This window comes from Canis lupus, chromosome 11, assembly GCF_011100685.1.
Source record: "Canis lupus familiaris isolate Mischka breed German Shepherd chromosome 11, alternate assembly UU_Cfam_GSD_1.0, whole genome shotgun sequence".
Classification (NCBI taxonomy): domain Eukaryota; kingdom Metazoa; phylum Chordata; class Mammalia; order Carnivora; family Canidae; genus Canis; species Canis lupus.
The window spans coordinates 59244047-59316135 of NC_049232.1; the positions used below are offsets into that span (position 1 = coordinate 59244047).

The window sequence follows — 72089 nt, forward strand, 5'->3', positions numbered from 1 at the left end:
TTTTATGGGTTTTTCATTTATCAGGATGGTGGGCATCAGTCCACTTAGGCTGCTGTAACAGAACACATAAACTGGGTTCCTTACAAACAACTGAAATTTATTTTTCACAGCTCTGGAGTCTGGGAAGTCCTAAATTAAAGGCATCAGCAGATTTGGTGTCTGATTTAGTTAGGCCTGCTTCTTGGTCTTTACATGACTGTTTTATCCCTGTGTCCTCAGGTGGTGGAATGGGTGAGAGAGCCATCTGAGGGTTGGTTTCTTTTCTAAGGATACTAATCTCATTCATAGAAGTTCCACCCCCATAGCCTAATCACCTTATAAAAGCCCCCATCTCCTAATTCAATCACATTGGAGTTTAGGATTTCAACACATTAAGTTGTGTGGCAGGAAGGCCATCGCAAACATTCAGCCCATAACAACTGGAATGATTCAGTACCGGTGTATTGTGTTCTTAATAAAATAGAAAAACCATGGGAGGATTCTTGAGGATAATGCTTCAATAATAGTTTAAATGAGGGATTATTTGATCTTTAATACATGTAGAAGGAATTAAAGTTGGAAGGAGGCTGATTGTTTGGAAGAAACAGTTTGGAAGTTTGGAAGAAAATTTGAGGGGTAAAAGTTTGAAGGAAGACTAAGTGAGGCTAGTTATAGCTTTTGTTAGAAGGAGGGAGAAAAGTGGAAACACTGTTGGAGAAATAGCTTGAGATTTTTAAAAATTATAATTAAACACAGAGTGATTCTGGAGGATAACAAAGTCCAATTCGATTGAGGGTATTAGATAGAATAAGAGTGTTCGAGGGGGAGGGGCAAGATGGGGGAAGAGTGGGGTCCCCAAGTTACCTGTCCCCACCAAATTACCTAGAAAACCTTCAAATCATCCTGAAAATCTATGAATTCGGCCTGAGATTTAAAGAGAGACCAGCTGGAATGCAACAGTGAGAAGAGTTCGCGCATCTATCAAGGTAGGAAGACGGGGAAAAAGAAATAAAGGAACAAAGGCCTCCAAGGGGGAGGGGCCCCGCGAGGAGCCGGGCTGAGGCCGGGGCGAGTGTCCCCAGGACAGGAGAGCCCCGTCCCGGAGGAGCAGGAGCTGCACCGACCTTCCCGGGGGAAAGGGGCTCCAGGGAGTTGGAGCAGGACCCAGGAGGGCGGGGATGCCCTCGGGCTCCCGGGGACAGTAACAGACACCTGCGCCCCGGGAGATGCACCGAGCTCCCTAAGGGCTGCAGCACGGGCGGCGGGACCCGGAGCAGCTCGGGGGGCTCGGGGGCGGCTCCGCGGAGGGGGCTGCGGGGCGGGAGCAGCTCGGGGGGTTCGGGGGGGCTCGGGGGAGGGGGCTGCGCCGCAGGGAGCGCGAATCCACCAGCGCAGGCCCCAGAGCACAGGGCGCCGGGACACAGCCCAGGATCCGGCCTCCCCCGGGACAGGCAGAGGCCGGGAGGGCCCAGGACAGCAAGGACGCTCCTGCCCAGAGCTGAGCAGATCAGCGGCCCCGCCCCGGAGCCTCCAGGCCCTGCAGACGGAGAGCTCCATAGTTACTGCGGGGGCTGAATCCAGGTTTCCAGAGCTGCCCCGCCACTGGGGCTGTTCATCCTGGGGCATCACGGGGTAAACAACCCCCACTGAGCCCTACACCAGGCAGGGGCACAGCAGCTCCCCCAACTGCTAACACCTGAAAATCAGCACAACAGGCCCCTCCCCCAGAAGACCAGCTAGACGGACAAGTTCCAGGGGAAGTCAAGGGACTTAAAGTATAAAGAATCAGAAGATACTCCCCCGGGAGTTGTTTTGTTTTGTTTTGTTTTGTTTCGGTTTGTTTTGGTTTTTGATTTGTTTCCTTCCCCCACCCCTTTTTTCCCTATCTTTCTCTTTTTCTTTTTTCCTCCTTTTTTCTTTTTCTCTTTTCTTTCCTTCTTTCTCTCTCTTTTTCTCCTTTTCCCAATACAACTTGTTTTTGGCCACTCTGCACTGAGCAAAATGACTAGAAGGAAAACCTCACCTCAAAAGAAAGAATCAGAAACAGTCCTCTCTCCCACAGAGTTACAAAATCTGGATTACAATTCAATGTCAGAAAGCCAATTCAGAAGCACTATTATACAGCTACTGGAGGCTCTAGAAAAAAGCATAAAGGACTCAAGAGACTTCATGACTGCAGAATTTAGATCCAATCAGGCAGAAATTAAAAATCAATTGAATGAGATGCAATCCAAACTAGAAGTCCTAACGACGAGGGTTAACGAGGTGGAAGAACGAGTGAGTGACATAGAAGACAAGTTGATGGCAAAGAGGGAAACTGAGGAAAAAAGAGACAAACAATTAAAAGACCATGAAGACAGATTAAGGGAAATAAACGACAGCCTGAGGAAGAAAAACCTACGTTTAATTGGGGTTCCTGAAGGCGCCGAAAGGGCCAGAGGGCCAGAATATGTATTTGAACAAATCCTAGCTGAAAACTTTCCTAATCTGGGAAGGGAAACAGGCATTCAGATCCAGGAAATAGAGAGATCCCCCCCCTAAATCAATAAAAACCGTTCAACACCTCGACATTTAATAGTGAAGCTTGCAAATTCCAAAGATAAAGAGAAGATCCTTAAAGCAGCAAGAGACAAGAAATCCCTGATTTTATGGGGAGGGGTATTAGGGTAACAGCAGACCTCTCCACAGAGACCTGGCAGGCCAGAAAGGGCTGGCAGGATATATTCAGGGTCCTAAATGAGAAGAACATGCAACCAAGAATACTTTATCCAGCAAGGCTCTCATTCAAAATGGAAGGAGAGTCAAAGAGCTTCCAAGACAGGCAGGAACTGAAAGAATATGTGACCTCCAAACCAGCTCTGCAAGAAATTTTAAGGGGGACTCTTAAAATTCCCCTTTAAGAAGAAGTTCGGTGGAACAATCCACAAAAACAAGGACTAAATAGATATCATGATTACACTAAACTCATATCTGTCAATAGTAACTCTGAACGTGAACGGGCTTAATGATCCCATCAAAAGGCGCAGGGTTTCAGACTGGATAAAAAAGCAGGACCCATCTATTTGCTGTCTACAAGAGACTCATTTTAGACAGAAGGACACCTACAACCTGAAAATAAAAGGTTGGAGAACCATTTACCATTCAAATGGTCCTCAAAAGAAAGCAGGGGTAACCATCCTTATATCAGATAAACTAAAATTTACCCCGAAGACTGTAGTGAGAGATGAAGAGGGACATTATCTCATACTTAAAGGATCTATCCAACAAGAGGACTTAACAATCCTCAATATATATGCCCCGAATGTGGGAGCTGCCAAATATTTAAACTAATTAATAACCAAAGTGAAGAAATACTTAGATAATAATACACTTATACTTGGTGACTTCAATCTAGCTCTTTCTACCCTCGATATCTTCTAAGCACAATATCTCCAAATAAACGAGAGCTTTAAATGATACACTGGAGCAGATGGATTTCACAGATATCTACAGAACTTTACATCCAAACTCAACTGAATACACATTCTTCTCAAGTGCACATGGAACTTTCTCCAGAATAGACCACATACTGGGTCACAAATCGGGTCTGAACTGATACCAAAAGATTGGGATTATCCCTTGCATATTCTCAGACCATAATGCCTTGAAATTAGAACTAAATCACAACAAGAAGTTTGGAAGGACCTCAAACACGTGGAGGTTAAGGGCCGTCATGCTAAAAGATGAAAGGGTCAACCAGGAAATTAAGGAAGAATTAAAAAGATTCATGGAAACTAATGAGAATGAAGATACAACCGTTCAAAATCTTTGGGATGCAGCAAAAGCAGTCCTAAGGGGGAAATACATCGCAATACAAGCATCCATTCAAAAACTGGAAAGAACTCAAATACAAAAGCTAACCTTACACACAAAGGAGCTAGAGAAAAAACAGCAGATAGATCCTACACCCAGCAGAAGAAAAGAGTTAATAAAATTCGAGCAGAACTCAACCAAATCGAGACCAGAAGAACTGTGGAACAGATCAACAGAACCAGGAGTTGGTTGTTTGAAAGAATTAATAAGGTAGATAAACCATTTTCCAACCTTAATAAAAAGAAGAGAGAGAAGACTCAAATTAATAAAATCATGAATGAGAAAGGAGAGATCACTACCAACACCAAGGAAATACAAACGATTTTAAAAACATATTATGAACAACTATACGCCAATAAATTAGGCAATTTAGAAGAAATGGATGCATTCCTGGAAAGCCACAAACTACCAAAACTGGAACAGGAAGAAATAGAAAACCTGATAACCAGGGAGGAAATTGAAGCAGTCATCAAAAACCTCCCAAGACACAAGAGTCCGGGGCCAGATGGCTTCCCAGGGGAATTCTATCAAACGTTTAAAGAAGAAACCATACCTATTCTCCTAAAGCTGTTTGGAAAGATAGAAAGAGATGGAGTACTTCCAAATTTGTTCTCTGAGGCCAGCATCACCTTAATTCCAAAACCAGACAAAAACCCCACCAAAAAGGAGAATTACAGACCAATATCCCTGATGAACATGGATGCAAAAATTCTCAACAAGATACTGGCCAATAGGATCAACAGTACATTAAGAAAACTATTCACCATGACCAAGTAGGATTTATCCCCGGGACACAAGGCTGGTTCAATACTCGTAAAACAATCAATGTGATTCATCATATCAGCAAGAGAAAAACCAAGAACCATATGATCCTCTCATTAGATGCAGAGAAAGCATTTGACAAAATACAGCATCCATTCCTGATCAAAACTCTTCAGAGTGTAGCGATAGAGGCAACTTTCCTCGACATCTTAAAAGCCATCTACGAAAAGCCCACAGCAAATATCCTTCTCAATGGGGAAGCACTGGGAGCCATTCCCCTAAGATCAGGAACACGACAGGGATGTCCACTCTCACCACTACTATTCAACATAGTACTGGAAGTCTAGCCTCAGCAATCAGACAACAAAAAGACATTAAAGGCATTCAAATTGGCAAAGAAGAAGTCAAACTCTCCCTCTTTGCCAATGACATGATACTCTACATAGAAAACCCAAAAACCTCCACCCCAAGATTGCTAGAACTCATACAGCAATTTGGTAGCATGGCAGGATACAAAATCAATGCCCCAAAATCAATGGCATTTCTATATATGAACAATGAGACTGAAGAAAGAGAAATTAAGGAGTCAATCCCATTTACAATTGCACCCAAAAGCATAAGGTACCTAGGAATAGACCTAACCAAAGATGTAAAGGATCTATACCCTAAAAACTATAGAACACTTCTGAAAGAAATGGAGGAAGACACAAAGAGATGGAAAAATATTCCATGCTCATGGATTGGCAGAATTAATATTGTGAAAATGTCAATGTTACCCAGGGCAATTTACACGTTTAATGCAATCCCTATCAAAATACCATGGACTTTCTTCAGAGAGTTAGAACAAAATTATTTTAAGATTTGTGTGGAATCAGAAAAGATCCCGAATAGCCTGGGAATTTTAAAAAAGAAAACCATATCTGGGGGCATCACAATGCCAGATTTCAGGTTGTACTACAAAGCTGTGGTCATCAAGACAGTGTGGTACTGGCACAAAAACAGGCACATAGATCAATGGAACAGAGAAGAGAATCCAGAAGTGGACCCTGAACTTTATGGTCAACTAATATTCGATAAAGGAGGAAAGACTATTCATTGGAAGAAAGACAGTCTCTTCAATAAATGGTGCTGGGAAAATTGGACATCCACATGCAGAAGAATGAAACTAGACCACTCTCTTGCACCATACACAAAGATAAACTCAAAATGGATGAAAGATCTAAATGTGAGACAAGATTCCATTAAAATCCTAGAGAAGAACACAGGCAACACCCTTTTTGAACTTGGCCACAGTAACTTCTTGCAAGATACATCCATGAAGGCAAAAGAAACAAAAGCAAAAATGAACTATTAGGACTTCATCAAGATAAGAAGCTTTTTGCACAGCGAAGGATACAGTCAACAAAACTAAAAGACAACCTACAGAATGGGAGAAGATATTTGCAAATGACGTATCAGATAAAGGGATAGTTTCTAAGATCTATAAAGAACTTCTTAAACTCAACAGCAAAGAAACAAACAATCCAATCATGAAATGGGCCAAAGACATGAAGAGAAATGTCACAGAGGAAGACATAGACATGGCCAACATGCACATGAGAAAATGCTCTGCATCACTTGCCATCAGGGAAATACAAATCAAAACCACAATGAGATACCACCTCACACCAGTGAGAATGGGGAAAATTAACAAGGCAGGAAACCACAAATGTTGGAGAGGATGCGGAGAAAAGGGAACCCTCTTACACTGTTGGTGGGAATGTGAACTGGTGCAGCCACTCTGGAAAACTGTGTGGAGGTTCCTCAAAGAATTAAAAATAGACCTGCCCTACGACCCAGCAATTGCACTGTTGGGGATTTACCCCAAAGATTCAGATGCAATGAAACGCCGAGACACCTGCACCCCGATGTTTATGGCAGCAATGGCCACAATAGCCCAACTGTGGAAGGAGCCTCGGGGTCCATAGAAAGATGAGTGGATAAAGAAGATGTGGTTTATGTATACAGTGGAATATTCCTCAGCCATTAGAAATGACAAATACCGACCATTTGCTTCAACGTGGATGGAACTGGAGGGTATTATGCTGAGTGAAGTAAGTCAATCGGAGAAGGACAAGCATTGTATGTTCTCATTCATTTGGGGAATATAAATAACAGTGAAAGGGAATATAAGGGAAGGGCGAAGAAAAAGACTCCTAACTCGGGGAAACGAACTAGGGGTGGCGGAAGGGGAGGAGGGCGGGGGGTGGGGGTGAATGGATGACGGGCACTGAGGGGGGCACTTGATGGGATGAGCACTCGGTGTTATTCTGTATGTTGGTAAATTGAACACCAATAAAAATTAATTAATTTTAAAAAAAAGAATAAGAGTGGTCATTCTTTGGAAGCATATAAACCTTGAGTCTACTTGAGTGATGGATAGGAAATCTACACAGTTATAGAAATCATTCAGCTAAGGGGTAAAACAAATAGAGAGGAAAATCAAAAAGTGGTGCAGTCATTTTTTTTTTTTTTTAAGATTTTATTTATTCATGATAGAGAGAGAGAGAGAGGCAGAGACACAGGCAGAGGGAGAAGCAGGCTCCATGCAGGGAGCCCGACGTGGGTCCCGGATCGACAGGATCACGCCCTGGGCCAAAGGCAGGTGCTAAACCGCTGAACCACCCAGGGATCCCCAGGTGGTGCAGTCATTAATAAATGGTTTGCAGAGGGCTGGGAGAGTGACTGGGAGTTCACTAGAGCAGAGATGAAGCAGATGAATAGTTGTATAACTTAATAGCTTTGATGTAAAATAGTGAAAGTTAGATAAGATAACACAGGCTTGGAAGGAAACTGGAAGGCTCAGAATCCTAAAGTCCTTTTCTGTATCTGCAGGACATCGGATGCTCTGATACGTTGAAAATGACCTTTGCAGAAACAGAGGTCTAAGCAAGAGGATGCAAGATTTAGCTAGGTAAGAGTCAGTAATGTTCCATGGAAATTTTGAAGATGTAGTAGTTCTAGAAGGATCAATAAAAAGTTTTTAAAGAAATGGTAAATTTTTGTAAAAGAAAAGTAAAGAGATTAGTGATAGGATATAAAACTTAGAAGAAGAAAGCCTATGTTTTTACATTTATAAAAGATGTCTAGGAAATCAGAGATTGTGGAATTACCTGATTTCAAATATTATATATCTTGAGAGTGATGTTTTGAATGTGATTCTATTCTAATTGTTTAGGCCAGAGGATTTATTTCTGTAGTTTATCTTTCCTTTTTTGGAAAATAACGATCCCACCCGTGGGAGAATGCAATCTCTTTTGATGGAAGAGGTGCATTATAGGATAAAAGGCCTTCATAGTAAATTCTTCCAAAGATATTATGAACAAAAGGAATGAAAAAAAAGTGACAACAATGGTAGGTGCTAGTCACTGGATATTATGTCTCAAGTGAGAGGCATTTAAAACATTATGTCATTCTTGAGATAATATGTGCATGGTAGGAATATTATCTATAATTTGTAGTTGAAGGTACTGAGACCAAGAACATTTGTGACATGCCAAAGGCCACACACCTAATAAACTCATAATTTTCACCAAATGTCCTCTCAAATCCCTTGAAGTGTCACAGTTTGGGCCACTGTCTTTACAGACATTTTCATGTCTGGATTTGAGTGGCTTATTTTTCAGGGCTTGTCTCAGTTTAGAATGTACCTCGCATGAACTTGATTGACAACTGAGTGTACCTGACTTGAATCATAGAAGATAGGGAAGGCACCATTGGCAACATAAGCATGGTATCTCGGATGGGCAAATCCTTAGATGCTGTCTTCTGCAAAGCAGACCTTACTATCATAATTTTAGTAGCGCTTATTATTCCCATTGTTTTCTCAATGGTGGTAATGAATTGGAGCCAGTCACACATATCATTTTCATAGCCTGTGAACACTCACAGGCTCATGGGATTGTGAGAATTATGTCGGGTTAAGGAAACTAAACAAAGCCAAAAAGGATGAACCAACATTATTTTAAGGAAATGGATTTATTTACTCAACAATTATGCTATCAAATTCTATTAATGGATTTATTTACTCAACAATTATGCTATCAAATTCTATTAAATATGATTTTATGGAAATAAGTTTGTGACCCCAATTATGGATAGATGAGGAAATTCTTTTATGGTTGATGTCTTATTGAAAGATACAAACTTTCTTCTCTTTACTTGTGCCAAGTATAACTGGGATTATTGTTTCTTTGCCTGTCCCAAAGGAGATGGAGATTTCACCTCTTTATTTCACTTTTTTTTTTAAAGAAGATTTATTTATTTCAGAGAGAGAGCACAGGAGCAGGAGTGGCAGGTGAGAAGGAGAGAGAATCTCAAGCAGACTATACGCTGAGCACAGAGTCCACACAAGGCTTGATCCCATGGTTATGAGATCACAACCCTGAAATCACAGCCTGAGCTGAAACCAAGAGTCGGATGCTTAACCCACTGTACCACCCAGATGCCCCTCACCTCCTTATTTTCTGTGTCAAGATCATCTCTGTTTACAAGATTGACAATGTTTCATAAATGGAAAAATGATGCATTTCTGATTTATTCACATCGTACTGTGTGTACATTAGTGTTAAATTTCCCAGCACTTTAATCAATAGTTTTGTTTTCTGTTTTAGAAACACAAGTCATTTGGGTGAGCTACAATCATTTTATGTGTTTGATACTTTTCTTTCCTCAAATGTTATTTGTTGTTGATCAATAGGACTACTTACTTTACACATGTTTGTCTAGTGACTCAAAAGGAAGTTCCTAATAAAAGCAAAGGACCCACAAATCGTATTGTAAACGAATGAAGAAGTAGAATTCTGATAAGTAAAATGGCATTGAAAATGGGGCATCCATATTCATTACTCCTAGGAGAAACTATTCTATAAATGACAGAATGGTAAGTAAAAATTGGCTAGAACAAAATGTCATAAAAGAGCTGCTTGGTATTGTCAGAAGCAGTTATTTTTATTGATGACCTGCCACCTGTCAGCAACTTCAATATGTTTGATTAAATTTACATTGATATAATGAATGGCTGCCCTTAAACCTTGGCCTTTCCGTCATAAGTTACAAGGTAGGGATTAGGACATGAGAAAATGGAAGTAACATTATAGCTGTGCATATGATGGCAGAATTAACAGATTGCCAGAAACATGTTAAGTTGCCTTAAAAAATTCACATGAAGTGAACTCATCAGCCTGACCTCACAATGGGACAATTTTAGGATAGGACTAGACTATTATACCATCAACTATATATGGTGAGGAATATGTTCTCAAATGTCTGACGCTTCTTAACACATTTTCTTCTTAAAAATGAAAGTTGGGAATACCGACTCAGGTGCAGTTTTACTGGAATTTTTATGGAGAATACTATATGCTGAAATGGAGTGCAAAGCAACAAAAACAAATCAGCTAAAAACACTTACAGGTCAAAAACTAACATAAAGACCACAAATACACAGCCGACGACCACTTAGCAAGTTAGCATTGATACATACCGGGAAAGAATTAATTTGATTTCTTTTATGTAAAATGGAGGAGGGAGCCATCAACATAATTATGATATATACTAACTGAATTTTATAAGAATTCAAGTTGTAATTAATGAGAAAGATTTCTGTAATTTGTTAAGTGTTATAAAAGCAATTAAGCATATAAAATGAGATTTTGAACAGGGTTGCAATCTCTCTTGAGAATCATGTCATTTTCTTCTCCCTATAAAAATGTGATATTCAATTGCTGAACAATATGGTATTTTTTATATGTTTCTGTTATTAATCATAGTGAAAAAATGTCTTAAAAAAGTAGGTAGTATCTTTATTTATTTTTAAAAAACCCTTTCTCCTTCCTTTCTTTCTTTCCTTCCTTTTTCTTTCTTTCTTTCTTTCTTTCTTTCTTTCTTTCTTTCTTTCTTCTTTCTTTCTTTCTTTCTTTCTTCTTTCTTTCTTTCTTCTCTTTCTTTCTTTCTTTCTTTCTTTCTTCTTTCTTTCTTTTCTTTCTTTCTTTTCTTTCTTTCTTTCTTTCTTATTTTCTTTCTTTCTTTCTTTCTTTCTTTCTTTCTTTCTTTCTTTCTTTCTTCTTTCTTTCTTTCTCTTTCTTTCTTTCTTTCCTTTCTTTCCTTTCTTTCCTTTCTTTCTTTTTTCTTTTTAGCTCTACTCCCAGTGTGGGCCTTGAACTCACAACCCTGAGATCAAGGGTTGCATGCTCTACCAACTGAGGTAAGCAGTATTTTAAAAATTCCCTTGCGAAATATCTGACATCATATATAAGTGCTGTAAATTACATAAGATCGATTTTTCTAAAGAACAGTTATTTCCTACAAATCTTAATTTTTTTCTCTTTATCATGCAATCATTATGTGAGGTCATTAATTCACAAATGCTCTGATTTGCTAGATTGCTTGAAGCTAGACTAGAAAACTAAAGCCAGAAGCTGACCTGTTCACTTCCATGTTGGGACCGTTCGTCTTCAGTTTGACTGTAATCTCAGAGAAAGAATATTAGCCAAAGTAGATTCAATTGGTGAAAATTTAAATATTGATCAAAACAGTGATTGTCCTTATATAAACCATTTAACTTTCATCAAAGTGATACAGAGATAGGTCAAAATATTAGATATACAGAACAATTTCAGAAAGTTCTGAAGATGCAAGTATTCATTCCTCATATATTTACCTGGTTAAATTCCCTCATTTTCTTTCATTCTCTGCTCAAATGCAATCTTGTCTTTGACATTGTTTACCCTTAAAATTGCTTTACTCATCATCATGTATTTGTTTGTTGATTCTCTCCAAATAAGAATGTATATTCCAAAAAGGCACAGACTTTGCCTATTGAGTTCACTGCTTTTCCCCATTACCTAGAATAGCACTAGGCAAATAGCAAGGCTCTACTAACATTTGTTCAATGAAAGAAGGAATGAATAAATGAATTTTAATAATATTTCCTGTTCTCAACTATCATACATAACTTCTTTTGCCAGCCTTTCCTTTTTATTTCCCTGATATTTTTGCACAGAACACATCCCATTTACTCACCAAATAGTGTTAAGTTTTTCCCAATGAACTATTATGTTTCATAGTCATATTTAGAACAGATAAAAGCCAGACTGTGTGGAATGAGTGAGATCACTTAATTGTTTTTACAATGACTTCAACCTCAAAGATAACTGTGAATGAAGGAAGACCTTGAAAACAACATTAGGGATTACAAGGGGTTCAGTATAATCTTCGAGGGGCAGCTGGGTGGCTCAGTCAGTTAAGTGTCTGCCTTCAGCGCAGGTCATGATCCCAGGATCCTGGGATCCAGTCCCGCTTTGGGCTCCCTGATCAGTGGAGCACCTGCTTCTCCCTCTCCTACTCCCCCTGCTTGTGCTCTTTCTCTTTCAAATAAATAAATAAATACAAAATCTTAAATTTATATATATTTAAGATATATAATATCTTACCATATTAAGATTAATATAATCTTGATATATAGATTATATATATTAATATATATTCTTCATTGTTTATCATTACTTCACTAGTTGCCTTCTTATAATGTGCAAAAATAACAAAAAATATATCTTGAAACACAGTGATGATAATCCTATAGATGATTAATATTATAGTATAACATTAAACTTTTTTTAATGTGGCAAGGACACTTAATGTGAGACCCATCCTCCTGAAAAAAAATTTTTTTTTTCCTCCTGAAAAATTTTAAGTGTATAATAAAGTATTATTGGGCAGCCCCGGTGGCTCAGCGGTTTAGCGCCACCTGCAGCTCAGGGCGTGATCCTGGAGACCCGGAATCCAGTCCCACGTCAGACTCCCTGCATGGAGCCTGCTTCTCCCTCTGCCTGTCTCTGCCTCTCTCTCTCTCTCCTCTCTGTGTATTCTCATGAATAAATAAATAAATAAATAATCTTTTAAAAAATTTAAATTATTATTAACTATAGACACAATATTGTAGGGCAGTTCACTAGCAATTATTAATCTTGAATGACTGAAACTTTATACCCATTTAACAGCAACTCCCCATTTCCTTCCTCATCTAAGCCCTAGCAATCACCATTCTACTTCTGATTCTAAGATACATGAACTGTTTTAGATATATCATATAAGTGGAATCATGCTATATTTGTCCTTCTGTGGGTTGTTCATTTCACTTAGCATAATTTCCTCTAGGTTCATTTATGTTGTCCCATATGGCAAGGATTTCCTGCCTTTTTAAAGCTGAATAATATTCCATTGTACGTATATACCATATTTTCTTTATCCATTCATCTGTCAGTGGAGATTTAGGTTGTTTCCTTATCCTGGCTATAATGAATAACATTGCAAGAGTGAAAATATCTCTTCAAGATCCTGACTTCAATTATTTTGTATATATATATTTCTGGGTTACATGCTAACTCTATTTTTAATTTTCTGAGAAATCTACATACGATTTTTTATAGTAGCTACACCATTTTTTTTACATTCCCACCAATAGTACAAAAGGGTTTCTTTTTTTTTTTTTTACATCCTCTCTAACACTTGTTATTTTATTTCTATAATTGCCTTAACAGGTTTGAGGTGGTATTTCACTGTATTTTTTAAAAAGTTTTATTTATTAATTTGACAGAGAGAGAGAGAGAGAGAGAGAAAGCACGAACAGGCAGAGTGGCGGGCAGAGGGAGAGAGAGAAGCTGAGCAGAGAGCCTGATGTGGGGCTCAATCCCTAGACCCTGGAATCATGAACTGAGCTGAAGGCAGATGCTTAACTGAATGAGACGCCCAAGCCCCCCTCACTGTGGTTTTGATTTGTACTTTCCTGATAATTAGTGATGTGAGCACCTTTCCATGTACCTGTTGACCATTTGGATATCTTCTTTGGAAGAGTATCTGTTCAAGTCCTTTGCCCATTTAACTTTTTTTTTTTCTGCTGTTGAGTTATATGAGTTCATTTTATATTTTGGATATTAATTCCTTATCAGATATATGTGCTGCAAACATAGTTTATTGTTCATGTATAGAAACACAATTGATTTTTGTATGTTGATTTTGTGTCTTATAACTTTACTGAATTATTTTATTAGTCCTTTTTATGATTTTCTACATATAAGTTCATGCCATTTGCCAACAGAAATAATTTTACTTCTTCTTTTATGATTCGGATGCCTTTTATTTCTTTTTCTTGTCCAATTGCTCTGGCTAGAACCTTCAGTACTGTGTTAAACAGAAGTTACACATGTGATTATCTTTGCCTTGTTTTGATTTTAGAGAAAAATATTTCAGTTTTTCACTATTGATTATGATGTAAGTTCTGAGTTTTCCATATGTAGTCTTTATTATGTCAGTCCATCCTGTTCTGTTTTTTTTCACACCACCAGTTGGATGCCATTTGTCCATCCCACTAAGAGATTGCTATAGGTGTCAACAAGTTTTTGGAATGGAAGGTGCTGGTGCCACCCACTGCAGTTATAGTCTTCCTGGTATGGGTAAGAGGACTAAATCATATCATAGTCAAATTGTCTGATAGCTAAAAGCAGACCCAGCAGTCAGTTAAATTAATGGATTTGCAATAGTTTGGGAGAGCCACAATAGGGCGTTTTCATTCAAGAGGAAGGCTCCAGAAGCTCTTCTAAAGATAAAGATCATTATTTTTTTTCTCCCTTGTCTTCTAGAATCTGATGTGTTCTTTCTCCAAGTGACAGAGATATTGCTCTCCCTCCACTACCAAACTATTCCATTAATTATCTACCTTTTTTTCAATCACCCCTATTTGCCCCCAATCCTTTTATTCAGAGAGGTCAAGTAGGAATGGGATAAGGGCATTTTTATAAGATGCACAGAGAATCTACAGATCCCCATTTTGGCTCACAAGAACTACTGTAGGAGGATTTAGCAAGCAGCATTCCAAACCAAGAGGTCATTTTCTTTATGATGTAGGATCACATCTATGTAACAAGAGAATCCTGATGGTAAAACAAGTTGTAAGTTTGAATTCCTGAGCCTTCGTGGCTATCTGCCCCTTGGAGATTTCCCTAATTAGACCAGCCTAGGATTGCTTCTGGAAGTAGTGGGATTGGGGAGGAGAAGTATCATACCCAGAAACAGCCAGGGTAGAATTCTGAATTTTTAAAATGGTCTACATAAAACTTACCCTTTTTACATTAATCATTACCTAGGAAGTGGCCTCGAAGAGATGATGATCCTTTTCTGGAAGTAGTCACATTCAGTGACCAAATTACCTTACTAATATGAATGAACTAGAAGGAAGTGAATGAGGTAAAGTTGGAAATTTTTTGAAGAAATGTTTGAAGTAACCATTCTGATGTTAAATAGTATCAGAGGACTGTAGATGATAAGAAACTGGGAAGGTCCATTGAATTAATTATCAGTCCATTGTTGAGTAGCTTTTTCTCACCACTGTCAGACTAAAAATGTTTGGCAAGCCAAACAAAAGGTAGCTTGTTCCCAGGGTGTGGCTATAGTCAGTTGATCAAACTGGAGTATTCCCTGCATCTTAACTGAAAAAGTGTCAATAGTGCTACCAAAGGAAAAAAAAAAAAAAAAAGCAAAAGACAAACAGGCAAGGAATACTTCATTCAAGTCTATTTTAATAGTAGGGAGAGGTCAGAACGTGGTTAACTTCAACTCAAGAAAAACAAATAGCAGGAGAATTTTTGAGAAATAGGCCATTTGTGTTAACTAACTGGCCTAACCCAAACAAAAAGTAAACTTTCTTTTATCTTCATGATAGTAGGTAATTTTACAACTTGGATCTAGGTGTTCACAGAAGTTAAGCTCCTACTTTCCCAAAGAGATTTGGAGATAGGGAGGTATGTTCCTTGATTGTTACATTTCAAAACGATGGTTCCTAAATCCTTGAAAAAGTCTTGTCTTTGCTGATAATACTGATGAGTCTTTTTTTTTTAATTGCATCTCAAAGAGGCTGAGAAATAATGCACAAACTTGTTAGTTTTATTTTTTTTAAGATTTTATTTATTTATTCATGAGAGACACAGAGAAAGAGAGAGAGGCAGAAACACAGGCAGAGGGAGGAGCAGGCTCCATTCAGGGAGCCTGACATGGGACTCCATTCCTGGTCTCCAGGATCACGCCCTGGGCCAAAGGCTGCGCTGAAGGCAGCGCTAAACCACTGAGCCACCCGGGCTGCCCACAAACTTGTTAGATTGATTGATTGATTGATTGATTGATTGATTGATTGATTTTAACTTGCTAGTTTTAAAGTAAAAACTGTAAGCAATGGAAAGGAGGGACTTCTGTGATTAGGCCATCTGGAATCAGTAAAGGCCTGGGTAAGAAGTTCAGGAAAGGCAGAATAAAACCTGCCTAAAATTTGGTAAAGCCATCTTAGTCAGTGTGAAGTACCACCAATAGCCCAAGAATAGGCTTGAGGTCTGATTTTGTCAGTCTTACTAGAAGAGACCAAGGACAACGGCTTATGCAATGTCCCTTTTCTCAAAGTGATATGGATCAAATTTGGGCTGGAGCCACAATTCTGGCAATGCAATTGTATCCTCTGTAGCAGAAACATAGTTCATATTTTGCGTCTAACCTATTACAGTGGATATAGCTCCATGTCTGGTATGAGGATGGATCCTGGCAGAAAAAGTGGCAATTTGAGTGGTGTGGGTTCAACGAGCAGCTTGATTTTGGTGTGTCTTGTCAGTAAATACCATTGGGCATGTACATTAGTATTCCAGACATTTCAATCAACAACCATGATTTTTTTCAATCATTCATGGCCCCAGAAGGATTGTTTTAGTCTACCAGTCCCTAGTATTCCAAGTGATGGACCAAATAGCTAAGCCATTGTCAACACTTCGAGTCAATAAAATATAAAAGGGTTCATTGATGTGACTATTGGATTGTGCTTTGAGAAAAGTCTTGAGTTATTCCCACTGAGCAAAACAAGCATGTCTATTTTCAGTTCTGAATAGCTTGCATTAGCTTGCTGAACTGCAGCAGCCTAGTAGACATCATTGGGTTTCAGCTCAGCTGAAATATCAAGGAAATAGTTCAGGCATTTAGAGGAACCTTTGTGAATTGAAAGCCCCAATGAGCCACTGTCTTTGCTTCAGTGGGTGGAGTGGGGAATAAAGTTTGCTCCAGAGGTAAAGCTGTTCCTTTTTTTTTTTTGACAAATATTTAAATCATTTATTGTTATTAGGTTATAACATTTCAATATACACACTGCATGAAAATAGAGATGCCTTTTCATCTTCATTTTAAATTGATAGGTATTGCCAAATAAATGTCCTAAGACTGCACCAATTTATACTCCTACTAACCACCTGTGAGTTAGTATGTGTTATTTTCTTTAAAACAAAGTTAAAGTACTGTTGGGTCAGGTGGGCTATATTCTTATTTACTATTTTGACTTGACAGTTGAGTCTTCTTAGTCATTTAGTCCCTGTTGACCCACTTCAAAAATGAAATATCAGGCCAGGAGTCACAGGTTTCCACGGATCAGATATATAGATTCAACTTGAAGCCAGTAGTAAACTAATAGCTGTTTTTGAAAAGAGGTTGACTTGATAGCTGTGTCTGGGAGGCAACAAATTAAAAATCCCAAGGGACACCTCTAAGTGGAAGCTGCCTCCCTTTGCCAGAGGCTCCAATCAGATATATATCATCACTCTCAGAGGCTCGTGGTTAAAGGGGGGCATTAGGATCGTTGGGTCTCAAAGGTAGACATCATATCATAGCCTACTAGACAGATTCTATTGCAGCCCACTCATTTGTGCTTCACTCAAAGGATGCTGCTTTGAGTGTTAGCTGAAACAAAGAACCAGAATAGATAGAATGCCCAAGTGAGGCATATGATGTTTCCAACACCAAGAATTCAATATAATGTTGGATTTACTTTTAAGTGGTTGTGGCTGAATAGCAGTGTTTACTGGACCATAAGAAGTACGAGTGTTGCGTATGTACTCAAATGACTCCAAGAAACTTTTTTTTGGCTAATTGCCTTTGTGTGTGTGTGTGTGTGTGTGTGTGTGTGTGCGTGTGTGTGTGCGTGTGTGTGGAGATTTATAGGCCATCCATTAGTAGATGTTTGGTAACACTGTTGTCACAGTTGTTGAGATTCATGCTTTTGACTTGTCAATCAAAAGGATATCATCAATGTAAGCTTTGAACTTCTAAATGTAGAGGAACTTCCACAAAATTTTTACCTATCCACTGGTGGCAAAGGCCAGGGAATTTGTTACAATAACATTTCTCTATTTTTAGCTTTTTCTCTTGGGGAGAATTCCTTCTGACACTTGCATAGGAAAGCACAAGCACAGAACACATTAGTTCCTTGGATACATTTAGGTGAGGAAGAATCAACCTAAATGGCTTCCTCTATCAGATTATTTTATTTTATTTTATTTTTTATGAGATTATTTTAATTTCTCTTTTCCAATGTAAACTTCTCTCGAAGCACATATTTGAAATTGGGCAATTCCTCCTGCCATCATTAAGATGGTGACTAGATGACACTATTTAACTAACAGATCCATAAAACTTTGAGTCTTTACCGTCTCTGAAGTCACACAACATAGTTGAAAGAGCGCACTTGGCCATTGGCTATCCCTGGAGACAGGATGTCCACTGCCCTAATCCTATAAATTTTTTTCCTTAGAGCAGTTGAGGTCAGGGTAGAGTGTAAGGGAAACATAGTGGAAAATGGGGATCAAGGTACAAAAAAGAAGAGTGACTCAGCATATGAAATGCACTTTTACCTTTAATTCCAGAAACCACTCATCCAGAAATTAGACTTCTCAGGCTGCTAGTCTATACAAAGTTTTGTATTGAATGATAAGATCCTTATTGCTGGCTCCATTTATTTCAGATTACTGGACTCCTTGGCCCTGCAACCATAATTACATTGTCTTTGTCTTTACCCATGATGCTTGCAACCTCATGTCCTACTAACAGCCCTTCCTCTGCCTATGAAGAAGAGAGTGGGTGGCAATAAAAGACACAATTTTGGCAGCTTGTTTCTATCCTACCTTTCACTGTCCAGTTTCTAAAGTTCACGAACTGGTATAAGAGTAAGAAACTTTTATTCCCAATGCCCAAACCTTGCCCATCTCTTGGTTGACTATATACTAGATGACATAAAGTCTTCTCTTATCCCCTAACACAGTCATGGAATCCTTGTCTTCCCTCTTCCAAAAAGCCACATTTTTCAGTATCCTATCCTCACTCCCATAACTGTTAGGAATTGTAAAGCATCTGAGATTTTATGTTGCTCCCAAGCCAGCAAGTTCAACCTACTAGTTTCATGAGTTCTGAGAGAAGAAATAAAACTACTGAGTCAGATATGAAGGATGCACGGAGGTGACGCAGATGAGCACAGACAGATGCCTGTACAAATTGTGGGTTATATTACATAAGAGAAGCCCTGAACTTTGTGGACCTGAATCTATTGTATTGAATAATAAGCATGCCTTTCTTTACTCTGGAAGAACATGCTATTTATGTTTTTCAAGGCTGTTTACTGTACAAACATCCTAGGAAAGATAGTCTGGAACAGAGGGCAGTTAATACCTCTGCTAGCAAGATAAGCAAAACCGTGAGGGCCCATTGAGGATGGTTTCCTAACAATACTGTAGTGATTTTAACAAATATGAGATTTTGAAATGATCTTAAAGATGGGGAACTGTAAATTTCAATAATCTGCCTCCTTTCAGTCCTAATTTCCAGACTGTAAAGTGTATGATAAGTTTTCCATAATAAATATATAATTCCCCTTGGTTCACTCATTATAGCCATTATTTTTATATTCTTAGAAATCTGTTAAACAATGTCAAGATGTTTTATCATCTTTCATATTTAATTAAGTAGTGTTTTATTCGTATTGTACTGTTGGCTATTAGCATTTATCCTGGTACTACAGGTGTATTTTCTTTTATAAATTGGACAATGCTACATAACTCCCCACATGAGTTCCATAAATATTTATTCTTTTGTTAGGCTTGTTATTTTTTAATCTTCATTGCAGTGACCATTGTTCCTGTATGAGTCTTTAACCCTCTGATCTGATTTGTTTCCACCTTCATTAATTTATAGCTTGAGGTTAGTGCAATTGCAACATTTAAGGGAATGGTTATTTGTATTTGTGGCTACATTTTTAGCGTATTGTCTACACTGCCTATGATTACTTTATAAAAGCCTTAAGGATAGTAAAAATATTTGATAATGTCAATTATTGTGGCCTCCGATTATTTTTCAAAGATGGTGATATAAGTATTCCTTTAGGAAGGCAGTCACTTTGATAGTTTTTCCAGGCATAGAGATAGATTCTTAGTGACATCTCAGTTTGGTACAATGCCATGTTGTGGCAATCTGGATGGGTAGAGTAAGAACTTCAATAGGTAATTATGAAATAGATCATAGAAAAGAACAAATCTAAAAGATTCTCTTGAGGAGCAAATCAGAAAGCACTTTAGAATGGGAAAAAAAAAAAAAAACTTCTGTCCCTCGTCAGTATTTTTCCAATGAGAAATTTATTATATTAAAAGTCTGGATCCTCGACCATCACAGCATTTTACTACAAATACCACAAAACACCTTGGAAGTTCCCTTTTATAGAAGGCAGATGGTTCTTTTTCTCTCTCATTGACAAAAAGTCTATACCCTTGTGTCAAATATAGCAGTAAAGGTAAGAAAATAAGCTCTCATCATCCCACTGCTCTGCATTAAAATCTCTATATTTTGGTTCTTGGAAATTCTTTAGACTCACTCATATTATTTAATAATATTCCTGCTTTCTTGATGTTGATGTGCTATTTATTTATTTATCTATTTATTTATTAACATTTCAATGAGAAGTTGGAGAAGCTAATCAGGGGTTGTTAATTTTCCAAAATACTAATTCTCAACCATAATCCTGTATTTTAAAGTAAATTAAAATGAATTTTGTTTTATCATTTTAAAAGTTTCTTAGTAGCCTTTGAGAATGCCTTTTCCTGATACAACAAAAAAGAGGGTTAGATATCATTGCACTGGGATATGATATCATAAACATCTGCCATCGGCAAGCACATTTAAGTTTCCAAATGAATGCAGGTTTCCATGGAAACAGCCTTAAAGTATATAGACTAGATATATCCAACGTACATCAAACCTAGCCCCTAATTTCAATGTTGATTTCTGCTGGGGCAGAGGCATACCCAGCACGGGGATTTGTTCAAGGTCACTCTTCCTTAAGAATGGGAAATGGGATTTTAAATTTTAGTCCCTTGTCCTCCCGCCTGCTGTTCTGCCTGCAGAGTCACACTGTCTTCCAGCTGTTCTTCTGTTAGCGTGTCCCTCAAGAACAGTTAGTAGGTCCCCAAGGTTCTTTGTTGTATATACAGAACAATTAAAGAAGAATCTCTCCATCTATGGAAGAAAATGAACTCTGACTCCCTAGAGAAAACCATGTTGATGCCAGATTCTCAGTCATACATTTACACTGAAGAATGCCTCAACCACAGACTGCTCTGGTGGCATTTGCTACTGAATGGAATTTGTACATACTGTGTACCATTCATCGCCAGATTCAGACCACAAGGCCTGGTTTGAATTACAATCTGCCACTCAAATCTGTGTGCCTCTAAACAAATCTCTTATTTCTGGAGACTCGGTTTCATTCTTCTGTAAAATGTAGTGAGAACAACCTGGCATTATTCACCTGCGTTATAAAATATACTTCGAGTCTCTGGGGCTTCTGTTCTGAAAAAGATGAGGTCACTGGTTATGGATTATTTTTTATGATTACTATTGCTTTTTTCCAAGAGATATTCCTGACAGCTTTTGAAGCAATTAGTTTGCTTTCAGAGACAAGGAATTAAAAAATTAAAAAAAGAACCCAAATCAAAGTGCCTTAAAATTCTTTAAATTTATGTCACAAAACAAGAGTTCCAAGAGAGCAGCCATAAAAAAGGTTAATTTCATACCTGAATGAAGTTGTCAAAATCCCAGTTTGTTTATACTTTTGCCCTCTTCCATCCTTTTCATTTCTATAAACACAGGCTGGCTTCAGCAGTTCCAGTGTCATATCTACACCTAGAAATATCCTGTTTGTTTGTTTTGGGATTGAGAAAACCTTTCCCAAATGCCTCCTACTGATTGGCCCTTATGTAACATTTACAGGATTGAAAGGACCTTGTACTTGTATTTTAGGACCTTGTACCTAAAATAATAATTGACAAAGGAAAGAACTACAAAATATTATATGGTATATATCTGGCATATATCTGCTGGCCTCATCTATACCTCTTCCTTCCCTCTATGCTGCCATATGACCAGCTGTTGGTAGAGCACATACATAAAGAAGAAGGTAAATACCTAAACAAATAAGAGTTCTATTAGGAAGAAGAATGAGGGAGTCAAATAGTGGCATATAATCAAGAATGTCTGCTGTAGCTAAAATAAGAAAATCATCCTTCTGATGCAGTTAACTAAAATAGGAGGTAAGCTTGGAGGTGAGGTTTCCATAAAGAAGCTTAGCATTTTTTTTATCAATATAAAAATAAAGTCAGAGTTGATGACTTTTCCCTATTCCTTCCTATGAAGTACAATAAAAATTTTGTATTATATACAAACCAACGTAAGGAGACCCCTAAAGCTGGGGAGAAAAAAAAAAAAAAACAGATCAGCTCGTAAACATACTGCTTGAGAAATGACATGGAGGTAAGGTGTGTGTGTGTGTGTGTGTGTGTGTGTGTGTGTGTGTGTTTAACTTCATATTCTACAAACATAGACCTGAAGAAGCCTGGGAACCCAGAAATGCCAATGGGTCAAACTGAGGACGAGTGGGGGAAAGCCTGCTCTCTTTAGCTAAAGGAACAGAAAAAGAGGCAGGCTAGCAGGACAGAACGGTTTCGGATAATAACCACTTTCTATTAGCCAAATGCCACAAATAAAGCTGTGGTCTCGTCCCCACTCACAGCAGTATAATGGCTGACTGGGGAGATCAACATTCTACCCTTGTGAAGTCTGTAATAAGGTACTTCTGTATCTCCTAGGGTGGTATCAGAAAGTACCAAGTTGGGAGCTGGGGCTTCTATACCTCCTGGCGGGTAAGGAGATCATTCCCACCCTGGGTGTCAGTGGAGACCCAGGACTTCCACCCTTATTGGACAGTATCAAAGTACCTCTCCCCATTTCTACTGTGGTATTGTCAGGTGGAGACTCAGGAATTTTACGATTGCCAGGAAATAACAAGGCAAACCCACCATGCCATTAATGGATATCACACTGGGAGCTAGAATTCCCATCTTCACCTAGAATAAATGAGGAGGACAAATGGGGAAGCTAGACCTTTACCTGCACTTGACAGTAATGAGGCAGGAAGGTGTCAGAAAAAGCCAAGTAAAAAGAAGTTTAAATAAGATCCACACCAAAAAAATGAACCTAGAACTAAATGTTATATCTTCTACAAAAATTAACACAAAAAGGATCACAGACTTAAGTTTAAAACATAAAACTGTAATACTTTTAGAAAAACAAATTAAGAAAAGAAACAGTTTTTTTTTATTCTAGGACTAGGTAAAGTGCTCTTAGACCTGACATCCAAAGTATGATCATTAAAAGGGAAAACTTGATTAATAGAACTCTATTAAAAACTTTTGCTTTATGAAATACCCTGTAAAAGATGAAAAGTGATAAACAATTCTCAAGAATGATAAATTTGACAATGAACTAGTATCTGAAGTATATAAAGAACTCTCAAAACTCAACACTAAAACCCCCAAACAATCCAAAACAATCCATTTAGGACATGGTCAAAAGACATGAAATATTTCAATGAGGAAGATACACAGGTGGAAAATCAGCATATAAAAAATATGTGTCACCATTAGCCACCAGGGAAATGCAAATTAAAACCATAATGATATATCACCACATATCTAGAAGAATGGTTAAAGTTAAAAAAAAATGGTGACAACACTAAATGCTGGCTAGGATATGAAGACAATAGATCACTCATACAAAACAATGTCCGGTCAAAACCAGTGCATAAATGTTTGTAGCAGCTTGCTTGCTTGCTTGCCTTCCTTCCTTCCTTCTTTTCTTCCTTCCTTGTTTTCAGAATAGCCCCAAATTAAAAGCAACATAGATGCTCTTAAACAGGTAAATGGTTAATCAAGCTATGGTACATCAACACCATGGAATACTACTCTCCAATAAAAAGGAATGCACTGTTGGTACATGTTACAACTGGGATGAATCTCCAGATAACTATGACAATTTTAGACAGCCAACCCAAAAAGATTACATAATGTAAGATTTTATTTATATAGCCATCTTGAAGTGACAAAATTATAGAGTTGGAGTATAATTTAGTGATTGTTAGAGGTGAAGGATGGTGTAAGGCTGGAGGGAAGTGGATGTAACTACAAAAGAAACATAAGGTGTACTTGTAACATGCAAATGTTGTGTTCTTGATTGTATTAATGCCAGTTTCCTGGTTCTGATATTGTACTATAGTGCAAAATGTTATAATTGGGAGAAACCAGGTAAGGGAGATATGAGATCTCTTTAAATTATTCCTTATAATAGTATATGAATTTATAATATTCTCAAATTAAAAAAAAAGATTAAGAGCTATTTAGTATATTTTAACTCTCATTGAAAAAATTAATTAGTGGTATGGTAACAAGTTTCTTTAAATGGCTGATTTTTCTAAGAAGTTAGAGGATTAAGAATGAAAGATATAAACACTGGATTCAAAAATTAGTACTTACATAGTTATGGAGACTAGATGATGTGATCAGAATGATGGATAAAGGAACTTATTTTAGAAGCATCTCAAACTACTGAAGTGCATTAAAAGGTCTTGTTGAAGTAGCTAATGAAATGGAATTAGTAGAACTATAGTGCATTAGGGTCTAAAATTGGGATCAGTAATCTGTGAGATTAAAAGAAGACAAAATCAATTTAAGAAATATTATAAGGCAAGGTATTATATATTCAGCAATGGATTCTAGCTAACAACATAATGCAGTCTCTTTCTAATTCTGTTTAGATTGTGTGAAATGCAAAACTAGGATAAAAGTTAAGACTAACTACAAATGCATATTAATGTATCTAGATCAAATCTCTTAATGATAAAGGGTAAATTAAGTTGAATTTGTAAAACCTAATTAATGAACCACACAACTACCACTCATTAAGAACTCAAACACTATAGGAGTCAACTTCTCAAATATAGCCTGATGAGGAAAAAAAAACTTATCAAGCCATTGAGCTATTGATCTATAGTCCTATTAATATATTGCCTATAATCTGTTTATGTAAAGGTATTCATGTCTAAGAGACTTAAGGTTTATCTCAATAAGATCTGTCTATCTATCCAACCTTCTAAGTTGTGGATGCTTATGAGTGATGTATTTATCTCCCCACCTTTTCTGGGTAAGTATCTTCTTGGATAACATGCAGAAATCTTCACTAATGGAGAGGAGTTTGTATGTGTGTGTATGTATATGTGTGTGTGTCTGTATGTACACTAAATGGGGGAAGCTGGCAGTGACACACAAAAAAGAACAAAATATTGGGAGTAGACAAAAAAGGAGCCATGTTAATAACATGTTTTTCTTGGCTATAACTGGTGCTTCATTTAAGAATGAGTGAGAAACTTTTTCCTTTTTTATATCAGAGCTGCACTAAATAAATGTAGAACTAGACATGATTAAACATGTTTCGTTACCTTTGACTTGAAAACAAAGAGGGGTATCCATTATTATATCTGGTGAAAAGTGAATTGAACTAGGAGAAGCCTATAAACCTCCACTGTCAAACATGGAGTCTGGTTAGAAATGTCCTCATTTAATATAGCAGCAAGCAAAATGAGTTAGAGCCTAAGTCAGGATGGTCAGGAGAACTACAGAATAACAGGAAGGGATATCACATTGAAGACTCAACATAAAGGAAGAAATATCTCAAAAAATAAGGTCCTACAAGTTCTAGAATTTTTTAAAAAAGGAATTGGTGCTTTAAATAAGTGAGGAAATCTAATGGGACTCTCTAGGGTAAAAGCAGGGATTTACAGGAATGCAATAGATTGAACTGAATAGACAACAGAATATTGTGTAAAGTGAGATGAATACAACAAAAATGAAATAAAACTAAATTAGCAAAGTACAAGCATGGAATTAAATTCATATGAGATATAATAAATAGTAGAATAAGTATTGCAGAACACTGAATCAGTGACCTAGAGTACAAGCTAGAAAAGTCCCCTTAGAGGAAAAGACAAAATGATATGAATTCTAAGATAGAAGATAACAATTAGAAGAGAAATCTGAAAGATGAATTTATGTAATTGATGTATATGAAGAACTATAGAAATAATTTTAATAGAAATAACAAACATAAAAACTCTAGGAAATAAAAAAATAGGAAATTTGTATCAGGTATACAAATTTAAATGGCTAATAGATTCAAGAGCAATATGTGTGGGAAAAAAAGTTGTTAAATAATATATTTTAAAATATGTTCAGTAAAAATGTACAAATTAAATTTAAGTCAAGGACCAGGAGGAAGGATGAAAGGATGGATTGTTATGTAATAATAATGGAGGTAAATTTAAAATAAATGAGAATTTAAAAAAAATAAGAAAAATAAATGAGAATTAAAAGATAACTTTCAAAAAAATGAGCAGAATATTTCCTTCAGGAAAGAGTGGACATAGTTAAGGAAAACAGGAAAGATGGTAGCTTATAATGGCAGCTCTGTAGCAGGCCTAAAGAATAACCAGTTTGGATTGCAGCAAAGGATGAAAGGTTATTTCAGAGGAAGTCATTGAGAATGAACTAACTTCACACAGAAACTGCTACAAATGAGAGACAGGAATAAAACATGAGCTTTTACAAAAACATTTAATTTTTTATTCGACTAGAGGCAATGATAGAAAAGAAATTAGGAAATAGAGAAAGATGTGTGAAAAGTGATGGTACAAATTGAGGCAAATTATATAGTAGCATGGTTTTAAGCTATTAAAATCATAACTTTGATATTAAAATGCTTCTGCTTCTAGAATATCCAGAGAGAAGAAAATATCATCCTAGGACAATGCTTGGCTGGATAGTATGGTTGTTATACCTACATAGGTATAGTAATATAGCCATTGCTTGTTGGTTTCATGGAGGCATGAAAGATATTACTGTGATTGTAAAGTACAAGATACGAGAAAATATGTGTAGGTCAACATCCTTGGTACATTTGTAAAAGTAAGATTGTAGCTCTCAGAAGATAATAGATAAGAAGGAAGTGAGGAATGAAAGAAAGCTTGAGACTGCTAAGCTTTGATAGAAAAATAGAGGTAGAAAGCCTATGATTTTTATGAACAAAAGTCACCAATCAATGGAGGAAGCAAAAAAAATGAAATAATAATCAATCCTTAAGATGAGAAAGGAGGAAAAAAGGGAAAATACAAATGACCTAAAATGTCACCCAGCAAAGGGGGGACAAGAGTAGTTATGAATGAATTTGATGAATAAAACGCAGAGAAACGATGAGTTTATGTAGAGTTAGAATGGCAACAATCAAGATTCAAAAGGCATAAAAAGTTGACTGGTGATTCCTCGGGGCGCGCAGATTATGTAGAGAAATGGAGCAGTTTTAAGTCATTAGCTTTGTAGAATTACATAATTTGTTACCACTTTTATGGATTACTTTAATAAAAGATTATTTTAAAAGGTCTGAATCAAAAACGCCAAAAATAGAAATGACATGGAAGCAATAAATTGGAAAATAAGTTTTAATGAGAAAAAGAAGGTATTGGGGAAAAAAAAAGTCTTTTTATTCTTAACGTGAAAAAAATTATTCTTACTAACCAGTATGAAAACCAGTAAGGGTATGGCCAAGTAATTTTGAATATTATAGGAATTACATATAAATGCGGATTTGCTCAACCTCACAAATAATCACATAGAAATTGTGATAAATAAAATTCTTTTTATTCTAACATATTAACACAGATGAAAATTAACAGTTAAAAACCAGTTTTTTCAGACAGTGGGAAAGGAAAACCTTCAAATGGGAATTTAAGTTGGTAAAAAAACTTCTAGAGGTCAATATAGAATACACACTAAAGACCTCAACCTGTGCACACCCACAGATATGGTATTGAACTTCTCTCAGTTGGTCCTTATGATATAATTATGCACACAAAAAGATGTTTTTTTTATATACAAGATTTATTCTGGTTTTATAGATCCTATCATAAATTTAGCAACTATATAAATATATTCCAATTTAGTAAATAAATTATAGTTCACTCATAAAATGGAAAGTAGTCATTAAGAAGTGCAGGGTTGGAATTATTTACATATATAAAACATGTTCATAATTTTTTGTTAAGTGCAAAAGCAGGCCATAAAATGATGTGCTCCTTATATTCCTTAAATTTATTTTTGCTTGCATTTTTGGGGGAGGGGGTATATAGATAGAATAAATTATAAAGTAAATACGTCAAAATGGCTATATTTGGAAGTTGGAAATATGCTACTTTTTCCTTTCAAATTTTCTAAAGTGAACAAAAAACAAATACACACTAGACAAAATTGAGAAACATCAAATGAAATTTTCTGATGAAATCCACTGAAGAACTTATTTTTATATCGAGAAGAGCAAAAGCAACCTCAGATAAGGAAATCTTGGTGTTGCTGATAGTTGCCTTGGTAACAAAATGAAAACACATTTACCTTTCTCAGAGAGTAGAGAAATTAATATGCTCATACCTAGGGGGAATATATATCAATCATGAACCAAACTATGGTCCTCTCTGTCAATAAATTACTTGGGAAGATGTGAGACTTAATGACAAGTACTTCCATTCTTTTTCTATAAAAAATATCACTGTTAAGCATTTGATTCAAATGTATAGAGATGGGTTCATAAATGTCGTGGATCTTATTTCCATCCCCAGAAGGCCTGTATATGCTCAGTAACTTTTTTCAAAATCCATTTGCTAAAAAAAAAAAAAAAAAAAAAAAAAAAAAAAAAAAAATCCATTTGCTACCCATAGATTAGAAATATCATTCCTTCCATCTGCAAAGACTACTTATACTGAAATGGAAGCCATAGTCACCTTCTGAGTAGTAAAAGACATACTTTGTGTTTGACATAAAACTTTTCATTCTACTTTAAAAGGGTGAACAGATTATATACAGATTTGTGAGAAAAGAAAAGTAACCAGGTACACAAGGAAAACTTGGTAATTCCTGGAGCAAGATGTGTAAGATAGCAATGTATTATATTTCGTTGAAGTTGCCTAGGTAAAACTCAACTCTATATAATCCCCAAATCTCAGTGACTTAATTCAATATTATTGTTTTTTAATGCAGTCAACATATCTGGGGATGAGGGTGAGGGGGGATACAGTTGTCAGATAAAATAAAAAATATATATTATATATACACAACTTGTGTGTGTCTGTGTATTATATATATATATATATATATATATATATATATATATAGAGAGAGAGAGAGAGAGAGAGAGAGAGAGAGAGAGAGAGAGAGAAATGTATTATGAAGAAGTGGAATTGGCTCACACAGTTATGGAGGCTGAAAAGTCCTAAAAATATTCTAGAGCTGATAGAATAGTTCAAATTTATTTTCAAAGACCTGAGAACTAAGAAAACCTGTAGTGTAAGTTCTGTTCTGAGTCGTCTGAAGACAGGAAAAGACTAATGTTTCAGCTGCAAGTTGTAAAACTATCTCCTGTCACGAAGATATGAGAAAGTTTAATTTTCCTTTGAGTAAAACCAGTTAGCAGACACAGATGGCCTAAGATCCTCCAACTCCAGCTCCTAGAAATTCTGAGCTCCTTTGTTTCGGTAGAATTGAGTTGAGGCTGAGCTCTGACCCTTCTCTTCTCTTGCACGAGCCTTTGATAAAGTCCTCCTGTCTTATTTAACTTGTCCAGTGCAGTTTTTATTTTGACAGACTCCTTTAGATTAGTGGGGCCTTGTGACTTGCTTGGCCAATTCAAAGTAAGCAGAATTGATGTGTGCCTCTTCTGGGTGAAAATTTTAGGAGATTTTTCACTCTCTACCTCTGGGACAGGGAGATTGTTCTTGTTGATGACTACTCCATCAGCCTGGGTCACAACAATGAGGATGATGTACAACAGAATTCTGAGGTGGCCTGAATGGACATGTGATTTAAGTGAGACAAATTTTATGTTAAGCCACTGAGATTTTGGAGTTATGATACCATAGTATGTATCCTAGCATATCTGAATTGATACAGGTTTGGATAACCCTGAAATGGGGAGTGTGAAATTCCAAACTTGAGCCATATGGATTCCATATGGATTCCATCAGAGTAATTGACCAGTAACTGCTTTAAATGTGCCACACCTGATTTGTTTGAATCATCTATTCAATGCTGAACAGTTGTTTTCATAAAAGAAACATCCCTTATGACATTCTTTTATAGGCAAGTTTCCTTGAGGAGTTTGAGCAGAAAGCAAAAAAAGAACCAAACCCACCATCGGGACCCATATTCAAAGCTATTTAACACCACCAAAGGAATCAGCAGTTTAAAGGGGGTAGCCTTTAGTGAAGAGGAAATAACCTCTGTTCAGCAGTTTTAAGTCACTCTCCAGTGTAATGCTCTTCTACTTTCTCTGAACTTTCAGTAAGGTCTTGTTAAATGTGTCAAGTACATTCAGATCTGTGGAAGGAAATTGAGAGAAAATTCTGCATTTGTGACAAGTGGTATCATAATGGTAGAAGTAACCTGGAAGAGTTATTGATAGTTTTAGGACTGTGGGGAAAACTGGGAATAGTCTAAGCAGTGATCTCTGGACCAAGCAGGGTGGCACACTGAGTCAGGTGACACTAGGTTATAAATCACCGTACAGGTTTACATGTCAATTTATGCGAAACAACAAATTCTCTCCCTTCTCTGTAATTCCCTTGAAATACTATGTAGGGATGGGGATTTCAAAATGAGAGCTAAATTCTGTTATCTTTCTGGAGAAATTATTAATACCAGAGACTTGAAGTTTGAATAATAATGAGAATTCACTTGTATCCAATAGCTCACACATTCTAGCTATATTTGTGTTAATGCATTACAGTTAATGATTTGAGTTATTAATAGCAGTTGATATTTGAGTGACTCTTTAATTGATTTCCTATAATCTTGGTGCTATTTCTACCCCAATCATCCAGATTAGCTTTTCCATTGCCACAAATATACAAGTTCTTTCTTTTTATGTCTATGTGGATGAGGCTTCACTATGTTGAATTTTATTCAAGTCCTCTCCTTTAGGAAAAGAGTGATGATTAGGATATCTCTCCACCTTTTTGTGTTCTAGAAAAGGGCTAACTGCAAAAACTTCCATCCTTCCCCAGTGACTTAAATAAGACTACCTTCACTCTTCCTCAGATTCCATTATACACCTGCCTTTACAAGCTCCGGCTCCTTCCTTTTCTTTGAGATGTTCTCCTCAATGAACATTCTCCATATTGGAATGGTATGAATAAAAACATCTTAATTGGCAAGTGCATCTTGTCATTAATAGTGCTTTACTCGCAGAATTCATACAAAGAAATTCTTAAAAAATACTTGACTTCCCCAAATGATATTCTCAACCGTATCGAATATTCATTCTGGTAGATGAGAAAACATGGGCACTTTCTCACCTGGAGTCAGACTATTTATAGAAAATTTGAACTCCACATATTTTACTTTATTTATTTTTTAAAATTTAATTTAATTTTTTAAAGATTTTATTTATTTATTTATTCATTCATTCATTCATTCATTCATTCATGATAGAGAGAGAGAGGCGGAGAGAAAAGCAGGCTCCATGCCGGGAGCCCAACGCGGGACTTGATCTGGAGACCCCAGAATCACGCCCTGGGCCAAAGGCAGGTGCTAAACTGCTGAACCACCCAGGGATCCCAAATTCCACATATTTTAAAATAATATCCAATCACATGGAAAAACATTAATGACATATTTATAAAGTTTAGTGGCAGGTAACAGAATATGCTCTGTGTGATAAAGATGCACATGAATTTATATAGATAGATGCATACATGTGTATATGTATATGCCTGTGTCTTTCAATGTAATATATATATGTACATGTACACATACGTATAAATACGAAAAAACCCACCCTACAACGATGCATGCTTAATGTAACAGTGATGGGTTTTAAAGGTATATGGCTAATTTTTCTTATCTTACACAAGTGAGAAAAAAAATGATGTGGAAACACTTTTGAAGCTGAGTTTTATGTATACTATTATATCTACTATGGGTCAGCATAAATTATTCTATTTTCTTTTTTTACATGGACATTATATATTATTTCTATGCCTAACATATGCCTAATTATTTAGTCATGATTAGTAATTAAAAAAAAACATTGTAATGTAACATTTTGGACAGTGAGTACACTAGGAAGCTACTTTTAATAGAATTGTGTAGTAAAAAGTTATGTTTTTAAGAAGCCGGGTTATTATAAAGATGTGGAGTAATGCACTATTTAAATCACTACAGAGTCTCAACACTAAACCATCATCTACATTACTATCTATTTAATATTCACGAGAATTCTAGTTTTATTTATTTTTTTTTACAAATAACCATACTGAAGTTTTGAGCAACACTAGAGAAAATGTTTGCCAAAAAGCTAATATTTGATTTTGGAGTTCTCAGAACTATTTGCTTCATGAATCTGTGTTCTATTACATCATGCTCCTCACATTACCCACCGTGGAGCTAATCAAAATAATTATGTTAATAAAAACCACCAAATTATCTATAGTTCTATATTTAAAATGGATAAAAGATGAATTTTCATTTCTCCCTTTATTGCTTACTTCATGATTTACATCTGAATATCACAAAAAATATTTCTGACTATATGAAGCATTGTATCCTAGATGTTTCTCCAAAAGTTCTTTGTTTTAATTGGTCTCAAATAGATTAAGTGGTTTAATAACATGAACTAGACTGAGAAGATTTACTTTCAGTAATATATAGTGAATAAATAACAAACGTTTTAACTAGATGTCACACCATTATACAGCAATTAGTGTGGAGTATATATTGTAAGGTAAAGCATCGATTTGGTGTGAACTTTACATTTTAAAAGAAACCTTAACAACAGAAAAAAAAGTCAATTTCATTATGTTGTCCACTATTTCATTCCTCTAGGGAAAAGTGTAGTTTTGGGCAAATGTGAAGTCAATATCTGTTTTTAGTCATAGTAGTTTAGTGTTCTTACTAAATTTAGAAAATGTATGTATGAAATCTCTATTCCATATATATAAACTATTTTATATTTATAGAATATTTAGCTACAAGTCTGATTAAATCAATATCAGTAAGCATTTTGGTAATTAATTTTTCAAATTAGAATCTGACTGAAATGAATTTTGAAAACCCAATATGATAATCTTAAGAAATGCCTATACAAAAAATGAAAACTGTATCTAACATATCTCAGAAAGGAAATGTGCTCTTTCAGGTTGGTTATGTTCAGGATCTTCCTTTTAGATTTAATCAGTCAAGTGTTAATACCATGTATAATGTACAAATGGAATTAATGAGGTGTGGACTAGCAGAAGGCAGAAGGCAGCCAAAGCAGTAATGTATGCCCGATGCAACATACATTAGGCTATCATTTCCTTTGACTAACTGTCTCTTCTTCAACTCCTAAAATGCAATCTAATAACCTCTCATATTTAAGAGAATAGTGTCAGCACTTGAGAAGTGGGCAGAAGAAAATTCTGTTATTTGTCTGTGACTGAATGAATTAGCCTTACTGAGAATCATTTCTGAGTGTTAACTAGTTTATGGCTCATCTTCATTTGTCATTCTCTGACTATGTTGTGACCTATTCAAAGACATCATGTAAACGTTATTTACTGCTTTGCTATAGATCACTCATGGGCTTAAAGGCTATATCAGAGGTTGTAAAACATGTCTGCGTCAGTGCCATCTGCTAATGGCATCATTTAACCCAAGCTTAACATTTGCACACTCCATCAGTTGAGGGGAATGATTAAATAAATCCCTTTTGATTCAAAGAGATTACAAGCTCCTGGGCCAAACATACCTCATTAATAAACAACTTTACCACTCCCCGCAGATTTTGTGAAGGAAACGTGAAGGCCAGGGACAGATGTCAAAATTGAAGGACATTTTTTGAATCATGTAACTGGGCCTATTACTTGTTTGCAGATCTATTAACCACGATAGGTGTGGAAGGTCAAAAGTAAGGTTAGAGCCATGTACCAAGAGGCAGGGAAATGTCCTCACACTGCTGACTCTTAGCCAGGAACTATTAATTCTTTTACTGTAAGAAAGGGTCTCTTGATGACTACCTCTCTCTTTGAGAGCTTTCGAAGAGAAGCATTACTAGAGTATCAAAGAGAAGCAAGTCTGGCAACTTTGCTTTTTCCTAACCTTCCACCCAGGACTTTTAACTGGATGGAAAGTTGGGCTAGAGCGCCATCTAACGTCCATTCCACAGGTGATTAAAGTGTTGCTCAACTTTCAAACTCAAAAGAAAGGAAAAATTTCTGGTTTCTGAATTGGAAAAGATTTCCAACAAAGTGATAAAGACTAAAGTAAGCCTATCATTTATTTATTTATTTTTCCTTACTAAAGGGGAAATTTTTGTAATTTCTGAGTAGGTTATGGAAGCAGCGTATATTGGATAAGAGTAACACAGAGAATAGACACAGAGGATTGCATTGTTGTCTTTAATCCATAAGTAATATACTTGTGAGGAGACATATGTATGTAGCATTTGCGATGTGGTAAGTGAAATATCTCCTGCTAAATAATGAGAAACTGAGCCAAACTTGCAGATTTCATTTTGATATTTTTCTATGTCAAAAAGCTTTGTCAGAAGCTTTTCCAGAAGTCAGTGACTAGATTTCTAATCAAAGATGAAGATCCATGGAAATTCCAAGTAGAAAATTTCACACTTCAGCTCTTTTTCTTTTCCTCCTGAGTTCTTTAATTTATTTAAATTTAATTTCTCTTTATTGTTTAGGTCTAAGTGCTTCTCTCTGATTACCATTTCAATATCACGCCACTGTAGCTTTATGTATTCAGAATGTCCCAGGAGTTAGGAACAAAAAACATTTGAGGCTCACATTTAGGGATGGTATTTGTTATGTCTCATATAGAAACATCTAAATTCTTAAGGCATCAACTAATGAACAAGAGAAAAAATCACATGCATCGCGAGAACACCCAGAACCTTCACTAGGCATTTTGTTTTTCTAGATAATTGGTCTTATGAGGGATAGAATGAGTAGCAGACAGTATCTCAATCTTGCAGAGTGTTAAGCTCCAGTAACTCAACTACTGTACATTTAATGTTCTTTTTCAGGGGAAAGAAAGCTAATTCTCTAAACTAAGAAATGGTGGAAAGGTAGAAGGGAGGCTCTTTAAATGCATGAAAAAAAAAAAAAAAAGGTAGTCCAAAAAGTCAAAGTCAGTAAATGTATAGGATGCATGAATAATTCAGTTCAATTCAGTTCAATTTGACTTAACAGAGTTCTATAATTTTACTGGGAGATCATATCGGAAGATTATTAGCTGAGAATAACTTAGTTTATCATTCGAATAAAAACCACATATGTATAATTCTTAGAAATGTATATGGAGACTGACTTTTTGTGCTTATGATGTTTCCTATTTTGTAATTTTCATAAAAAAGTCAGTATGGTCATGTGTACTCTAATAAATATTTGGTTTCCTAAGTGTTTCAGATCCTGGATTACATTCCATGATAACCTAGGTATATTTTTCAGAAATTGCACTTTAAACCAAAATAAGACTTATGACCATATGTTGTAATTTCTGGACATAAGCAATAATACCATTCCAAATTGCAGAGACAAATAAATAGTGTTAATGAGGCCAACATGGAATTCAGATAAAATTAATGGATTTGAGGGTATAGAAAGGAAAGTGAAGGAATGCAAATTCTGGGAACTATAAAGAAAGATCTGATTAATCTTATTGTAGGGTTAAATGTAAAGGATTGTGTGAAGGGATACTACCAAAAATGTTTTTGCCATTTTCTTTCCCCCCTATATACATAACATAAGAAAGCAGGTTTTGGGAGAAGATATTTACAAACAACATATCTGATAAAGGGTTAGTTTCAAAAATATATAAAAAAGCTTATACAATTCAACACCAAAATCCACAAATAATTCACTATTAATGGGTAGAAGACATGAAAAGACTTCTGGAAAACTTTAACCATTGGTAAGTATTTTTAAACTATAGTTATTTGCAGAATTTTAAAAAAATGTTGATTGTTGTGTATGTAGATATATGAAATGCATACCAACTATTCATATGTGTGCATCTTTAAATATTTTAAGTATATAGATGATATGACTTAATAAGTACATTATGCAATTAAATATTATTCTTTTTATGGTTTCCTCATTGTTCTTCCATTCACTCAATTACACTTCTACAAAACTCTATACAAGAACCAAGCTAAGAACATGTTTCTCACTGCAAATATATTTTTTTAAGATTTCATTTATTTATTTATTTTAGAGAGAGAGAGAGCCACAGAAAGAGAGAGAGCACCAGCAGGGGGAGGGGCAGAGGGAGAGGGACAAGCAGACTCCCCTCTGAGAGCCTAGCTCAATCCCATGACCTTGAGATCATGACCTGAGCTGGAACTGACTGAGCCACCCAGGTGCCGCCTCACTGCAATGTTTTAAAACAAAGTATTATACATGTATATGCTGATGCATGCATTTTGCAGCTTAATCCCTTACTTAAATCATTTCAGTTGCTTGAGATGTAAGATTTGACAACTCTGGAATTCTTGCACAGATATAAAAATTTGGTTCATGGCAAAGAATAAAGAACATAAGTTTCAGAATCAAATAGAGAAAATATCTGAATTCCAACTTCTCAGAATTATATGAAATATAGTGTGTGAAGCCCACTGTACACTATAGATATCAAATAAGTGATAGGTTTTATTGCTTTTTGGATTTCTTTGGAGATGGTCATTTTCACATAGCATGTGATTCCACATTGGAAATCAGCAGATTGAATAAATGTGCGTGTATGCATGCACACATTTGAATTTCCCCACTCCCACGGTCAGTCAAAACACAACAAAGTAGTTTATTAACATGAATGAACTATCTCACATCATTTCATATAGTATCAGTTGATTATACATCAGGAAAAGAAAACTTATCAACAATTTCACCCCTTGAAATACCTGTTCTTGTCATTCACGTCCTTGGATATATTGGAAGAATTTCAATCATTAAGTCCTTCTGAGGTTTCTGCTATATGTTCTACTAATAGCCTATGCTCTAGCTCTTTGATAAATGAGAGGCCATTAGTCATGACATATTCTATTTCAGAATCAACCCTTAGCAGGAATCTGAGCTCTTCCTTTTATTTAGAAGTCAGCATAACATCTTTACTCTCTGCACCTTTTTCTGCAAAACTGACATATTATTTTTATTTTACTTTTCCCTCCCTCTAGCCAAAAACAAGTCATACCAGAGAACATTAGCACTTCTAGTTCTCTTCCTTCCAACAAAAAACCAAATGTAAAAGAAAATGTTGTTTCATACTAGAAGCTGAAAACAAGCTCTGTTTTCTGGAGTTCTTAATGAAAAAAAAAACTCATTATTCACACTAGTTGTGAATTTATATGAATGATATAATGGAGCAGAAGTTATTTCTAATTCTTCCTCACACTAGGATCATTTTATTTTTCCTGCTGTCATAGATCTAAAGAATGACTCACTGATCTAATTTTCCTAAGCTCAGGCAAAACAGAACAAAACAAAACAAACAAAACCCCCACAAAAAATGTATGTTTGTCATTTCAAGTCACCATTCTGATGACTTCTCACATCATTTTCTCCTTAATTCACACTTATTTTCTTTGTCATTAGTTTGATTTCTCAGAGCTTTAAAATTTTGATACATTTAATAACTGTCTCATTTCCACTGATATGATATTTCCATGGGCAAAATTCATCCTTCTGCAACCTTGAGTACTACTTTCATTTGTTATCCATTCAATATTAATTGCATCTATTGTAATCAGAATCATGTTTTAACTTCTAGCAGCAGATTCAATGTGTTTGGTAAATTAGATCCTTGGAGGAATGTACAATATTTTGAAAAATAAAACAGATTAATCTGACCTTCTTGGAATCTCCTAGGCCAGTGATTTTTAGCCTTATGAGACACAGCTTCCTATTTTACAAAAATTTTACTACTGGAAGTTAAATCCATAGAAAACATGGCATTCTTGCCTCATAAAAAATCAATACAATGCCTTAACTGTAATGCAGAAGAGAAATGGAAGTAAAGTTTTAACAATAATGAATAATTTGTATTTTGATACACAAATACAGCATCCATTTCTATAAAACACAGTGAGGCGGTCATGTACTCACATATAAGCAGACTCATTTGGAATCCAACAATTAGAAATGCAAAATGATACTGGTGTGTGTATTAAATTGGCAGTTCTAATTGCACGTAACTCATTCACAGTTATGCTAATACACAGGTGACATTGCAAACAATGATATGATCTTCAACAGTGGTGGATAATTCTTTAAAAAGCGCTGAACAACATTAAGAAAAATAGTGCAGCAGACCTATTATTCAGTAGTTATTTTCCTGGAAAGCTCCCTGTATATTAAACCTGTGCTACTTCTGTTGAAGATGACTGTCAGAGCCTAGGAGAATGGTAACTTAACTGAAATTCTCCTGATCAACAATCCCTGAATCTCTAAAAACACGTGTCCTTCACAATCTTGCTAAAATTCTGTTGGTTCTGAAAGTTGTTCTAAAATAAAACCTAATCCATTTCTTCTAACCTGCATAATATTTAATCGAATTTATATTTCCTTTTTTAAAAAAGATTTTATTTATTTATTCATGAGAGACACACACAGAGAGAGACAGAGACATGGGCAGAGGGAGAAACAGGCTCCATGCAGGGAGCCTGACATGGGACTCAATCCGAGGTCTCCAGGATCACACCTTGGGCCGAAGTTGGTGCTAAACCTCTGAGCCACCTGGACTGCCCTATATTTCGTTTTTGAATACAGAAAGAGAATGTTAAAAAAAGTTTATGAGTGGTTGGTTAACATAAATATTTGCCACAATCAAAACATAAATCTAATAATTTAAAATATATGCTAATATAATATGCATTTTTTGAGTGTCTACTCCACTTCAGATGCATTTAACGTACTCTTAGGTAAGGAATAAGTCACGCAACTATACATTTGGCCAATACTTGGTCACATAGAATCAGAAATTGGTGATTTCTCAAGAAGACAGTGCACATTTATTTATTTTTCTGTTAGAAATGCAATCCATTAAACGCCAGAAAGTATAGTAATATCCTCAATTATTTTCTTTTAGTATTCCAAGTTAATTTCACTTTTCTAATGACCTGTATGTAAAAGTTTAAAAATGCATTTATAGGCACACAGCATCACAAAACCAAAGCATTTAGTAAATGCTTTAATAATGGAATGTGTACTAAAAGACTTCTGTTGAATTTTGTTCTCTATTCTTTTAATAGATTCAATGCTGTTATATGCCAAGGAATCTCCTGTAATATAATTTAAACAAAACAAAGCAAAGCATTTTTGAAAATTTACTTTTTAGGGAATAATTAGGTTACTAAATTGTATCAGTTCTTTGTGTTATAAATAGATATTGCTTGCAATTCACATCTGACAAACATTTTCAATATTATTCATTATGAAACTGATAGTTTTTGGTGAACTGAAGGTCAGCAGCTTTGCTGATACATGAAAATATACATGAAATATAAAGTAAATATAAAGTTACTTTAAAGTATATAAAGTTATATAAAGTATACTTTATACATGAAAGTTTGCAGTTGAACTCAAAAAATGTAACTATACCAATGAGGACTGCATAATTCATTACAGACTTATAATTAATAAGATTGCTAATGGATATTAAAATAACATTTCTTCTGCCATAAATGTGGGTGCACTGCAATCTTGCACTTTGAAAGAGTCACTCCTTTAATAATTTAATAATTACTCAGATTTAATTCCTATTAGGCTCACTGTGTAGACTGATCTTCACTCCTTTATAGCCTCTTATCAAACTTCCAGCATTGTGAGGCCACTCTGTTCACTAGCATTCATGCTTCTGCTGTGGTACCATAGGGTGTGATTTCCAGCATGCATCTCTACTGGCCCTTATCCAAGACGCTTTTTAATTCTATAAGTGGCAAAATGTCCTCTTCTCAGTCACATAGCCCCAAACATGTACATGGGGACAGAAGCTATAGCAAGATATTCTGAACAAGAACTTTCTCAAATGAGTTCATTCCTGGAACCCTCATGATCAAGACCCTGAGAAAAGCCATGGAACCCTCATGATCAAGACCCTGAGAAAAGCAAATAAGATGTTTGAATTCTGCTGCTTGCATCTTTCAAGACCAACAGCTTTTCAGAGAATTGTAAGGCCACTTAACTTCTGTCCTCATCCTTTTTACTATAGTAAGGCTACACTGTGTTTACAAAAATGAAGCAAACAAACAAAAACATGTAGTTACTTGATTAGCTCAGAATAATACTGAATAGTTAGTCTATAAATTCAAAACCTCCATTTAAAAGTAGAAACTATTCGGCAAATACAGTGCTTAATAGGCGTTTTCTGTTCTGGGTACTGAGAGAGTTAATATACATCTTAGACCATGGAAAATCAGAAAACAATTTCTATATCTGGGGTTACTTTTTAACTTTAGATTAGAAGAACTGAAGACCATGATAAATAAATTCCATATATTTTACTAGCACATTAATTCAGCCATGCTATAAAGAGATCACAGATAAATAGGGATGTATTATTTTACAGGATAGAGCAGAAACTATGATGGATGTTTTTCTATTCTCAAGATATTTCCATTCTAGACAAAAAGAGATATCGACACATGTTTTCAGCACAAGTAATTACAGAAGTTCTGAAGAGGGAGAGAATATTGGTGTCAGGAGTGTTACAAAGAAGTGCCATCTTATGGAAGAATGATTTCAGAATGTGAGATGAAGAATAGGTCACAACAGGCAGAAATAAAAGCAACTGCAAAGAGATAAACCAGTGTCATACTAATAATTAGATAATATAATCTGGAAAATGTAAGTGTGGTTATAGCCAAAATTGAGCTATATAATAAAATTGGAAATTTGAAAGAAAATAGAAGATGTGTAGTTACTATACACTTGAAGACAGGTGAAGAGTACAATCTGCTTAATAAGATTTAAAAACATTGACTAGAAGGGGTAATTGGAGTCTTTTCTGAAGTCCCACCAGAAATTGAAACTTATCTCATAGATATCCTTCAATGAATGTCACTAAAGATTTTGAGGAGAATGATAAATATGAACAATAACTGTGAGGAGAGCAGGTAGTATGAGGATAAGCTATAGACAGTTGTGATAGATCCAACTATAATTAATTCATTGACAATGGAAGAATGAAAATTTTGAGTCATGGAACTAAAAGGTAACAGAAAAAATTAGGTAAAATCAATAAGGAAATTAGCAGACATAATTGGCAACAATTTGTTATAATATGTTGCATTATACTATACAACTTTATCAACACACGCTATACCTCACAACACTTGACTAATCTCAACAGTGCCAACAGGCTTCTTTGCTCCAAAGTATTAAAACCTTCCTAGTTTGCTTGTTTTTTGTTTTGTTTTTGTCTGATCACTTTAAAATAGCAAACATGTATTAGTAACTAGGTAGAGGTGAAAATGTAATCCTACGTCAATCCATCATCTTTATTTGGAATTGAGAGACCTATCACTAGTTGTGTAAGAAAGTAAAAAAATATTTTATTGACATGAAGCTGACCTCACAAATAAAATGAAATTTTCAAGATTGTTTTTTATGCTTCATATTCCAATTAAGAAAGTTATAGGATAGAATTGAATGGCCTCAAGGGGAACTTCTTGTCCTTAATTTCTATATATCAAAATGTTTTGAGATTAAGGGAGATTCTTAATTGTTTTCTTATGTGTGCTTGTATGTTTTCTGTCAACACAAAATGGAGCAATTCAAAAAGCAAAGTTTACCTTAGCATTATAAATAAACACTGACTACAATGATTTGTTCATTTTGACTTCTGCCAAATTTGGAGGGGGGTGTCGATACATATGTAATCTGGCAAGGGAAGTGCTAAAGATTAAAAAGAAATAATCAGGATCGTTACCCAGCAGAGTAGGTGAGAATAGAGGACTTATACACATGAATAAACACGCCTAGTTGGGTGAAATTTTTCAGAGGGTCTCCAGCATTGTGTGTTTAGACTAACTTCTGAAGTCACTTTTAAACCTGAGAGTCTATAATTCCATTCTGTCAAGAGCAATATTTGTCTCTTAAATACACTAAGTGTTGAATTTTCTCCATTCTAAGTGGCTTGCAGTTAAGGCTGGGGTGAATGAACTCGGAAGTACACATTTGTTTCAATATTGCATCACGGACTGGGCCTAATCAGGCTCTTAATCTAGTGATAAGTGAGAAACCTTTATTCAATGGACAATAATTGGACTCAAATTAGTTTTGGTTACTATTTGGTGAGGTAGCTCCTTCATAAACTCAATTGATGATGCTGATGGTGTAGCCGATTTAAGTACTATATTGATTTTTACACTAATGTGGCTTCCAAAAAGGGAAACTTATGTGTGTTCAATAATGGATAAGGAAGCAAACTCTTACTCATCCATCATTTCCTGATGAACAAGGTGACTCAGGTATTCTCAGTGAAAAGAGAGTAAAGAAACATAACAAATATACAGTTCAGGTTACTAAAAATAATTAAAGACAAACTCTGATTTTCTCACTAAGAATTATACTGTCATTACAATTGCATTCTCAGGGAGGGGGGGAATGGAATAAAACATTAAAAAGTAATACTTGCAAATAAATTCTTTGACTTTTCTTATAGAAAATGACCAAAATTTTAACTACTGAGAACAGTTTGTCAAATGATATGAGTTTTTAGTTTCTTAACTAAAATTAATAGGTAAAGCATTAAATGAGTATATTCTCACTTAATTGTATTTATGTTGCTTTTGTACAAAAGACAAGTAAATCACTTAGATTGTTTTTAGAAAGTTATATGTAGTTGCTTTACTATTACCTCTCTGAATCTGTTTGACCTCTCTTCTCACACCCTCCCCTTTCAAAGAATAACATAAAGAAGTCCTAGCCATTTACTTAAGAGCAATTAAGGGATGATAATAAGAGATAATAAAAGATAATAAAAGAAGGAGATTGAAGGCTGAAGGTTTAGTGAGAAGTTAGTGTTGTCATGATCTGGATTCAAATTTAAAGACCATTAGTAATTACCGTATGATACCGGGCAATTTCCTCATTCACAGAGTGAACATTCTGAACTAGATGTCTTCAAAATTGCTTTGTAGTTTTAACAGTATGTGAAATATTTTTTGTCTATAAAATTGCGGAAGAGCGGTAACATTTAGTTTGCATAATTTCGTACTTCTCTTTCCCTCACCTTTTATACCTTAATGTTGACCTACTTCTTATTCCACTTAGTAAATACCTTGCATACTTATACCTTCTTCTCTGTCTCCTGCTTACTTCATCACCTTAGATTCTAGTTCACGTGTCTCCATTTATACTGGCATATCTTTAGTTCAAGCCCCTGTAAATGGTAAGAACTGCTGTGTCTCTAAAGCAATGTCTAAAAATGGAGAATTTTTTTTAATAAGTGTCAGCAAATTTGTGTTTGAGCCACAATCTATCTATAGGAAGAAACTTGGCTCACTTTCACTCTGACCCAAAATGTTTTTGAGGTCAAATCAGATATTGCTCAATTCAAAGCAATCTTTGAGCCTAAGTAGTACTTATAGCCAACTGCAGTCCTCTAGTAGCTAACAACTGTATGGTCTGACTCTCCCTCTTGTCTATTTCTCTTCCTTGCTTTTTCTATATATTGCATGTTGTACTATTGCTATACCTTGTGAAGGAGAGTGGGAGCAGTTTTCTTACAGGAATTGTGCCATGTTTACTAGTCCAGGGTTATCTATTCACACCTCATGGAGGAATGCTCATGAGCCCTCTGATGTAGACTGTGCGCTAATTGAGTGCTCCATTCCCTAATGAGATTGTAAAAGGAAGAAAGAAAGAAAAAATACATATAGTCAGGAACTGTAAGGAGTCTGTGATTTTACCCTACTTCTAAAGCTAATAAGTAAATCTAGATACTGGCTCAAGATACAAGACTTCTGGTTTAGAGACAAAAGACTTTATTCTACTACAGTAGACAGCAGAGCTTCATGTTTGCATCAGTTCTTCTTGCCTGAGGGAATGATGTGGAGCTGCCCAGGTGGCTACTGTGCACACAGTGAGTTTGAGTAACAGCTAAGTTTAGGAAACCACTGTCTTTTAAAGGAGTTTCTAACCAACCTTTCAGACCTTTGTCATGAAAGGTAGGTACATCATCTTTATTATCCTGAACAGTGAAAAAATATGCCTCTATCTTGGATGGAGATACTCTCTATCTTCTATGGCTATTTGATTAAAAAAAAAATCCTTGAAAAGGTAGTCTGGAATAAAAAGCTGTCACAAGATAAACAGAAATGTGAGAGAACGATGGAGAATTATCTCCCAACAATGACAAAAATCCTAGTGGCTAAGCTTATGTGAACTATCCTATCTCCCAGTCACATAAGTCAATCTTCATTCCTAAGGACAAAAAGAGGAAAGGTCAGAAAAAGGCCCAGAATTAATACTTTTTGGACTTTCTTCACAGAAATAACATGTGGAATATGAGGAGAAAGTATTCTTTAGCAAAAGCAGGAATTGTTTAAGAAAGCTTGAAATGTTTAACCCGAAGAAGTAAATATTTTTAGGAGTGAGTATACTGGTGGTTACCTTTTAACTGTTTGGACGAATTTAGAGTGGGGGTCACTTTATATGATCTCACTGTGGGACAAATTATTGTTTAGTACTGGGTGGTAGATCAAAAGTTATTGAGTACTGAATGCACAGCAGATCATAGCTCTTGTTGTTTATGTATGTATCTCATTTAATACTCATCACAATCCCATAATTTAGGCATTATCTTATTTTTTACTTACTGTACTATATCTTGGAAGAATAAAGGTCTCTCCAAAAATTAATATTCTCAAGAGTAAGGCACAAATCCTCAGAGCTTTGTAAACTCTGAAAATTTGAAGGTTTTTTTTTTTTTTTTTTTTTTAATTTGAAGGTTTTTAAACTGTGGTCATGAACCAATGTCCTTAATGAATAAGTCAAGGAAGAAACAGAGCTGAACTCCTTGATTCTTTATTTGACATTAGTATTTCATTCATCATCATTCAGAAGACCCATAATTACCCATAAAATGATACCAGACATTTTTCACTATAAAATATTTCCTAAGCTAATCCAAATGCATGCCTTTGAATGCTTTAAAAGGTGAAGATAAAATTTTTAATAACTACACTATTACAACTATTAACATAAAATTAGCTGCCCAGATGTCCTACCAAGGGAACTGGTTCTGAGGAACTACTACACTACTACTGCACTACTAAAACAGTAGTGTATCAGGACAACATATTTGATAGAATCAAAAAATACTTAGAAATTCTGAGATCTCCTATTATATAGGATGAGGGATCTTGAATATTGCCATATACCTTATAAAAATAAATACAACAGAAGTGACCAAAAAGTGGTTATTGAAATGTATATCCAACAAATAACTATTTGAATAAAGCAATATAATTGGGCAGGGATTTATAAGTAACAGCCAGTAATTCCAGGGGAACCTATATGCAGATATTGAAACACATTACTCTATGGTTCCCTCCTCTCCTGTATGTTCCATCTAAATTTCCAATTTCTTTGTAAACCCCTCAACATTGTCCTCTGACACATCACCATAATACAACTGAGACTTCCTAATTGACTATAGCCTCCAGATGCCACTGGAAAATGCCCTAAGGGGAAAAGTTCTATCAAATTGGATGTCAGTGAATGAAGTTCTCTTTTTTCACGGGTTGAAATCCCTCCAGTTTCTGAATTTTTTTTATTGCTTTCCATGTTTTCAAATAGTTGCTTTTTATATTTTGTCCAGAGTGTGTATTTTATCTGTCAGAAGGGTGACTAATCTAAGACAATATAGACTGCCATTATGTGAGCAGAAATGCTCTCACATATATTATTTAACAACAGCTGTCCTTGTAATCATAGCAAATATACAATTTGTACTCATTTTTTTCATTTAATTACTAAGTTAATAAGCTATTTCATCCACTATTGTAATGTAGCTATTTATTTAATAGTGAGCTTGTCTTTAGTTTTTGTTTTGCTTCTCTTAATGGTAAAGAATAAAAGATTAAAAATTGCACACTATTTCCCACCTTATTTTTCATTCCTCATCATCATTTTCTCCTTTTCTGCCAATGTACTCTCCATAACTTCTCCAACAAATAGTTTAATTCACATTAACTCAAGTGCATGATTCATGCCATTTCTCTTATATGGAAACTCCTCTCATTTTCTCAATACTCATGCCAGACTACCTCTTCAGTCAGATTTTTTAAAAAAAGATATTTATTTATTCATGAGAGACACAGAGAGAGAGAAAGAGAGAGACAGAGACAGAGACAGAGACACAGGAAGAGGAAGAAGCAGGCTCCATGCAGGGAGCCCAATGTGGGACTTGATCCCGGGACTCCAGGATCACACCCTGGGCCAAAGGCAGGCGCCAAACCTCTGAGCCACCCAGGGATTCCCTCTTCACTCAGATTTATTTTCAATACTCTATATTGTTAATTAGCTTTCCCTATCACTATCTTAATTGTTTCATTCACTACAATTTATTCATCATTTTATGCATCTGTTTTTTTAAAAAAGTGATTATTTGGTTTCTACTATTACCAGGACTGTTTTAGATATCAGGAAGATTCAAAGACTAATCAAACAATAATACTATTGTCAAGGGTAAGACATCAGTATCTGCATGTTTGAGACTGTAGGTAACAGATAATCATGACTTAAAGCAGTTTAAACAAAAATGAAATATATTATATCACATAACTTAAAGTCTAGAGGTAGGATCATTTGCAAATATCCAAATAGCTCTGTTTTTTCAGTTATTGATAATTTAAAAATAATTCCAGTGAGTTCTTTCTTTCTAAGAGTTTTTTTAAATTTTCAGTCAAATTTAAAATTTTAAATTTACAACTTATTTGTATAGTAGTTGAAGAGCTAACAAAAAATCCATTTGTGATGTAAATGAAGATTGCTATTTTCTCTATCCTCATTTCTTATCATGTCTATTTTTTTAATTCTTAGGATTTTGTTTATAAAAACAGTTTATTTTGTGCAGATGTACTTAAGATCCCTACTAAACTATTCAGAAGTACTATCTGCAGAAAAAAGTATACCATAGAGTCAAATATATTTGATGAAATGTATCTTGAAATCACCTCTTAAGGACAGCAGTAAATCCCAGAATGAGGAATTCTTTTATTCAATCGATATTATTTAACTCTACTGTAGGCACATAGTGCTCTATGCACTGGACTTCTAATTATGAAGAAGGAGACAAAATACTTGTCATGTACAGTAGATGCTATCACAAATAATATTGCAAAAGGGATGGCAAAATACTTTGACATTTTTATAATGTTGTAGATAAGTAAATAGTATAGGGTACTAATTGATTTAAAAGTCAGAAAAACTAATATCTAATCCAATTCTAGAATTAACCAACTGTTTCTTGGTAAGTACTTATACTTCTATGAACCTATTCCTATCTCATTAAAAAAGAGACTCAGGTTGTGCCCTTAAGTACTTTCTATGGTTTTATTATAATAAATGAAACAATATTTTATGTAGTTCTCTTAAGAAAAATATAGTATAAAACGAAATCATTTATTTTAATTATTTTTTGTCGTAATTTAGCATTTATTTTCATAATGCCTATGGAACTTTGAATAACTTTTACTTGCACATTACTTTGCATTTTCTCTCATTTTAAGTGAAGACCATTTCTTATTTCTTATAACATAGACCCAGACCTCACATCAATCTCTATACTCATACAAAACTTTAAAACTAAAGCAACCACAATGAGTAAAAGTAAGAAAGAAACTTTATTTATGGTGTTCTATCCATTGCAGACATTTATTTCAATTGTATTTATAGCTCAACTTGCTGAAGAAAATCTTGCCAGTGAAAAATAAGTCAACAGAGTCTAGCATGTTTTCAACCACGAGCTGGGGAAAGAACAATGGTTTCTGATGAAAGAGAGAGAGAAGCAGATATAGAGACGGAGAGACAGAGACAAAATGAATCCATCATATTCAGCTGACAAAATCTATTCAGAGAACTGCCCACCTTAGATTCTTCAGGACATGGACATTCCACATACAACACTTTCAATGTTACACGATTTATGAGTCAATGTGAAAACTAATGAAAACTTATTTTACATCAATTAATAAAATTGCACCAAGAAATCCTCATTGATATCAGGTAAGACAGAATAGGATCCGGCCACGTTTGTTGACCTTTCTTTATGACTTAAGTATGCTTTATGCATATATAGATACTTTAAAAAAGGATTTATTTATTTATTTATTTATTTTAGAAAGGGAGAGAGAGAGAGAGAGTACAAGTGGGAGGCGCAGAGAAAGAGGGAGAGAGAATCTCAAGCAGACTCTGTGATCAGCTCAGAGCTCGACTTGGGGCTTCATCTCAGAACCCCAAGATCATGACCTGAGCCAGAACCAAGAGTGGGAGACTTAACCGACTCGATTACTCAAGCACCCCCGTACTTTTCTTTGGTAGGTGTGTCATTTCCTATTTCCCATGAAATGTAATTGCAGATCTTCCTTGAATCCTTCTTGGGTGTACATTTTTGCTTTCAATATTGAGTCTTCTTTCTAATACACACAGGAAGAAGACACGCTTTTAACAGAAACTGTGTAAGTGTGCCTGGCAGCTGGGACTTATGAAAATACAAGGAATTAATACCAAAAACACCCTTATAACACCTTGTGTTGTCTTTTATTGTTACTTGGCAAATGCCAAGCTTCTTTGCCCTTGTTCATGGTTTTGTACTTTTGAGATTACTTCTCTCTCCTTTAGGGGCTATGGTGAGTTTTAAAAATTGGCGTGATTATAATTGAAAATATCAAGAAAACTTCCATGCTACAGAAAGTGCTTTAGCTTCAAAATATTTGAGAAAACTTTAATGATGGGGATTTGAATTGTAATGAAATCAAAGCACTGAGTACGTCCTGAAAACTACAAATCCTTGTAGAGAGTCAACAAAAGCATGGTTTCTCTTTTAGAGGAGAAATTCAAGTGAAGTATATTGCACAGTGGGATTTTCCCTCTAGTCATCATTCTTTCAGTGATTCAATGATCATTTATGGGATACATGCCGTGAAAAACTCTCTGCTAAGTGGTGGAAATAGATCATTAAAAAGCTATAGTTCTTGCCCTCAAAGAACTCATAGTCTAGTAGAACACTCAAGCTAATTGCTGTACAGTGTAGTGATGGCTATTTTAATGTTTTCCTTCACACATGAATTGCATATAAAACAAATTTGCAAAAGTTACCTAATAAATCAGAAGCTCTGAGACTGGATTCCACCTTAATTATTTCTTGCAGTAATTATGGGTACATTGAAAATATAAGTAATTACAAATATAAAATTTCCACTCAAAGTGAGTTGGACTCAAATTAGATACAAGGAGGATTAGAGATATCAAATCATATATTTAAAGTTTTGGTTGATTATGGCCTCTGTATTTTGCTTTAAAAATGCTTAATGTGATGTTTTTCTTGTTTCTATTACATCTAAAATATTATGTATTCCAACTTGCTTCTCCAGGGATGGACATTAGAAAATGACATTGTTCTATAAGGTGTGGTAAAACAAATGTACTTATTTCTACAAGAAGATAAGTTGATTTGTATTATTTTTTAATTAAACAAGTATATCTACTGACAAAATAAATTTTCTTTTATAAAAATAAAACTAATGGTGGTGGCTGCTTCATATATATGAACAAAAGTATTATTCTTTGGAAATTAACTGAAACATATTATTAGAAGTGTTTTATTGGGTTATCTCCTGTACTCTTTTCTGAAGTTTTAGAAGTTGATTTTTTTCATAATAAAATCAGTAATATTTAGTTTAATAAATGCAAATAAAGAAAGTGATGTGATATTATTAGAAAGCCAGGAAAAAAAAAAGAAAGCCAGGAAAACAATTTTTTCAGGATCATTTTATTCTTTGATTATGATTCATGTACACTGTATATAAATATAAGAAATTTAAAAATAGAATTAAGAAAGTAATAATCCAACAACATAGCCAATCACTAAAAAATAATGATGAACTTATTTTAAATTTTTTTCCAGTACAGTTTTTCATAAAATTAAAAGTCATATAAAATGATGTTATGAATAAATTTTTAAACTAGAAAATTTGTCAGCAAATATTGGGGAGATTTTTAATAAACACATGATTATTAACTACTGATGGCACTGTAATTATGAATAACATATTTGGAAAGCCATATGGAAATGTTACAAGCTACACAAATATTTATACCTACTGACTCAACTAAACCTTACTAAGAATTTAACATAAGAAAATAATTAAACCTAAGGCAAAAACTACTTGTAGATATTTAGAAATTCATTTTGAATTTAATGTAACATAACTTGGAAAATTCTAATGTTAATGAATAAAATATTAAGAATCATATAGTTTGTGTCAAAACGTTTTTTAAGTTTTAGGAATAAAATTTAAGATTCAGAGAATTAAAAAGAACACCTTTATAATTGCAACTCTAAAATAAATCTATGTATATGTAGGCACATTGAATATGATGTTTCTGAATTAGAGTTTTTACATAAAATGTATAATAGAATTATTTTTTTCCTTGATAGTATTAGCTATAGTAGGGTTAGTAAACATCAATAACATGTTAGTAGTAGTGTCAATTATTAAAGTTTTTCTCTGTTGGATGTTTTCAATATAAGGAAACATCTACTAGTGGGAAAACTCAGATGGGAATATTTAATATCATAAGGTACTTTTTTATCATTCACATAGAGTATTGAAAAAATATCTGTTGCCCTGTATTATTCATGTAGGTACATCTCCTGGCCTCTTTATATGTTCCTTCTAACACCTGAAATCAAGCCCACTGTCAAAGGTATCAGAGTCTGATCAAAGGACATTGTCTTTTATTGCTTACAAAGATATTGGTCCCTTCTTTTCTGGAGATTACATTTTGAATCCTTACTATTACATACACATATGTGTGATGTGAGTGTGTATGTGTTTGTAGGTTTAATTGCCTCCCCTAACCCTGTACACAATCATGTGGGGTGTTAGCTTAAACTATCTGAATGACATACAATTTTACTCAAAGGATCACATCTCCTCTTGGCTACCACTGTATTTAACACAAACTTTATTACCTGGGAAAAGGTCTTGGACAAGCCATCTCATACTTTCTCTAGCCATGTTAGAATTATTTTTGCAAGCTCAATCTAATCGGGGCATCTGCCTATTGTGCAATATTTCTGGCATTTAAAACTTGTGCTTGCTGTGTGGTCAGCTAAGGACAGAGTTCAAATGTGACTAAATAACAGTTATTTGAAGTTACAAAGAATGATTTTACTATCTCTAAAAACTTATTTTTCTAGATGGTGTAATATGGCTTGTCTGTTTCCTTCTCTCATCTTCCTTTTTCCATATGTTTTGATAATGAAAATAATTTTCCAAAATTCAGTAATCTTTTTATTGGAAATGCTCTTGTTAGGGGGAATATTATGGACTGTTTTATTATTTAGATGTCTCAGAAACAACAAACAATGGAAGTTGGTACTTTTAAAATTCTAGCTGTGGTATTTATTATCTTAGTAACCTTCCTTAAGCTCTTAGGTTTCTTGAATCTCCATTTCCTTACAGATCATAATACCTGAGCTAGTATCTCACTATCTTTAGGAAAGACTCAAAACTGGCATGTTTTCAGTGTTTTGAATATTGTAATGTGTATTTCAAACTTTTATTTTAATGCTGTCAATGAAAAAAAGTTTCTGCTGTAAGAAATTTACAATATTAAAATAATTATGTATAAAACACTGCAAAAATGGTGTATAAATCAAGTGAATTTTGATAAGGAGTGTCATATTCTTTTCTACATATCTCAGCAGTGAAAGAGTCAAGTGACAAGGAAGAAGGGAGAATAGTTGTATTACAGCTCAGTAAACCGAGGAGGACAAAAATGGGGGAAAAACTGGGATGATAAACTCATATTTGTTCTCTGGTCTACAGAAAAGTAATTGAGTAATAATAATTTATACGGCGTTGCCAAGGAGGCACAATTTGCATGGTTTATGGCCAAATACAATGCTAAGACCTTAAAGCATGGGATACTGGAAAAAATTTGCCAACTTTACAAGTTTGTCTTGTATCAGTACTGTATTATTTTATGATGGGAACAAGAAAAAGAATTTAGATATATACATGCAGATTTTTTTCAGCCAAGAGGTAAAGTCCTTAAGTTCAAAATCATATCCACTAGCATCATCTTCATATTGATACTTACTCAGGGAGACATTCATGCATTTATTTTTTAAATCTCTATATTGTATTATTATCTATTGAAGAAAAAAATGATATACACACAAAGCTGCTGCATTAAATTATCTGTAATCGTATAGTTTGAAGCATTTGAGCCAATGCAGCCTAATAAAAATGTAGAACATTATTTTTAACTGCAAAATCATGTGTAAAATCGATACGTCTTCATTTACACCCCTATCATTTAGTTCCTTCAAGGTCTTTTACAGTCTATACAACATATGTGTTCCTAAATATTATTGTTATGTATAAAACTCAATAAAAGCCACATGTAAGAATTTAGTAAAGATAACAATACTATTATAAACATTTTAAATAGTTGAATGATACATAAAGACTACAATAAATGTGGCAGTTTACTTTGAAAAAAGCTGAAGTGGGTGTTAGAAGTATTGCAGCTTTCAGTAATTATGAAGTGGTGGGAAAAAGGGTATCTGAAATGAGATGGATAAATTGTAGCCCAAGATGTGAATAAGTGTGTCTCATAATTCATGTAGCAAACTGAGGTACCTAGTAGAGTTCTGAGGTCTGTGTGCCTGTGCCTGCCTTACCTGTATCCATATCAGCTCAGTGCAATTGAGTGCATTTTTATGCTTTCATGTCCTGTTTATTATGATGAAATGGTGCATAAGAAAACACAAGATTCACATTATGTTCAAATTATTTCCTAATATATTAATCGCACTGGAAAAAATTGTGTTTTCAAAATAAACACTATAATGGAACTGACTGTGTGTGTGTGTGTGTGTGTGTGTGTGTGTGTTAAGTCTATTGGAAATGTTCCTGATAACAGATGAGTAACTAAGATACTACTAGACCAACAGTTCTACTGAAATAGCTAAATATCTATACAGAAGAGTTCTATGTAAAGGTACTGAAAAGCAAAGTGAAGCAGGCAGACTTTGGTAATGAATCTACTCTCAAAGGAGGGAATTTTTATAGTTAATTTCCAATTTTTGCTGCTTCTGAGTTAACAGAAGCTGTCATGATGCATAAAATGGCAGCAGAAAACCTGCAATTTTTCTTGTCTAGGGAAAGAGGACAAAGTTGTAGATATAGAAGATGCTGAAATCTTTCAAGGAAAGAACAATAGAAAAAATCTTCAGATTCTCTTTGGTCCACATATTTGGCTGACCCCTGTTCAGTCTTAAAGCAATTCAGTTAAAGACAAAAGTTTTCTACTGAGGCTAAAGTCACCAGACAAGTGTTTTCAGTCTATGTTCACCTGAAGCAATTTCCTTCTTTAAAAAATGATACATAAATCATAAAATAAATCATAGAATCCAGAGTTTTACAGCTTAATATTCACATAATCTCTACATTATAATAAAAATTACCTGACATCAAACAACCAGGAATATAAAATTCATTCTCAAGCAAAAAGACAATTTAGAACAACCATAAGATGTCCCCATATATGGGAATTAACAGACAGATCTATACGTGCTATTAATTTAATATTTCTCAACTATTTAACATAAAAATTGATCTTAATGAATGTGAAAATTGAAGACTTCAACAGAAAATAGAAATGTGATTTTAAAAAGAGCAAGATAGCAATTTATAACTAAAAATGCAATATGTGAAAAAAAAACTGGGTGCAATTAATAACAGGATAGAGAGATAACAGGGGCTTAAGCATAGATCAATAAAAATTAACCAAGTTGAAAAATAGAAAAAAAATTTAAAAGATATATATATTTGATATAAATATATTTAATGCTTAGAATTAGAATCCTAGAAAAAAAAATAAGGATGAAAATAGTACAGAAGAAAACCACTGATGAAATAATAGCCCCAAGTCCAGTTTAAATGGGATGAAAGATATAGATTAATGGAATAAAGAAACTTAATGAAACTTATGCTTAATGAATACAATAACAACCACACTTAGGCATAGAATAAGCAAACCTTTGAAAGCCAAGAGAATAAATGGTGAATATGGAAAGAGAAACATGATACACTGCAGAGGAACAATAAAACAATTTAAAGCTTCTCACCAGAGATTATGGAAATAAGACAGTGGAATAATATCTTTAAAGTGATGAAAGAAAAATAAGCAAAATAAGACAGTGGAATAATGTCTTTAAAGTGATGAAAGAAAAATAAGCAAACAATAACTATCAACCAAGAACTTGAAGACCAGCAAAATTATTCTTTACAAATGGCGTTAGACAATTTTAGATTAAAGGGTAATATGCTAATTTATTGCAATCAAATCTATACTTTAGGAAATGCTAACTGCTAGAAAAAGGTTTTGAAGGAAAGTGATATCCAAAGGAAATACAGATTATCAGAATCTTATCAGGAATACAGAGATATATTACATAGTGACAAGGTGGATAATTCTCCAAGAAGACAAAACCATCTTTAATGTGTATTCTCCTAAAAGTAGAGCATCAAATTACTTGACACAACAGTTGATAGAACTGCATGGAGGAAAAAGCAATACACAATTATAACTGCAGACATCAACACCCTTCTATCAGTAATTGAAATATCCAGTTAGTACAAAATCAGTGAGCATATGATAGCAGTTAATCTGATCTAATTGGTATTTATAGGGTACTTCATCCAACAACAGCAGAAAAAATATTTTTCTTAGTTCATAGGAAAAATTCACCAAAATATCCCATATTCTGGGATATAAAACATACCTAAACAGATCTAAAAGAGATAATCATACGAAGTATGCTCTCAGACTGCAATGGTTTGAGATTGTCTTATTGTAAATCAATAACAAAAAGGTATCTGGAAAATTCCAAAATACATGGAGATTGAAACAACACAATGCTAAATAACACTTGTACCAAGAAGTCTCAATAGAAATTAAAAATATTTCAAACCAAATGAAAATAAAAATACAACCTATTAAATATTGTGGGAGGCAGCAAAAGCAGGGGTTAGAAGGAAATTTATAGCATTAAGTGTGCATATTCAAAAAGAATAAAGGTATAAAATTAGCAATAGATTCTACGTTAGAAAACCCAGAAAAAAAAAAGAAGAGTGAATTAAATCCAAAGTAAGCAGAAGAAAGGAAATAATAGGAATCAGAATAGTAATCAATGGACTTGAAAACAGAAAGAACAATAGAGAAATCAATGTAACCCAAAGCTGGTTCTTCGAAAATATCATTAAATTTGATAAAACTCTAGCCAGATTAACCAAGAAATAGAGATAAGACACAGAACACTAATAGAAATGACAGAGAGGTCATTGCTACTGATCCTATGGACAGTAAAGCAACGTTCTGAGAAACTCTAAGCCCACAGATTTATGATTTAGATGAAACAGCACAATTCTTTGAAGGACACATCTATCAAAAGTCAAACAACAAGAAATAATCAGTACAGATGTCTAAAAGTAAACGAATCAACAAGTAATTATATTCCAAAATAGAAAAGATTAGGTTAAGGTGTTTCATTGGTGAATTCTGCCAAACATTTGAGGAAGAAATAATATTGATTTTTCTAAAATCTCTTCTAGAAAGTAGACTTCCTCACTCATTTAATAAAGCTAGAATTACCCTAATAGTAAGGCCAGCAAAGACAAATATAAAAAGGAAATTACTGACCAGTATCTCTTATAAACAAAAATGAATATTCCCCAACAAAATATTAGCAACTTAAATCCAACAATGCATAAAAAGATTTATACAGCATAACCAATTAGGATTTCTTCTAGACATGCAAGTCTAGTTCTACATTCAGAGATCAATTACTCTACTCCATTGCATTGGCCGGGCTAAAGGAAAAAAATCCTATGATCATATTAATGCATACAATAAACATTAAAGATAATCCAACATCCATTTATGATCTAAACTTTCAAAAAGTAGAAATAGAAGAGTAGTTTTATTTTTGACTTTTTGAGGAACCTCGGTACTGCTATGAGGAACCTCCATACTGTTTTCCACAGTGGCTGCACCAGTTTGCATTCCCACCAACAGTATAAGAGAGTTCCTCTTTCTCCCGTGCCCTTGCCAAAAATCTGTTGTTTCCTGTGTTAATTTAGCCATTCTGACTGGTATGATGTATCATTGTGTTTTTTCTTTCTATTTCCCTGATGGTGAGTGGTTGAGCATCTTTCCGTGTGTCTGTAGGTCATCTAGATATCTTCTCTGGAAAACAATGATCTATTCATGTCTTCTGCTCAGTTCTTAACTGGATTATTTGTTTTTTTGAGTGTTGAGTTTGGCAAGTTCTTTTTAGATTTTGGATGCTAACCCTTTATCAGATATATCATTTGCAAACATTTTCTCCCATCCCGTAGGCTGCCTTTTAGTTTTGTTGATTGTTTCCTTTGCTATGCAGATGCTTTTTATCTTGATGAAATCCTAATAGTTCATTTTTGGTTTTTATTTCCCTTGCCTCCAGAGACATGTACAGTAAGAGGTTGCTATGGCCCAGGTCAAAGAGGTTGCTGCCTGTGTTCTCCTCTAGGATTTTGATGGTTTCCTGTCTCACTTTTTAGGTCTTTAATTCATTTTGAATTTATCTTTGTGTATGGGGTAAGAAAATGGCCCATTTTCATTTTTCTGCATGTTGCTGTCCAGTATTTCCCACAAAATTTGTTGAAGAGACTGTCTTTTTTTTTCTCCATTGGATACTCTTTTCTGCTTTGTCCAAGATTAGTTGACCATATAGTTATGGGTCCATTTCTGGGTTTTCTATTTTGTCCCATTGATCTATGTGTCTATTTTGTCTTTTTTTTAATTTTCTTTTTTTAATAATAAATTTATTTTTTATTGGTGTTCAATTTGCCAACATACAGAATAACACCCAATGCTGTGTCTATTTTGTGCCAGTACCATACGCTCTTGATGACTAAAGCTTTTTAATACAGTTTGAAGTCTGGAATTATGATGTTTCCAGTTCTATTTTTCTTTTCCAGGATTACTTTGGCTATTTGGAGTTTTTGCATTTCCATACAAATCTTAGGATTGTTTGTTTTAGCTCTGTGAAAAATGCTGATGGTTTTTTGATAGGGATTGCATTAAGTGTAGATTGCTTTGGGTAGTACAGACATTTTAACAGTATTTGTTATTTCAATGGGATGTTTTTCAATTTCTTTGTGTCCTCTTCAATTTCTTTCATAAATGTTCTATAATTTTCAGAGTATAGGTCTTTTACTTCTTGGTTAGGTTTATTCCTTGGTATCTTATGTTTTTTTGGTGCCTCTTTAAAAGGGTTCGAGTGCTTGATTTCTTTCTGCTGCTTCATTATTAGTGTACAGAAATGCAACAGATTTCTGTAGGTTGATTTGGTATCCTGTGACTTTGCTGAGTTCATTTATCAGTTCTAGCAATGTTTTGGCAGAGTCTTTTGTGTTTTCTACATTACAGTATCCTGTCATCTACAAATAGTAAAAGTTTTACCTCTTTGTTGCCCATTGGGATGCCTTTTTCTTCTTTGTGTTGTCTGATTGCTGAGGCTAGGACTTCCAGTACTATCCCTATCTTGTCCTTGACTATAAAGGAAAAGTCTTCAGTTTTTCCCCATTGAGGATGATATTAGCTGTGAGTTTTCATTAATGATGAGGTATGTTCCCTCTATCCCTACTTTGTTGAGGGTTTTTATCAAGAATGGAAGCTGTATTTTGTTAAATTATTTTTGCTTGTATTGGCAGGGTCATGTGAGTTTTATCCATTTTCTTATAAATGTGGTATATCATGTTGATTGATTTGTGAACACTCAACCACTCTTAGAACCCAGGAATAAATCCCACTTGATTATGGTGAATAATTCTTTTAAAATACTGTTGGATTCAATCTGCTAGCATTTTGTTGAGAATTTTTGCATCCATGTTTATCAGTAATATTGGTCTGTAATTCTCCTTTTTAGTGGGGTCTTTGTCTCCTTTTGGAATCAAGGTAATGCTGGCTTCATAGAATGGGTTTGGAAGTTTTCCTTCCTTTCTATTTTTTGGAACAGTTTGAGAAGAAGAGGTGTTAATTCTTCTTTAAATATCCCATAGGATTCCCCTGGAGAGCCATCTGGCCCAGGCCTGTTGTTCGTTAGGGGGTTTTTAATTACTGACTCAATATTTTTGCTGGTTTTGGGTCTGTTCAAGTTATCTATTTCTTCCAGTTTCAACATTTTGTATGTTTTTAGGAATTTATTCATTTCTTCAGATTGCCCAGTTTGCTGGCATATATTTTCATAATATTCTCTTATAATTGTATTTCTGTGGTATTGGTTGCGATCTCTTCTCTTTCATTCATGGTTTTATTTATTTGAGTCCTTTGTCTTTTTGATAAGGCTGGCCAGGGGTTTATTCAATTGTATTAATTATTTCAAAGAACCAGCTTTTACTTTCATTTCAATCTGCTCTACTGTTTTTTCTCATTTCTATGTCATTTATTTCTGTTCTAATCTTTATTATTTCCCTTCTTCTGCTGAACTCAGGCTTTATTTGCTATTCCTTTTCTAGCTCCTCTGGATGCAAAATTAGGTTGTGTATTTGAGACTTTTCTTGCTTCTTGAAGTAGGCCTGTGTTGCTATATACTTCCCTCTTAGGACCGCCTTTGCTGCATCCCAAAGGTACTGGGCTGTCTTGTTTTCATTTGCTTCTGTGTATTTGCAAATTTCTTCTTTAATTTTCCAATTAACTGACTCATTCTTTGGTAGGATATTCTTTGACCTCCATGTATTTGTAGTCTTTCCAAATTTTTTTCTTGTGGTTGACTTCAAGTTTCATAGCATTGTGGCTTGAAAATATGCATGGCATGATCTCAGTCTTTTTGTATTTGTTGAATCCCGATTTGTGAACCATTGTGTGATTTAGTCTGGACAATGTTCCATATGCACTCAAAAAGAATGTATATTCTACTGTGTTAGGATGAAATGTTCTGAATATATCTGTTAAGTCCATCTTGCCCTGTTCAAAGCCATTGCTTTTTTCATGATTTTCTGCTTAGATGATCTGTCTATTACTCTAAGTGGGGTGTTAATATCCTCTACTATTATTGTATTACTATCCATGAGATTTTTTATGTTTATTATTAAATGAGTTATATATTGGAGTGTTCCCAAGTTGGGAGCATAAATATTTACAATTGTTAGTTGTAATAACTTGTTGGATAGTTGGATATAACCCCCCCCCCTTTTTTTTTTTTTACAATATAGTGCCCTTCTTCATCTCTTGTTACAGTCTTTGGTTTAAAATCTTGTTTGTCTGATGTAAGTATAGCTACTCTGGTTTTCTCTTTACATCCACAAGCGTGATAGATGGTTCTCCATCCTCTCATCTTTGATCTCGAGGTGTCTTTGGGTCTAAAATGAGTCTTTTGTGTGCAGCATATAGATGGGTCTTGTTTTTTTAGTCCATTCTGATATTCTTTGTCTTTTGATTGGAGCATTTAGTTCACTTACATTCAGAGTAATTATTGATAGATATGAATTTAGTGCCATTGTATTACCTATAAAGTCATTGTTTCTGGAGTTTTTCTCTGTTCCCTTCTTATCTTTGCTGCTTTTGGTCTTTCTTTCCTACTCAAAAAGTCTCCTTTAATATCTCTTGCAGGGCTGGTTTAGTGGTTATAATCTCCTTTTAGTTTTTGTTTGTCTGAGAAACTCTTTATCTCTCTTTCTATTTGGAAAGACTCGCTGGATAAAGTATTCTTGGCTGCATATTTTTTCCCATTTATTATGTCAAATATATCAGGACATTTTCTTCTGGCCTGTGGAGATTCCTGTGGAGAGATCTGCTGCTAACCTGATTTGTCTTCCTTTGTAGGTCAGGGATTTCCTTTACTGTTTTTGGGTAAACTCCTTATGTTTGTATTTTTTAAATTTTACTCTGATATGTTTTGGTACTGGCCAAAACATGTTGATTTTGGTGGGAGATCTATGTGCCTCCTAGATTTGGGTGCCTGTTTCTTTCCCCAAGTTTTTGGTGATAATTTGCTCAAATAAACCTTCTGCCTCCTTTCCCCTCTTTTTTTTTTTTTCTTGCAGGACTCCTATGATATGAATGTTATTATGCTTTATGGAGTCACTGAGTTCCTTTAAGTCTTTATTTGTGATTTAATATTTTTTCCTTTCCTCTTTTTTCAAGCTTCATTATTTTCCAGAATTTTAACTTCATATCACTTATTCATTTCCTGCTTCTTTCATCTTTATAGTCATTGCATCCAGTTGGTTTTGCATCTCAGTTATAGCATCTTTTATTTTGGCAGGACTAATTTTTAACTCTTTTTCTCTGTGGTAGGGGTCTTTCTGGTTTCTTCTATGTTCTTCTCAATCCCAGCTAGTATCCTTATGATTGTTGTTTTAAATTCTGGTTCAGAAAAAAACAAAAATTCTATTCAGGCATAGTACTTATATCTATTTTGATTAGCTCCCTGGTTATGATCTCTTCTTGTTTTCTCTTTGGGGATGAATTCCTCCATCTTGGCATCTTGTCTAGGTTTCTGTCATTTGTGCACTAGAAAAGCCTGTGCCTGGTTCTATTTCCACTAGAGCTGAAGCTTTGTAGCAGTCTATGATGAGTGCATGGGTGAGAGATTGTGCTGGTCTTCTGGGGGAGAGGCCTGCCGCTATTCTGGCTCTCAATCACACTTGCCCTATTTAAAAAGGCCTGTGATATCGCTTCTCGGCCTTTTGGCTAAGATCAAGTGTAGTATATGTTCTTATCAGTTTAAAAAGGCCTGTGGAGTGTAGAGGGAGAGGCTTGGTGTAAGTGGCTCAAGGCCTCCACTGTGCACTGTGTGCTCACTGACGTCCGTCTGTGCTGCTGGAAGGGGTGAAAATGACCCCGACCCACTCTCTTCCCTTGAGGGGGGACTTTGTGCTCATTGTTCTTCAGGAAGTCTTCACAGAAGGGTGAACAATCCCAGGCTTCTGTCGTTCTTTCCTTCACCCTGTCTGTGTCTGTGTTGCCTACCTACCAGATGGTGGCGCAGTGCTCCTATTTTATCTCCGGTGCATGGCTGGGTTTCAAAACTCCAAATTTTGGGGACCTAGCATGGTGTGAAGCCACGCTGATCTTCTGGGAGAGGGTCTCACTGCACTGTGGCTGGTACAAGATTGTCCCAGAAAAGCAGCTGCACAACCACATAGGGGCTCAGAGTTTATGGTAAAGTGTAGCAAAAAGCTGGTATCTAGATTAGCTGCCCTCAGCAGGCATCTCAGCTCTTATGCTAATGAATGGGGCAATTCAATGGCATGCTTCCGGCTCTTTTGTCCTTTGAGAGGCATTGACACCTCACCCAAATGCACTCCAAGAAGTGGAACTGTCTCTTCTAGTGTGACCCTGGGGATCCTCAGACCATGCTGTCTGCTCTCAAGCCTCTGCTTTCCTTCCCCATATGAGCACTGCTACACTCTGGTGATGGTACAGACTTTTAAAGCTTCAGACTTTCAGCTCTGCTGCTTATAAAAACTTGCAATAATCAACTTCTCTAGTTTTCCTAGTCAATGGTTGTGGGGAAATGTTTTGTCTTTCTTTTCCCTGTATACTGTTTCATCTCCTTCTCTCCTCTCTCAGTGATCAGGGTTCCCTACGCTCTGCAGCACTTGAGATTTTCTCCCTCAAATCACATCACTGCATCTCCTACCTTCCACAATGTGGCTTCTTTTCTCCTTCTAGTTTGTTCTCTCTGTCCTCAGAATGATTTCCTGGGTGTTGAGAATGATTTAATAATTATCTATCTGTGTTCATGGAACAAGGCAAGCAGAAGGTCCTCCTCCACTACTCCTCCATTATAACTCCTCCCCTCCAGGCTTCCAGTCTTATAATGTGGTAGTTATCATGCCACTGTGGTATTAGTGATAGAAGAGACAAATAATTCTATAGATAGGAATAGAGAGCTCCAAAACAGTTTCATGCAAATACAGTCAACTTACCTCTGACAAAAGAGCAAAGACAACCTAATGGGAAAAGGATAGTTCTCTCAGCAAATGGTGCTGAGAAAACTGCGTGCACATGAAAAAAATGCATCTAAATATTGACCTTACACCTTTCATAAAAATTAATACAAAATGGATCATAGCCTTATATGTAAAATGCAAGTTATGAAACTTCTAGAAGATAATATAGGAAAAAAATCTAGGTGACTTTGGATTTGGCAACGAGTTTTTAGATACAATGCAAAAGTATGACCTATGGAAAAAAATGGTACATTAGACTTCATTAAAATTAAAAAACAAATGAACAAACAAAAACTTCATTGTGAAAGATGCTGTTAAAAGAACAGTCAAGACACAGACTAGGAAAAATATCTATTTTTATCTGTTATCTTTATCTAAAATATCTATCATATATCTAATAAATGACTCAGATCCAGACTTATAGATAACTTAAAATTCAACATTAAGGGGCACCCCGGTGGTTCAGTTGGTCAAGTGTCTGCCTTTGCCAGAGTCCTGGGATCTAGCTCCCCTGCTCAGCGGGGAGCCTGTTTCTCCTTCTCCCTCTGCCTGCCACTCCCCCAGCTTGTGCTGTTTCAGATAAATAAAATCTTTTAAAAATCAACATTAAGATAAAGAACAACAGGGGAAGGGGTGGGGGATGGGGTAACTGTGTGATGTATTAAGGCGGGCATATGATATGATGAGCACTGGGTATTATATGTTGGCAAACTGAATTTAAATGTAAAAATAAAATAAAAATTTTTAAAAAGATTTAGGAACACAAAAAACAGACAAGGATCTGAATTGATGAATCACTCAAGAAGATAAATACCTGGTAAGTAAGCATACGAAAATATGCCAATACCATCGTTATTAGAGAAGTACACATTAAAATAACAATGAGATTCCATTACATACCTATTACAATGGCTAAAATTCAAAACACTGACACCAAATTCTGACAAGTTTGTGGAACTACAGGAATTCTAATTTATTGCTAGATGAATCCAAATTTACACAGGCACTTTAGAAGAGAGTTTGGCAGTTCTTTAGTCTTACTAAATAATCAAGTAATCGTATTCCTAGGTATTTACTTGAGTAAATTGAAAACTTATACTACATAAAATTTCAAACATGAATGTTTACTGTAACTTTATTCATTATTGCCCAAATTTGGAAGCAACCCAGATGTTCTTCAACAGGTGAATGAATAAATGAAATGATATATCCATGCAAATGAATATTACTCAATGATTAAAAGAAATAGCTATCAAGCTATGAAATGACATGGAGGCACCTTCAATACAAATTTGTAAGTGGAAGAAGCCCATTTGAAGAGGCTATGACATACTGTATGATTTCAAGTACATGACAATTTGGGAAAATCAAGATTATAGACACTGTAAAAGGATGAATGGTTGTTACGCTTTTGGGCAAGGGAGGGATGACTATGTGGAATTCAAAATTTTAGGGTACTGTAACTATTCTGTATAATACTGTAATTGTGGATAACATTAAATCATGCATTCAGCAAACAAACAAACAAAAAAAACCCTATCCGACACAAAGAATGAACTCTAATGTAAACTATGGACTTCACTTAATATATTAATATTGGTTCATCAATTGTATCAAATATAACACATCAGAGCCTTGGGGGTGAGAAGAAGTATATGGGAACTTCAGTACTTTCTGCTCAAATTTTCTATGAACTTTAAATCAAGTCCATTAATTTTTGAAAGGTGAGGATGGGGGTAAGGGTGGATATTGTGAGGGCTACTAGGAATGTCTGCCAAATCTGGGACTCTTGTTAAATTCCCTTTCTAATCTCACAGAGGAAGAACTAGAACTAGTTTATTTGCTCTCATTGAGGCAGTAATACCAAACCTAGCATAAATAAAACATTTTGGAATTTACAGAGTGCTGCATTTATGCTAATGATGATATATATCCTTCCCAGAAACCCAATGAGAAATATAGAGTAGGCTTTCTGATTATTCCCATTGTAGAAAAACCTGATGTTCTGACAGGCTAATTAACTTGTCCAAAATACATAGTTAACAAGAAGCAGAGCTGTTTTCTGATTTGTATTCCATATACTTTCCTCCATACCTCATTGTGAGATCACACTTTCCTTTTAAATTTTTCTGAAGTGAGCACAGACTGGGTGTCCTGATCACAAAATCTTATAGTTGGAGAGGATAGTATATGAAATGGACAAGTCGTAGGTCGCTGGCACAGTATTGGCTATGTCCAGGTGTTCCAATCCAATGGTACAGAAAGAAATAGAGGGCAGCCCCAGTGGCCCAGAGGTTTAGTGTCACCTTCAACCCAGGGTGTGATCCTGGAGACCCGGGATCCAGTCCCACATCAGGCTCCCTGCATGGAGCCTACTTCTCCTTCTGCCTGTGTCTCTGCCTCTCTCTCTCTCTCTCTGTGTCTGTCATAAATAAGTAAATAAAATATTAAAAAAAAAAATAGAATACAGAAATATTCCTTTGATGATGCAGGAAATTGCCTTATATGGAGGCAGTTGTATCTGAGGAATGATACAGTATCTCTCATAATCCAATGTGGTAAGAGGCAGCAAGACCACATCTCTAAACATCTGTGCCAACATTGTGAGGGCTGCACTGACCATCGGATTTGTGCCTTGCTTCCTTGACAACAAATAACTTGTTCACTCCCTTGTAACCATATCTTGCATATATCCTTGACACTAATTTGTTTGCTCATTTGATAGTACGCCAACCGAAAGTAGCTTTAAAACTACACCAAATTCTCCTATTTACCAATCTTTGAAAATGCTTGGTCACTTGATGTTCAGTTTTATTTAAAGTCAGAAATCACTGGTCTTTACAATTCTATCAGCAGAGTATCAGAATAAATAGTTGTTCAGGGAAGACTTATTAGAAACTACAATTATACTTCTTATATGTTTGGTGTGTTGAATGGTACGGGCAAAGGGTGAACTGAAAATACCTTTTTCACTATGTTCATGAAGGAGGGAAACTGAAAAAAATTCTGTTTTTCTCAAATTTCAGTTTGAGGATATTGGACAGTGAATATTTGTTGACAATACATATTGAGCTGTTTGCTTAGATTCAGGATAAACATAGGTCTGAAGTCCGAAGTACAAAGTATTAATATTGTTTTAACCTTTCTGAATAAAATCACAGGCAGAAAAACAGGCTGTCTGAATTCTGAAAACAGCAATGTAATCAGTGCATGATGTGATCTCTTTTATGTCTAAGTGGCATAAACTAAGCATTATTTTCTGTCTGTGTCTCTTGCAGAAGCTTAGAATGTTCCTGCCCTGAATACTGATTTCTAACAAGTTGGAAATCTTGGGCCTGCCAGTGCCTGATGCTCACACAGTTTGAATGTGTGCTCAGACATATATTCTGTTAATAATCTTAATCGAATTCACAAAAACGAGAGAATAGATAAAACTCATGACCGTTTTCTTGACTAGAAAATACAGAAGCATCTCCAAATGATTGTCACTATTGGAAAAATACAAGTGTATGTAAGAAATATTGAGGTTTTATGTTAAACAATAATTAATTTGCTTGCTATTGCTAAAAAGGCACGTTGCATACAAATTCTGACAAATATTTCACCATTTGTTTGTCCAAAGGAAGGTAGTGATGCTGCGTGGTTGGCGTGAACACTCTGGAATAAGAATATTTTATCACACTAGATTCAAGTGGCAGATTTGGAAATAAGGTAAGTTATCCCAGGAGCAGGAGAGATGTACTTGTGGCATTCTTTCTGTTACTACACTGTCACCCTCTTCCCAACTCTCAAGCTAGTCTCAGTTCATGACACTTAATCACATCCTTTGACATATGGTTTGATTTTCTTATTGCTGTTCTTGTTTATGATAATTATCATTCAAAACAATTAAAACAGAATTAACTGTATGTATGAATTATAAACAGGCACTTATTCATTCAATAGTTCATTAGGCTTACAATGTACCAGGATCAAGCTTGGTAAGAGAACGCTGCATTGAGAAAAACAGGCTCATGCTTTACCTCATTTGTGCATGAATGATACCAATGATTTTTTTTTTAATTTTGTTTTTTGATAGTGTTTTTCTTTCTTTTCTTTTAGTAGCTATGGGAATAAAGGAAATTGATTTATTCATTCCTTCTGGAAAGGCAATAAATGGCATGGTTCTAATCCTGGCTTTGTCATTAACAGGTTATGTAAAACTCGGGTATATTATATAAATCACTCCTGGTCTAGTTTAGTCATCTGCAAAACTGTCATAACAGTCATAATATCTAGGTTTGCTGTAGAATTAAAGAAGTCAATTTGTGAAAACTGCTTAGATTTGTGTGTGACATTTGGTATTAACATTTTAGCTATTATTATTCATTTGTCAGAATATTCATTATAGGTCTCCAAAACTATGCTGAAAAAGGATAATAGTGATTATTTTAATCTATTAATTAATTACATGGTACTGGGTAGTTTGCTTAGACCTTAATATACATTATTTTACTTCATCCACAACATAGTGGAAAGTGCTATTATCTTCATTTAGAATCGAACTGAGACTCAGAGGAGCTAATCACTGAACAAATAACAGGACCATGGTTGTGTGGTTCCAAAGTCCAGGTTAAGATAGAATATGCTCCCCCGAATCTTAGTCAATAATTTGTAAAGGAAAAATCCTACAGTACTGACTCCTGCTGAGGAAAACAGAAAGAAAATGAATACTTATGCAGTATGATAAGGACTATACTCAGAGTATATGTACTCTGGTATTTTGGGAACACAGAACACAGAGGGATTAAATTTTCCTTCAGTGGAGATTGGATGACCTCTTGGGATTCTAGGATTATGGTTGAAAAGAGGTCACCAAATAATATCGAATACAACATTAGACTCAATACTTTTCTTAGCCTAGACACTAAAGAATACATAGCTCAGTGTCTCTGTATCATTATGTAGTCAGAAGTAATAGTTTTTATAACACAAAGAGAAAAACAACATATTCTAATTAAAGAGCAATTGAGTAAATTCCATTTGAAAAAAGAAGCTGAAGGAAGAAATGAATAATTTTTAAAAAAATGGTACAGCTTCATATTCTAATGTCATCCTACCCTCACTCCAACAACTTTTTATTCATGCATCTCTCTTTTGGCCAGCACTTCTCATGCATCATTGTCATCTCATACCTAGATTATTTTACAAAATTTCAAAATTGGTCTTCCTGTTGCAAACATCACCCCATTCAATTCACTGCATTTGAGGCAATATTTCTAAATGCATATCTGACCATATTAGCTTACTACTAAAAATACAATAATAAAATTTCCCCTTGTCTATAAAATCAAATCTCAATACAATGCTGGGATTTTCAAAATTCATGATGACCCTTCCATTTTCTACCTGTTCAAACCCACCTCCTTTCACTATGTATGCCTTATGCTCTACCCATTGCAAATAGCATTCCGTTAATGAAATATTTATTTAATTAATGTCATTACCTAGTTCAGTGTATGGTATACACATCAACTCAATAATGTTGACTGAAGGGATGGGAACATTTAGAAAAAAGGAATGAGTCTCTGTAGTGAGTCATTTGTAATCCACTTCAGAGCCAGAGGGGAACTTTGCCTCCTCGACCATTTTACCTCCAAGACACAAAGATTGGAAATGTCAGGACATGTCCAGCAAATAATTATCAAATTTGGCTGGAACACAGAGAGAAACAGGGATGTTGCAAAGAGCAGAGCTTTATCATATAGTGCATAAAAGCAAGTACTTTAGAATTAGGTATGGATCGAAATTGAATTTCTAGTCCTAACTAGTTTTATGATCCTGAGTCATCCATTTGTTTTCTCTGTCCTATTTCCTTAAGTAAAATGTGAAAAATATTACTTATTTCATTTTTAAAGTGCTTAACACAGTGGTTAGCCCATAATTTATGATTAAAGCAGAATTCTTTCTTCTTCTCCTGCTATATAGCTATATATTTATTCTTCTTTGTTAAAAAGTTAGATTTCATATAGAAATATACTGATGACACAGACATATCTACATTCACTGGATATCTCTAGATGCTCTTAAATATCGCTCTCCACATTTCTACTCCCTGCACTATAGGGAGGCTGAAATGTATGAGTTACATTAGGGATTCCCCATTCCTGGGTTTTTGATGGGTCTAGCTAAAGAAGGTTCTGGCAGGAGATAGGAGCGAGAGATGAGAGTTGACTTAGGACACTGATTACTCCAACTCCGTCCCTGTAGGCCTGCTTTAGCCCAGCAGCATCCCTCTTGAAGAAAAGTTTATTTAGTTCCTGTCAGATGATCCTTACCTGGCAACCATTTGTGTCTTTTGACAATGTAACAATCTGTTTTGTCTTAACATGTCAAGTGACTAATATTTTTAGCTTCATCTCTTCAGGACCAGAGATCTAATGAAATCCTAGTATTACTAACTTTTAGGAACAATACTATCTAAGGTGGTGTCTGTCTGTTCACACCTTTTAAAATCTTCTTTGAATTATTCTTGAGTGTGGCTTTTGGGTCTTCTGAGATCCTAAGTACTATACATGTATTCCCAGAAAAATAGAATAGCATGTGTGCTAAAAAGAAAATGGGAATAAGAGCCATATGAAAGAAGGGTATAATAAAAAATAAATAAATAAACAAAAACAACAAAAAACAAGACATGTTTGTAGATTTCTTTTCAACTTCCTGGAACTCCTCACATATTTCACATATTGCTTGTATATTATATATAGATTGGCATGAAGAATTCATACTACATTTTATATATAATGCAGTGCTTTTGTTTTTGTTTTTGTTTTTTGCTTTTGTTTTTTGAGTCAAATATTTCTTAAGTTTTTTTGAATCTATTCCAGAAGTTTATTATGTCTAGTGGTCTGTTTGTTCTAAAGCATTTAGGGAATTTATTTTCACTAGCACATGGTTTTAAATTTCTTGAGTTGGGAATATTACAGAAAATTGAATGTGATTTTCAAATGTACTCATCAACTGAGCAGCACTCCAGTGGACACTGCTCTCTGTTAAGACATGAGATTATAATCTATGAGTTTCTAGAACAACTAAAACTAAAGGAACATGATCAGAATGAATTATGCTTTTTATGGCTAATATTTTTTTCTGGTTATAGGATTCAAGTTTTCTCTTTAAGTATCTCTTAATAACAACAAAATACTATGTGTTTAAAAGTAGACTAAATGGTAATTTTTATGAATAATAGTCCAGGAAAATAAAGCTAGTTATCGAAATAAAGTGTTTTCTTCCCGCTTTCCAGTGGTTCTCCTTATCATTCATACATTCTCAAGAGGTATAGCATAAGGAGCACACAATTTTTGAATAGCACTTCTTTACCATCTCCTCTCCTGCCTGCCTTAATAAATGAGGTTCTGAAAGCTACTATGTCAAAAAAAGCCCCAAATTTCACTTAATAAAGAGAGAGTCTTTGCCAATTTCATTCTCATGTTTACAATCCTTCACTTCTCATCATCAAAAAAAGTCCCTTGCTTCATTTCTGTGAAGGATGGGAGAGGAGTGACCACACTCATTAACCATACACCCATCCTAAGAATCTATCTTCCTACACTTTTAGTGGTGCTGTGGATTTTTCTCATGACTTCTTATCCCTCATTTTTTTTTTTTTTGTCCTTGTCAACTGCTTTTCCAAGCACAGAGATAGGTTAGAGTCATATTTGTGCATGGGGAAAAGGGTTAGATTTCAATATGGAAAGGGATTCCAAGTCTGAAAAAAAACATCATTTCTAATTTCTCATATACCTCAAATACATCAAATCTGTGTTTATCAGCTCCTTAAGATCTGCCAAGTAGGAGATACTATTTCTATTCTTCTATGAGTAGCAGAAATTGTACAGATAAAACAAAGACCTAGAGGAAAATAAATAGTCCATTTAATACTAGATAAAAAAAATTGGGGATGCATTTCTCAATGATTGTGGAATGATACTTTATAAACAGAAGTCTTCCTATTAAGAGAATAATTTATTGTCCTGGACTATTAATAGTTTCAAGAGAAAATGGATATGGATAAACTGTAAATGAAATAGGATCTAAATGAAACTACATTAGGAAAAAACAGATAGTGTTATTATTTAAGATATCTTGCTTTTTCCTAATTTAGGTCCAAGGATAATAAATCTTCCTAACTTAAGACTTCACATTTACAATGTTTTATATTTGAAAGCATGAAACTTTCTTTTTTTCCCCTTTTCTTTATCTTTCTGTTTTTCTTTTTCTTTCTCTTCCTTCAGTGGTATATATAAATATGTAAATATTAATAATCATCATCATATATGCATGTTTTTATTTTAAAAAATTTGATTTTTCTAGAGTGATTTAAGAAATAATAAAGGAGATAAAATGATAAAGACAAAATAGAGCTCCAAATATTGATTCACTTTCATCAAATGATCAAATTTCAAGACTCAAATTAGAGGTTCAAAGGGAATACTTAATCTTGAAAGCTAAATTTTGAAGCACATTTTGGAAGGTGGTCCAAAGAAAGTGTGAGCACCAGCATTAAACTCACCAATTTGTTGAGACGCCTGGGTGGCTCAGCGGTTGGGCCTCTGCCTTTGGCTCAGGACTCTCAGGATCTCAGGACTCTCAGGACTCTCAGGATCCCACATTGGGCTCTCTGCATGGAGCCTGCTTCTCCCTCAGCTTATGTCTCTGTCTCTCTCTCTCATGAATAAATAAATAAAATAAAATAAAATAAAACTCACTAGTTTACAAGTACAATAGAGTATGACCAAAATCCATAAACCTAGGGATTGGAAAGAATATGGAAGGTATAACAAGTTACAAATATATATTTTTTTGTATATAGATACCATATATGGACCAAGAAAACTTGAATTACCAAGTCATCTGGGGTCAAGGCAAAGGCTGATGACCTCACTGGCTAACTTATAATTAACACTGGGCTGGCATTCAGAGTAGCTAAAATCAATACAAGATGGGATTGATTGAGAAAACAAGGTCGAAACAGACATGTTGTCATACATTATACTCTAAATATCTGATTAAGGTTTTCGATCTTTATTAATATGAATCACTTAAGAAATGGCCCATGCTTATAAATGAGTCCCTTAATCAAATCACAAATGCTCTGTTAATAATTTATTGTGCAAATTACAGATGCCTTTATTCTTTGACTTATACTTGTCCTACTTGTAGTAATGCCATTGCTTAAATAATTTATCTAATGGCATATATCCATCAATCAACAAAAAACGAAAAACTGCAAAAATAATTTACTTTGTCAGAGGCTATGCTACTGACACTGTTCCATAAAGATATAAATAGTATCTTATTTCTAATAGGGAAATGATTCAAGGTTTTACATTTCTGAGATCATGACATTCCTAAACTTTCCTCAATTATTGTCTTGTTATTATTCTATAGATATATAAATGTTTCAAATAATTTGGCAAAATGCTAAAAAATATATTTTATCATGACATATTAGAGAAATAAAGCATAGTCAAATGTGAACAAGTATAATTTTTGCTTAAAATAATAAAATTTCATAAATCATATTTAAAAGAAACTATGAAAAGAGATGAGCAGAACTATAGCCTCAAAGTGTAGAGTCTGGGCCTACTCCCATTGATTGTCTGCTTTTAGAAATTGATTTTAAAAATTTGTTATGAGTAAATATAACGTGTCTTTTGGTTTAATGATGCATACTGAAATAAACCAGTTTTTAAATGAACTTTATTTATTACAGAAATAATATGGATATTAGAACAAGCTCCAAAATTTATTGGAAGACATAATACAAGTTCCTCTTTCAAATTCACCTGTGAAAGTATACAGTTATTTTAATTCAAAATAAAATTCAAGGTGTGTTTTACAAAAAAGTATACAACAACCAC

At 34.9% G+C, this 72089-nt stretch overlaps 1 long non-coding RNA gene and 1 other non-coding gene across 4 annotated transcripts; both read left to right on the top strand.

Annotated features, from left to right (window-relative positions):
* Positions 1–13967: 13967 nt before the first annotated feature.
* On the top strand, positions 13968–48169 carry LOC111097954. 3 transcript variants are annotated; one of them, XR_005366430.1, is made up of 3 exons: positions 13968–14084; positions 14775–14874; positions 47846–48169. It is a non-coding gene; the product is annotated as an uncharacterized LOC111097954 (long non-coding RNA). The 3 variants fall into 3 exon arrangements; XR_005366429.1 differs by lacking the exon at positions 47846–48169 and adding an exon at positions 18452–18860; XR_005366431.1 differs by lacking the exon at positions 13968–14084 and adding an exon at positions 14554–14579.
* A 12733-nt stretch (positions 48170–60902) lies between these two features.
* On the top strand, positions 60903–61086 carry LOC119874095. The gene has a single exon (XR_005367315.1). It is a non-coding gene; the product is annotated as a U2 spliceosomal RNA (small nuclear RNA).
* The last annotated feature ends 11003 nt before the right edge of the window (positions 61087–72089 follow it).